At 33.1% G+C, this 61,731-nt stretch overlaps 3 protein-coding genes across 3 annotated transcripts; 2 read left to right on the top strand and 1 right to left on the bottom strand.

Moving 5' to 3' along the window:
* Nucleotides 1–32,962: 32,962 nt before the first annotated feature.
* Nucleotides 32,963–39,663, top strand: LOC139501177 (uncharacterized). Its single transcript, XM_071290169.1, has 3 exons — nucleotides 32,963–33,533; nucleotides 35,125–35,340; nucleotides 36,745–39,663. Exons 1-3 carry the CDS (start codon nucleotides 33,086–33,088, stop codon nucleotides 37,428–37,430), a joined length of 1,350 nt encoding a protein of 449 aa, XP_071146270.1. The 5' UTR covers nucleotides 32,963–33,085; the 3' UTR covers nucleotides 37,431–39,663.
* A 920-nt stretch (nucleotides 39,664–40,583) lies between these two features.
* On the top strand, nucleotides 40,584–41,687 carry LOC139500509 (thyrotropin-releasing hormone receptor-like). Its single transcript, XM_071289253.1, has one exon. It carries the CDS (start codon nucleotides 40,584–40,586, stop codon nucleotides 41,685–41,687), a length of 1,104 nt encoding a protein of 367 aa, XP_071145354.1.
* Nucleotides 41,688–56,998: 15,311 nt separating this feature from the next.
* Nucleotides 56,999–60,863, bottom strand: LOC139501175 (uncharacterized). Its single transcript, XM_071290167.1, has 5 exons — nucleotides 60,654–60,863; nucleotides 60,117–60,227; nucleotides 59,235–59,310; nucleotides 58,251–58,519; nucleotides 56,999–57,140 (listed from the first exon to the last, which is right to left on the bottom strand). The coding sequence occupies exons 1-5, from the start codon at nucleotides 60,783–60,785 to the stop codon at nucleotides 57,096–57,098; spliced, it is 633 nt and encodes a 210-aa protein (XP_071146268.1). The 5' UTR covers nucleotides 60,786–60,863; the 3' UTR covers nucleotides 56,999–57,095.
* Nucleotides 60,864–61,731: the final 868 nt, after the last annotated feature.

Raw genomic sequence — 61,731 nt, 5'->3', positions numbered from 1 at the left:
GTTTAGACGAGTTGTATATACATTATGTACACAGCCATGTATCACCATCATTGATGGCGATCCGATGGATACATCTGTTGTAGGGTTGTCACTGACTCAGACATACTTATGAATATAATTATTTTCTGTGACTGTATCTTACATTAATTTGTAGGATCCTTTACTATAGATAATTTAGCTGATCTGTAACAATAACATCTTCATGCCTTATATATCATGTACTGCAGTACGCCGCTAGATTAAAACTGACGTGGAAAGGTAACACATGCCCACCGAAAGCTCTTTTTTGAGAGCCCAGGTGGTCGTGTGGTCTAGCGGGACGGCTGCAGTGCAGGCGATTTGGTGTCACGATATCACAGTAGCATGGGTTCGAATCCCGGCGAGGGAAGAACCAAAAATTTGCGAAAGCAAATTTACAGATCTAACATTGTTGGGTTGATGTTTAGACGAGTTGTATATACATTATGTACACAGCCATGTATCACCATCATTGATGGCGATCCGATGGATACATATGTTGTAGGGTTGTCACTGACTCAGACGTACTTATGAATATAATTATTTTCTGTGACTGTATCTTACAATAATTTGTAGGATCCTTTACTATAGATAATTTAGCTGATCTGTAACAATAACATCTTCATGCCTTATATATCATGTACTGCAGTACGCCGCTAGATTAAAACTGACGTGGAAAGGTAACACATGCCCACCGAAAGCTCTTTTTTGAGAGCCCAGGTGGTCGTGTGGTCTATCTAGCGGGACGGCTGCAGTGCAGGCGATTTGGTGTCACGATATCACAGTAGCATGGGTTCGAATCCCGGCGAGGGAAGAACCAAAAATTTGCGAAAGCAAATTTACAGATCTAACATTGTTGGGTTGATGTTTAGACGAGTTGTATATACATTATGTACACAGCCATGTATCACCATCATTGATGGCGATCCGATGGATACATCTGTTGTAGGGTTGTCACTGACTCAGACGTACTTATATATATATATATATATATATATATATATATATAAGTGTGAAAATTACACCAAATACATGTATAAATCATGAGATGTATGATAATTTTCAGTCATGTTTATCTTATATTGTCATTATCGTATACTTATTAACTGGGTATGAGTGGAATAGTAAGTTTATTGTCCCAACTAGCAACTATTGTCCTGAGGCGTATTCCACGAATATCCAGTCAGTAAGTTTTTTATTATATCGAACAAGCCATCATACAATAAATGGCGGTATCGTAATATTAATAAGAAGAAACCAAACCATACCGTTTACTGACTTCATAGTAGATATGTTTAAATGATAAGGCTGCGTCTTGCACTGATGTCAACCCTATACTAGATACAATCGGTAAAACACGATGTCGTTACTCCCGCGTTATTTTCAAAATCTTCCAATCGCGTAGCTGCATTTAAAATTCCGCCAAATATAATGACGCTTGCGTTCAAATAGTTTCACCCAGGTCCATTAGTTGGAAACTTTTGACCGGTTCAATAGTTCAAAGCTTGTAATATGCAAAATAGTGAAAATATTGTGTACTTATTTTATATAGAAAATGATAACTGAGGTATAATAAATCAGACTATTTTTCATTCAATATTGATCTATATTCTCACTTTTTTTAATTTTTATAAAAAAAAAAATCATCAACGAGAACTTGCTTGATGTGAACACTATTCATGCTATTGAAGATGTACTAGAAAAATATCATATTTATATAAAACATGTTGCAATTCGCTATACATGTATGCAGATGATACTGTGCTAATGGCGGGAATGCTAAATAAATTCTACTTTTATGGTAAACTTGGACGATATCCCATAGATTTAGATATTACAGTCCCTATGATTATTATTGTAGGTGAAATTAGTATGTGGTTAACCGACTTAATAAGCAGCTACCATTTGAAGAATAAGTTTACAAATAAAAATGATTTAAATTTTAGTTGGTTAAATCATGTGAAATGTTAGGTTTTTTTATGAATTTCAAACGGGATTGTTTTTGGGGCGGTTATCTCAAACATTTATTTGTTACATTTTGGTTAAAAAAAATACAATGATTTAATCACTTCAAGATTAGTTTCAACAAACATTGTTTTAAAACTTGTATGCATGTTCAAAGACATTAAATTATAACTATTTTGATATGCAATTGTAAATAGTGGACATATTTTTATCTGTGTATCTATGTCTGTATGGGTTCATGTCATGTAGTATCGGTATACCATTGCAATTGCAAAAGTTTGACAGAATGAAGATATAAATAAATATATTGATAATTTTACTTTAACTATTAATGAGGTATTTAATGAGATATTTGATTAATATGATATTAATCCATTGCAGCGATAGTCGTTAGTAGCTATTGGAAATCGTCTTAATTATTAGAAGTGTGTGTAGGACAACCAGGTGTTTCTAATGATCTTAAACTACGTTTTCATGTGGAGTGACTAATCATTCATGCATTGCTTGTTAATGTAAGTATAAAGTTAGGTTTTGAATGCGTTTTAATCTTATAATAAAATTATAAAAAACAAATGAAGTTTTAAACAGATAATAATAAAATGGTTGGTCCGGTAATCAAATGATTACTCAGGAGGCTCACTCATCTGAATAAAATATGAAGCAATGAGGCTCATTTAAGGTAATACGATACCGAATGGCATATCTCCCGATTTCTAAACGTTTTGACAGACGTGTTCGTTTTCTTCATATCATGATTTGTTGATAAAATGAAGAGTTGGCTTGTAGTTTTTGACCACTGTATAATATTGAGTTATTTATTAAATTATTTCAAAACTCAACTAAAATTTAAATATTTTTCTTTTGATTTTATTTTTCATCCGGTAACAAAGAATACGATCGACCCAAACAGACACACTTGAGAATGTCATCTAACGGAAATTATGATTCCTATGACAATGGAAGTTATGAAGATGAAGACACATGTGAACAATATATATAGAATATAGAAGAATATATATTCCAGCAACATGGGTCACCGTCACCTTGATGTATTTGGCTGCAGAAACTGTTGCAGTCAATCTAGTTGTGATAATTGTATTTAATCGTCCCAAAAACCGGACACCATCAACTGTTTTACTTTCATTTTTAGCTGCATCAGACAGCATAGCAGCGATCCTAGCGTCAATACCAAAACTTGCTGGGTTTGTGTTTTACACTGATGATCTCGAAGAAAGTAGTGAATATTTTGGCGGATGGATTTGGTTTGAACATTTTCCAGATTGTAACGCTTGGATGTATGTGATAAATATTTCATCTGCATTTCACTGCATAACTATAAGTATAACGGTTATATTGTGCATTCAAAAGGTAATTGCTTTACGATTTCCGATATGGAGCTTGCAGCGGAAACAAAACAAGTCAAATATGTTTTTGATGTGTCTAATTTCCATCCTTTTTGCTGGCGTGTTCTCATGGAAAATAGTTATAGATAATAAAATGTTCTATAATGGAAGAAATAATGTTTGCTGCTTCAATGAAATATATGAAGCAGATGATATCGATCTATTCAATACTGGATTGAATATTTTCCTGCTAGCTTCCGTGATCGTCATAGTATTATGCACTGTTTATTTGAGTTTTAAACTTCTTAAAAATACCAAATATAGTCACAGAATTAGAAATACAACTGCTAACGCGAGAGCCCAAATATCCGCTATGCTAATCCTACTAATATCAATTGTATTCGTACTCTCGGAGATATTGAATATTTTAACAACTATTAATTCCTAAAGACTGCTTCCAACCTATAATGAACTATTAGAGGGGGCCTGTGACTCGTATTGTTTATTAAGTAGACAAGTTGGGTTTTCGTTAAACTTTATAGTGTACCTGAATATGAGTGAAAATTAAAGGAACACAATTAAAACAACTTTTGCAGGGTCTTTGTGTGTCAACGACGGTAGAAAAGTAAAGAATTGGCGCCAACTATAAATTCGATTTCCAATGGCACTATGTCAACTCATATGTGAAGGTTATTCCTCTTTCACCTGTAATATAATTCCGAATTACATTTTCCATAAAATTTAATGGAATGTATATTAACAGTTGTTAGCCATTCGTTTGATGTGTTTGAGCTTTTGATTTTGCCTCGAAGTTCAATATTTTTGTAATTTTACTAAAAAAAAAAATTTTGCAAAAATTGCAATTAAGGATAAGACTGCTGTTAACAAGATAAGGTGATTAGTAATACGCATACAGTTGTACGATCGTATGACTTCGATAATTGTAAACAAGATAAGGTGTTTAGTATCACGAATACCGTTGTACGATCGTATGACTTCAATAAGTAAACAAGATAAGGTATTTAGTATCACATATACAGTTGTACGATCGTATGATTTCGATAATTGTAATCAAGATAAGGTGTTTAGTATCACGTATACCGTTGTACGATCGTATGACTTCGATAATTGTGAACAAGATAAGGTGTTTAGCATCACGTAACATTTGTACTATCGTATGACTTCGATTATTGTAAACAAGATAGGATAATTTGTATCACGTATACAGTTGTACGATTGTATGACTTCGATAACTGTAAGCAAGAGAAGGTGATTAGTGTCACGTATACAGTTATACGAGCGTATGACTTCGATAATTGTAAACAATAGAAGTTGTTAGGTGTCATGCACACAGTTATACGAGCGTATGACTTCGATAATTATTAACAAGAGAAGGTGATTAGTATCACGTATACAGTTGTACAATCGTATGACTTCGATAACTGTAAACAAGAGAAGGTGATTGGTGTCACGTATACAGTTACAGTTATACGAGCGTATGACTTCGATAATTGTAAACAATAGAAGTTGTTAAAAGTCACGTATACAGATACAAGAGTGTATGATTTCGATAATTGTAAACGTATACAGTTGTACGATCGTTAGAATTCGATACCTGTAAACAAGAGAAGGTGATAAGTGTCATGTATACATTGATACGAGCGTATGACTTCGATAATTGTAAATAATAGCAGTTGTTAAGTGTTACGTATACAGATAGACGATCGTATGACTTCGATAATTGTTAACAAGAGAAGGTGATTAGTATCACGTATACAGTTGTACGATCGTATGACTTCGATAACTGTAAACAAGAGAAGGTATTTAGTATCACGTATACAGTTGTATGAACGTATGACTTCGATAATTGGAAACAAGAGAACGTGATTAGTGTCACGTATACAGTGGTACGAGCATATGACTTCGATTATTGTAAACAACAGAAGATGATTAGTGTCACGTATACAGTTATACGAACGTACGACTTCGATTATTGTAAACAAGAAAATGTGTTTAAGTATGACGTATACATTGGTACGAGCGTAAGACTTCGATAATTGTAAACAAGAGAAGGTGATTAGTGTCACGTATACAGTTGTTCGAGTGTATGACTTCGATAATTGTAAACAAGAGAAGGTGATTAGTATCACGTATACAGTGGTAAATGCGTATGACTTCAATAATTGTACAACTAAAGCTTGTTGACAAGATCAGGTGTTTAGTATCACGTATATAGTTGTACGATCGTATAACTTCGATAACTGTAAACAAGAGAAGATGTTAACTGTCACGTACACAGTTATAAGAGCGTATGACTTCAATAATCGTAAATAATAGAAGGTGTTTATTGTCACGTATACAGTTGTACGGGTGTATGACTTTGATAATCGTTAACAAAAGAAGGTGTTTAGTGTCACATAAACAGTTGTACGGGCGTATGACGTCGATAATTGTAAATAAGAGAAGGTGGTTATTATCACGTTTACAATTGCACGAGCGTATGACTTCGATAACTGTAAACAATAGAAGGTTTTGAGTGTCACGTATACAGTTGTACGAGCGTATGACTTTGATTACTGTAAAGTAAGAGATGTTGATTATTGTCACGTTTACAAACTGTAAACTAAAAAAGGTGATCAGTGTCACGTCTACAGTTGCAAGAGCGTATGACTTCGATAACTGTAAACTAAGAGAAGGTGATTAATGTCACGTAGTCAGTTGTACGAGCGTATTACTTCGATTATTGTAAACAAGATAAGGTGTTTAGTATCATCTACAATTCATATACAAAAACTTAAGGGTAGCTGAATCTTTATGAATTATGAGTGATGATGTATATTTAGTCCTTATATAAGCATGGGTCATGTTTTAAATATTGTATATAAGTATAGGTCATTCTTTCTTAAATATTTATATAACTATAGGTACTGAATTTCAGTGAATGTTACTTTAGAATGGTACGTTGTTTAGGCAAAAATGGCATACCCCTACCAAAATTATATCAAAGTTACCGCCTCCACCCAGCCCCCGCCGTGGTGTTGCCTGGGTAATCATCTCCTGGCATGCATACATCATTAATCATACAACTCCTGAATTCAGTTCTAATGTTCTATCCTAAAGTTATGTCAAATTGGTTATAATGTAATATTGACAAAAATGGTTAAGTGGGATACATATGTGAAAGTTTGTGAAGGTGACGGGGAATAACTGTCAATGGTCATTTCAGTAGTTCTTTCTAGTAATCTTAGTTGAGTAATTTAGAAGTTGTTCATTCTCATGATGCCTTTTAGTTTCTCACATTTTTCCAGGTTACAAATCAAAATTGTGCTTATTTTTTGACAAATATAAATTATCATTTTGCATATGACAATATTAGAAGAACTATTAATAATCGATATTTCCGTTTTCCTGCCACTTATTTTGATTTTATACTACGTTCATATGATTTTAAAGTCTTTCTTTTTTAAATAAATACTGCCCCGTATTCTTCCTCCAAATCTAAATATCGATTTAACAGAAAACGAATTATTATGAAGATAGATAGAAACAAGAATGTGCCCCACTCACACTATCATTTTTTATGTTCAGTGTACCGACCGTCAAATTGAGGTCGAAACTCTAATTTGGCATTAGAAAGAACATATTATGGGGAACTTGTGTACTAAGTTGCAAGTTGATTGGACTTCATAAAAACTACCTTGACCAAAAACTTTAACTTGCAGCGGGATAGACGAACGAATGGACACACAGACTAGAAAACATAATTCCTCTCTACTATCGTAGGTGGGGCATAGAAAACATATTGTTATTGGGATAACTTGTCACTGACATGGATGAATGCATTTTAAAAGATTACTGTTATATATGGCCAGTGCCTAATAAAGCATGTCATTATAATCTAAACACAACAGTTACAAAATTGTCCTTTTCGTCCCTTTTAGCTTTTTTTTTTTATTTCTGGTAAAATCGCCTTTGTATACGTTTTTGTTACGCACGTTTTATGTACATATGTTCCATAAACATTTGTTTTCACGCGCATGTTTACTCCAGAACATATGTTGCGCAACCTGTTTTTATAACGTTAACTCGCGTCTGGCGTATATATACATATATTTATTAAAGGTATTAAGTCACATGACGTTGTAACAGTCAAGTGATTGTTTACTATAAACACGTGTGTGTGTTTATATCAAGCACATGGTGTGTGTTTACGTTCAATTTGATTGGATGGCATATACCCGTATTGCCGGTTTTACGGGTATATGCCCTCATGATTTTCGTGAAAAGCATGATTGAGTATTACTTAAGGGGTCAGTTTAAGAAAATTAAGTTATTCGAAGTTTGCCTATAGTTCAACGTAGCAGCATTCGTTATTATGGTATGTCTGACTCCGAGAAACTTCATTCATCGCCTGATGGTAGTTCTGCACATCTTACTGGTAATAAAGACCTGGTGGATACTTTCTCGCTGTTTAAAACCTATTTTGACGGGAAGTTCGATACCCGTTATAAAGACTTGGCCGTTGGCAATGAGAACTTTAAACTTGCAACCAAACTCAAGCCGGAAGTTTCAGTTAAGCGCATTCGTTCTGCAGAATGTCGTGCCATTATGAGTATCAAGGAAAAGAAAAGACCTCATCCTTATAGAACCGCTGCAGCTACTGTTTCTGCTCCTTCTGTTTCAATGCCAAATCAACATAATGTTCGACAAAACAACAGCCGCCCTTTCGGACCAGCAGACGGAGGGAACCCTCATCTCATGACATCTGTTTCATCTGCAACCAGCTTGGTCACTGGCGAACTCAGTGTCCCCTTTTCAGTTCAAAATCAGGTGTCCCAGGGACAACAAGGCAACAGAATTAATGATAAGTATTGTTATACTACTTTTTTAGATGAAAGTAATCTTTACGGACAGTTTGAACTGTTTATGTCACATGCAAAATATTTTGATAATATTGATATTTCATCTGTTGCAAAAGGGGTGAAATATAGTTTACGCAAGCATATACAATTTTGGAAACATATAGGTGCTAATGAATTTGTTATAAATACGATCAAAAATGGGTACGTTATTCCTTTTTTGCAGACTCCTACATCTATGTCATTTAAGAATAACAAATCGGCTAATGTCCATTCTAAATTTGTGAATGAAGCAATTTCAGAATTATTTAATATCGGATGTGTTATTGAAACTCCATTTCAACCATTTGTTGTAAATCCACTTAGTGTTGCAGTTCAAAGTTCGGGCAAAAAACGTCTGATTTAGGATTTAAGTGAACTGAATGTTTTTATTAAAAAAGAAAGAATAAAATTTGAAGACTGGAAAGTGGCTTTAAACTATTTCACAAAAGATTGCTATCAATTTAAGTTTGATCTTAAGTCTGGTTATTTTCATTATGACGTATGTACTAAACAACAAACATATTTAGGATTTTGCTGGAACAATAATTTTTACTGTTTTACAGTGTTAGCCTTTGGTCTTTCATCTGCTCCATATCTATTCACTAAATGTTTACGTCCAATCGTAAAATACTGGCGAGAAAATGGCGTAGATATTGTACTTTACTTAGATGATGGACTTGGAATGGGTAAAAATAAACAAGAAGCTTCCGAATGTTCATCTTTTGTGAAAACGTCTTTGTTAGAAGCAGGGTTTCTTATTAACATGGACAAATCTATTTTTGAACCAGTCCAATGTTTAGAGTGGTTAGGTTTAGTTTGGAATTCGTCCGATTTTTCAATTAGTATATCAGATAGACGGATTGAAAATACCCTAACATCATTGGTTGATGTTTTGAATAACTTTCCTAATTTCACAGCACGTAAATTGGCTCAGGTAACCGGAAAGGTAATTTCTATGTGTCCAGTCATGGGTAACATAACTAGTTTAATGACCCGTTATTTACACTGGGCTATTGAAAACAGAGTAAAGTGGGATTTAAAGTTAATATTGGAATGTCCCGATTGTGTATTCAATGAGCTCTCATTTTGGCTGAATAACATTCTAAGATTGAACAGAAAACATTTAGCAGGTTATTCTTTCCCCCACGTGGTTGTATATTCTGATGCTAGTAATGTAGCTGCTGGTACTTACTCGATAGGTATTGACTCTGATATTTTTCATCAGATGTGGACTTTACAAGAGTCTTTACAGAGTTCTACATGGAGAGAACTTCAAGCCATTTTGTTGGCATTGATGTCGTTTAAGAATCGTTTAAGAAATAAATGTGTTAAATGGCATACAGATAATAATAACTGTGTTTTCATTGTTCAGAGAGGAAGTACAAAAGTACATTTACAAGAGATAGCTATGAATACGTTTACGTTAGATGTTGTTTGGATCCCGAGATCTGAAAATACTAAAGCTGATTATATTTCAAAAATGATTGATATAGAAGACTGGGGAACAAGCATAGAATTTTTTTAATTTATAGATATGATGTGGGGTCCGCATACTGTGGACAGGTTTGCGAGTAATTTGAATAAAAAATTACCCAGGTATAATTCAAAATTCTGGAATCCAGGTGTTGAAGCAGTTGATGCGTTCACGCAAAATTGGAATAATGAAGTTAATTGGATTGTTCCTCCAATTTCTGTTGTCTGTAGAGCAATTAAAAATTTGACTTTATGTAAGGCTAGAGGCACTTTGATAGTTCCAAAGTGGCCTTCCTCGTCATTTTGGACAATGATTTTTAAAAGAGGTGCACATTTGCAACCATATGTAATTGATGTTTTAGAGTTTCAACCAAATCAGAACATTTTTATTCATGGTACGAATAATAAGTCCTTGTTGGGATCTACTGAATTCGTTTCTAGTGTTCTAGCTATAAAATTGAACGCTGAGTTCATGTAAGAATTTACGACAAGGCTGTAAAGCAAGGTCGCATAGTAAAGACAAGGCCAATGTATTGGCAAGGTCGTATGTTGATGACAAGGCCAAATTTTATAGGCAAGGTCTCACTGACATGGCCAGTGTGGAAAAATAAAACTGGCAAGGTCATTTAAATATATTGTAAGCTAGTAGTATAGTAAATTATATTTCTATTTCATATGCATGTTTTTCAGATATTTTTTCATGTGGAATATGGAAATCCTTGCCTAAGCCAGTCGACCAAGATTTGTCATCTTTATCTAATTGCCTACCTGAGTTCTGTCTGCGTTCGAAGGCCGAGAATACCAAAAAGAAAATATTCATATGAATTTAACAATTTCTGTAAGTGGTGTAATAACTATTCTTATGTTAAACCTTAACCAGCTTCAGATTTTTATGTTTCATTGTACTTAATACACCTATCAAAGACATTTAATTCGTATGCTAAGGTTGAAGAAGCATATTATTCCATAAGCTGAGCTCATAAACTAGCTGGCTATCCCAATCCGTGTTATTCACAGTTGTGTATATCGGTTAAAGAAGGAGCTCATAGAAAGATTGGACATGTTATTGTAAATAAAAAAGAACCAATTACACCAGATATTTTAAAGGAAATTGTTATTAAATATGGTAAAAAAAAATGTAACAATCTTATAGAAATTAGAATTTGTTGTATTTGTCTTATTAGCTATGCAGGGTTTTTAAGATTTTCAGAAATGGTAAATTTAAAAAGAAAAAAAAAAAAAAAAAAAAAAAAAAAATCGAAGTCTTATAAACTGAGAGGTCTTAAACCTTTATCATATACTAGAGTAAGAGAAATTATATTATCAGCTCTCGAATTCATCGGTTTAGATAAGTCCAAATTTGGATTACATAGCTTGAGATCAGGTGGAGCTACTGCAGCTGCATCAGATGGCATTCATGATAGAGTATTCAAGAAGCATGGTAGATGGGCTTCAGATAAAGCAAATGAGATGGCTATGTAAGAGATATATAAAAGAAAAACTGACAGTGTCTAAAAGTTTGGGAATATAATTTTCATAAATATACTTTATAATATGTCTCTTTGTTCACATCTACTTGGCTTTCTTTGTCTTTCGAAAGGCTGCTACAGCTGTAGGCACACTTATCCTATTTATGTGTTGTTTTATTTATTAAATAATTTATATTCGTTTGAGTTGGCGAATTAGAATATAAATATATTTATTAAAGGTATTAAGTCACATGACGTTGTAACGGTCAAGTGATTGTTTACTATAAACACGTGTGTGTGTTTATATCAAGCACATGGTGTGTGTTTACGTTCAATTTGATTGGATGGCATATACCCGTATTGCCGGTTTTACGGGTATATGCCCTCATGATTTTCGTGAAAAGCATGATTGAGTATTACTTAAGGGGTCAGTTTAAGAAAATTAAGTTATTCGAAGTTTGCCTATAGTTCAACGTAGCAGCATTCGTTATTATGTTTACCCCCCCCCCCCCCCCACCCCACCCCCATTTTATGAGATGGTTATCGTCAATGGGAGTATATGCATATATTACATTATACTAATATGAATTTTTCCTCTTTTGTAGATAGTTTTTGATTGTGTTACTGTATATTACTGTGCTATTGTATGATTGGATTGGTAGTGTGCCTGAATTTAAAGTGAAGGACTTTAGTTTGAGAATCATATTGAATGTAAAGTTAACATTAAAGGCTGCTACAGCTATAGGCACACTTATCCTATTTATGTGTTGTTTTATTTATTAAATAATTTATATTCGTTTGAGTTGGCGAATTAGAATATAAAAATTTAATCCTGGTATCTATGATGAGTTAATTTATCATAACGTTAATAGAGAATTATCAGACAAAAAACAATACCGTATTTAAAATTGTCTATCTATTATATCTAAAAATGTTTTACAGGCTCTTATTCTTGGCTACAGTCGACGACATTAAACTCATTACCAACAGGATGGTTGCATATTCTAGGTATAAAGTGAAGATTTTTTTAATTTCTTGATAAATTTATCTTTACAATTAGAAAAAAAATCAGATTGTCATCAATACAGCTTCGTCTTTCTATAAGTCTAAATATCCATAGACTTTTGATCTTCTACTTCAATTTTCATTTCCACTTTTTCCGACATGCATTAAAAACTATCTGTAATAATGCGATGCAAATTCTTTGGACTGTAACCTTATAGAACCACTCATTTTGTTATATTCATTTACCTTCTTTAGATAAATAAAGGCGACAGTAGTATACTGCTGTTCAAACTCATAAATCCATGGACAAAACACAAAATCGGGGTAACAAACTAAAACTGAGGGAAACGCATAAATATAAGAGGAGAACAACGACACAACACTACAATGTAACTAACACACACAGAAACGGACCAAGCATCAGACAAAATCCCACGAGAATAACCAATATAACATCAAAACCAAATACATGAATTTGGGATAGACAAGTACCGTGACACGTCTTATCGCAATGTCAATTTACACTCAAAAATAAGAGAAAACAAACGACGCAACGTTAAATTGTAACACACACAGAAACGAACTATAATATAACAATGGCCATATTCCTGACTTGGACAGGACATTATTAAAGGAAAAAATGGTGGGTTGAACCTGGTTTTGTGGCATGCCAAACCTTGCACTTTAATGGCAATGTTAAATATAACATAGAAATGACAACATAATATTACAGGACTACAATACAAATAAATAGGAAAACGTATTAGACAAAGAAACACATGATTAATGAATAACAAAAAGCATCAGGTTTAAAATTTAATACGCCAAAAACGCGCCTTGTCCACACAAGACTCACCAGTGACGCCCAGACATAAAAGATCGAAATCGAAAAAAAGTACAAAAGTACAAAGTTGTACAGCACTGAAGATCAGAAAAGTTGAAAAAGGTTGTATCAAATACGTTTTTTTAAAAGTTTTTATGCTTGGGATAAGAACATCCTTATTATTTAGAACAATTAATGCTATTGCAAACAGTAAATTTTATGAAATGAATATAACAGATATACATAATGAAACTGAAGTATTAACTCATTACATAAAACAAACACGAATACATAATGAATGAACAACACAAAATAGACACACCCGACTCAGTCCAGGCCTCAACGCAGTAAATAAAATTGATGATAACTTATATATTAAATTCAATATTGATATATTAGACAAAAACAAAACTTGATCATTCTATGCAGAGCAATATGATCTGTCACTTAGTAGACCTTATTGTTAAATTTCTAAGGAATCCTAATGACATGCTATTGGCTAACTACCTGCCTTTCACAAGTAAAATTTCATTGATGACTAATTCGATAATAGTAATTTAATGACTAATGAAATGGCGGAAAAGAAACAGAATAATTTTTTAGTCTTTGTTTTAATGTTAATTAAACAAAAGCTATATGCAAACATTTACATTGGTAAATAGGTTTACCACATTCATCAACTTAGAAGTTTCAGGAGTAGCGTACGTTTGTCTGGTGATTCTAAAACTTTACTATAATATAGAATTTACATTGCTCCTCAGAGCACCTCAGCTATTCCCAGCTCAGTTTTTAAGGTTACAGCGCGAGCATGATTCATAACATACCTTTGTTGAATTATCCGTTTATCAATTTATACATTTTTAATAAATTAAGCGTAAACCAGCACATTTTCGAGAGTAGAAAATAACGCGAATATAAATGATTGCGAAATCATGTAATTTGGTTAACCAAAAGTTAATTAGCAAAAATACCGAACTCCAAGGAAAATTCAAAGCGGAAATTCCTTTATCAAATGGAAAAATCAAACGCTCAAACGAATGGAAAACAACTGTCATATTCCTGACTTGGTACAGACATTAAAAATTTCCTTATATAGAAAATGGTGGATTAAACCTGGTTCTATAGCTAGGCAAACCTCTCACTTGTATGACAGAAGCATATAATTACTTTATATTGATAGCAATGTGTGACCAAAATAAATAGACATAATAGGTAAAATTGTCAATAATATATCGTCTTACAGAATCCTGCCTGTTACTAAATGCAAGATTATAGTACTCGTTATGTTGAAAAAAATACACGCAATTGTAGACCCTTATTAATTAATATTATTAAATACTGCACAGAAAACGTTTAACAACATAATGTTATATGAGGCAGGCATAACCTGTGAATGGGGACGAAGTCTGTATGATTTTTTTTATAAATCAAACATGTTAAAAAGAGAAACGGAATTACCGTAACGTTTCCGATTTTGGTTCTGTTGTTAGGAATTTAGTTGTGACGTTATGACGTCATATTCAATGTAAACAAAGAACGTAACGTTTCCGATTTTGGTTCTGTTGTTAGGAATTTTAGTTGTGACGTTATTTAAGTTATGACGTCATATTCAATGTAAACAAAGAAACGCTGTAACGTTTTTTTTTATAACAAACAATTTTTAAAAATGAATTAGTATTGAGTTCCTTTCTTAGACTGATAAATATACATTTTATTCAAAGTCTCATGCAAACAAGACCGGAAACGGAAGTAGATTTCTGCACAGATCGGAAAATTCAAAAATGCGACAAAAAAAATTGAAAGATTTTGAGTTCATTAGTACAATGAAAATATCGGGAAAATTTTCCCGATTTTTTTTTTATTGAATTTTCTACTGTTATTGGGTACTTCGTCCCATATTAAAGGAAATCATTTGTCGGGAAAGGGTAAGCAGTTACAAAAACTTCCAACCAAATTAATATTGCAACTGAAACCTGGAGACTTGTAGCTGGAGTACAACTGAAAATCGAGTTTTTTATTAATAGATGCCTGCGACATATTTGTAAATTTTGTAAATTTTGGTGGCAAAAAACAATAAGTAATAAAAGCTTATTAAGTTTGTGAGTTCATTCCATGACAAAGCCTGCAGTGAAAAGCTTATATAGACCCTCTTAATGCCAAAGCGACACATAAGTCGTTCTAGTGTTGATGCCAAAGCGACATATACGTCGTTTGGGGGTTTGATGCCAAGGCGACATATATGTCGTTTCAACAATAGTATATACTATAAATCAAAATTTTGCAATCTTCACTTCAGTAAATAATTAAACCTTTATAACATTGTTGACCATCGGTCATCTTAGTGTATTTTGAAGCAATGACGTCATATCCATGACGTCATTATGACGTTATAATTATGGCAAAAGTAAATTGAATTTTCTTTGTCAGAAAAAAAACACGTTAACCAGCGGCAAACGGTAACGTTGGTTTTTATATTTGCAGATCTTTGCAAGCACATGACACTGGTGCTGAAATTTAGTGATTGACATAAGAGCTGGAAACACAAGATAATTGAATAAAACCGGGTCATTCTTTTTTTTTTTGCATCGTTACTGTATGTTGAATAATGACTTATAAAGTTTCGCACTTTAGGTATGTAAGAATATAAATGTTTATGTGTTTATCCTCTAAGACAGACCGAAACAGGAAATCGGCCCGTCCACTCATGACAGAATAATGGCACAAGAAAACTCGATTATTAACACTAAAAAGAATGTTAAGATTTGGAGTTATGAAAATTTAGGAAAACACTAATTTTCAGCATGGAACTAAACAAAATTCACCTTAAATGATCGATAAAACACACACTGTCAATGTTCACATTTTCCTATCTAAATTGAGTTCCTTTTATCCAAATGGTGTTTGATTGATAAGCGACAAATAGTTGCAAGTTGACTTTAATTTGATAAACTAAATTTTATATTTATTAGTTTTCGCCCATTGGAATTACTCCTTTTGATGTTTAAAGTGTTCTTTATTATTGCTAGCTTAATTCCTGCTATGAAGGTGGAAAGGGTTTATTCAATTTTTTACAAACATACGCTTCATAAACTTAAGACTTTTATTTGTCTGAATCCCATAGACATAAACATTTATTTTAGGACTGAAATCGTGTCACTATTAAACATTATATATATATGGTGCATTATTGACGGACACTTTCAGTCGGCTTCACATAATTGATAGACCAAATATTTAATTTTAAATTTTAACTAAAGCTATTTTAAAACTGAATTTACGATAAATTAATTGCGTGTCATTTAGTTCAGCGACAAATATTTCATACTTATAATTATAATATAAAAATAAGGGGATTTGGTTTAAGTGCCAATGAGCATGATGAGACAACAATCAAACAACGTTGAAATGAAGTGGATGTTAGCAATTTTGCAGGCAAGCGTACGGCCTTCAACAATGAGAAAAAAACAGTACAACTAATCGCCTACAGAAGGCCCTGAAATGTAAAATGTGAAACAATTTAATCGAGAAAATGAATGGCCTAATTCATGATACTATATTTGGCTTATATTCATACTCGTGTATAACAAATAAGTATTAATCATTTAATTGAGAGGGAAAAAATGAAAATTAACGAATTTTAACCTTTAAATATTTGTAACGGGTTCTGTATTTCTATTTCCAATATGATTTCTATGAGATTGTATTGCTCAGGGATTATTCATCTATATTAGCATCAGCTTAATTGAATTCCATACAGACCCTTTACAGATCCTTATTTAAACATACAGGTTCATGACATTATTTTGGTATTTTTTAGCCATGCATGCATGCATGCACCATCTGTATCTAGCTTGAAATTTTAAAGGCACCAGTCTTTTTTATTTGAAGTCGGACTTTTCCGGATTTAATAGAAGCTAGGGATTTGAATTTCACTAAACGGGAAACCAAAGACCTGGTCATGAAATATTCATAACCAAATTATAGAGAATAAACTGATGGAATAATATGTTCTCCGAGTGTTTGGCATTCATTTTTGTAATTTAACTTAAAAGGATCTTGTCGATAAAATAATTCTCTATTTATCTTTGCGATGATTCACATTAAAAAATCCAAAATGAACACCAATTTTTTTGGCATTCGTTAGAAGACTTAGAAGAGAACACGAAAAGATATATAAGAGGAGACACCCTCTAATGGCACAATTTTGTTACACAAAACCAGCAGCGGTTTTTAGGCCTTTTAAATCTGGACATTTTTTTATCTTTTGATTCGGATAATGATGTAACATATACAATTAAGAAATAATATAAGTTGTTTTGCACGTGAAGAGTACAAGGAGTATGAATACTAAAATTATTTTAGATAATGGTTACGGGCAATACTTCCTTTCATACTGTTTTGTATTTGCTAGGTTTTTGAAATGGATGTGGTTCTTCAGAAATTTACACAAAAGGAATTTCGTGACCTTCATGTTATTTTTTTTTATATAGACCAACATCAAAAGACACAATAAATTAAAACAAACATTCAATACGTAATCACATCTACAAAATGTATAATACTTCATAAAGTAAATAGTCCCGTGTCGAGACGAGGATAAATTCAAGCCAGTCTTCTGAATTTATCCCTTCACATTATATGCAAGAAAAAAATGTGAGATATAAAAAAAAAAAAGGCTTCTGCTCGCATTGTTCATGTATTCAGACAGCACAGGACAATGATACGAGGCTAAAATATCCCGACATTACTCGCCTCCTTTTGTGTCGGTAATTGTATAATTACTTATAGAAAAATAAAAGTTCTTGAACATGGATAAAAAAAAAAACGATTATAACTGACGCTTCATTACCCTTTCAGAAGAAAATATGTACGAACCCCTTTCATACAGTGGCGAGAAGAATATTTTCACAAACAACTTTGGGCTATATATATTGCATTTTTTTTAATAAATTTTATAAAGTTATTTCTTATGGGATGTCAATCAACCAATAGATTTTTTTGTTATCACATATCTATTTGTTTATCAGGTTATATTTATCATTGAACAACTATCTTTTATACTGGAGATATAAACACTAATTTTTCATCCTGAAATTTGCCATATATTTTACCAAAATTGGTTTGAAAAATATTATTATAGATGTCCACATCAGTAGAAAATAAAAACAATCAAAGATAAAATTATGACCATATAAAAAAATGTATTTCCGGCAATTCCATGTCTTTCACCATAAGGTTTGGTAAAAATCCGCCCATATATACCCTAAAATATCTTTTAAAAACTGTTATGATATGAAAATATGTAGCAAAAAATTGTTGGCGGCGCATAATACTTCAAAAAATTCTCTCTCAATTAAAAAAGATCTTTTTTATAATCACGAATTCAACAGCATTTTGAAAAAAAATATCAGTTTACTTTACATTTGTGAATCTCCTTGGTCCATCAAGATGCAAATTTGTATAGAAAGATTTTAATCAGTCAATATAGAATTATCAAAATGTTCTCCTGGTCACCGCCCTTGTGAATGCCGTTCGTGTAGAAAAAACTACTTTATATAAATCAATACGAAAAAAATAACGCTAAAAAGACGACGTCAAAAGAATTCTGCACTGGCGACGTCAAATTGTTATTGCCTTTTGACAACGTCGAAACGTTGATTTTTTTAAATCTGGCATCAAGAGGGTTAACCTTTGAACTTTTTTGGATCTTTGTCAAGGTTTGGTATCAATAAAATCAATTGTGATGATGAAGATCGAAGGTCTTTATGACTTCACTTTTCAAGTTTTGACGTTTTATAGAGTCGGTTCAGATTTCAAGCGTAGTTACTTTTAATACGGATTCGCTGAATTGTTAGAAAAAAAGACAATGAAGAACCTCTACGAGTTATGGAATACTCCCTTCCTTTGGTTATTCCTTTTCATAACCAATTGCCTTTTTTTCTGTATAACCTATCACAACGGTTTCGGTTTTCAGGGAGATAACTTTGTAAATATATTTCGATCTATCATAGTCGATTTTAAATAGCTTATAGCTGCCCAATACTTAAAGCCGGGAAATAATTTCGATATGTCGCTTATATGTTTCCTGTCGAGTTCCTTACAGCGGAGGAAAATAAAAATATATTTGTTTTTACTAAAATAAAAAAAGATTTTTCCGTTGGTAACAACAAAGACCATCAATAGTTGAATGTTAGTCACCAATATATTTTGAAAAACATATGCCCGTCCAGAATATTCGCCATACTTTTTAAAACTGAAACAGTTTACATATTGACAAATTGCTGTAAATTTAAAATTTTAAATGTTACCTTCTAATTTTTGGCACCAAGCAGTTTGCTGATTCTCTAATATTCACTCCTAATCCCGAATATGTGTTGTCCTAAGTCATTTTCAATTTTGAAGATTTTTTTTTCTTTTGTACAACAGATTGACAGAGACAAGAGACAATAAAAAAAAATAGACAATACAAACAAAAAACTGAAGAACAGTCCTCAAAACTCAACCCAGCAAGCTAAAGACCGTATAGCAATAACCGGGAATGAACTCAGGTGCCTTGAAAAAGAATCATTGCTGTCTCAAACTGTGGCGTCTGTTTTGTGGCTTGTATGCTGTTTACTTTTTTTCTGTAGAAGTGGCAAATCATTTACTTTTAAATCAGACATGTATGGAACATACAATGCATAAACATTCTAGTCTCGTTGAAATTATACTTGAGAATCATTGTATAGAAAATACGACAAAGTGGGCTGTACCAGTCGAGATCTTATAAAAATGGGATATCGCATCCTAAATTTATTGTTTATAGGGCTAATAAAGTAAGGTACAATCCATATAAAGTCATTATTCCTTTGAATTGACTAATTATTAAATGTTATCAATTTACCACTAGTGAGATTTGTGCATATTGTAAATTTCGGTGCTTTTGTCATTAATTTGTTTCTTATGTAATTTATTTGTTTCTGGGGTCATTAGTTTGTTTCTTTTATAATAAGTACATCAATATCTTATATCAGGGGTAAGGTCCAGGGCTCAAAAACATGTTTACCCCGCTGCATTCTGTATGCATCTTTCCAAAGCTATGAACTTATAAATCAGTGGTTGTCGTTGCTTGCTGTTTGCCATATTTGTATTTCATTCATTTTTATAGTATATGGCTTTGGTTTCTTCGTTTGAATTGTTTCACATTTTTACAACCTACAATACGGTATACGTTTTGCTGATTGTTGATGTCAATACGGTGACCTGTAATTGATCCCATATTTTTCTTTTGGATATAGATATAAGAAGATGTGGTATGAGTGTCAATGAGACAGCTCTCCATCTAAGACACAATTTGTAAAAGTTATTATAGGTCCAGGTTCGGCCTTCAACACGGAGACTTGGCTCACACGGAACAGCAAGCTAACAAAGGCCCCAAAAAAGACAAGTGTAAAACCATTCAAACAGGAAAATCAACGGTCTAATCTATAAAAAAAAATATGAGAAAACCGAAACACTTATGAACCACATCAACAAACGACAACCACGGAACAACAGGTTCCTGACTTAGGACAGGTGCAAACACATGCAGCGGGTTTAAACGTTTTAATAGGCGCCAACCTTATCTGAAACAATAGTGTAACATCACAACATAGAAAGACACACTATGAAATATCAATTGAAATTGATTAACTGAATCAAAAGACATATTAACAAAAACAAGTAAGCATACACTGAACGAATAAATTTGATCTATGACACAATGTAAATACAAAATAAAAATATTTTTGTAGTCAAAAGTAAAGTGATATGTGTCTCATTGGTACTCATACCCCATCTATTTACTATTATATATCTACATGTAGTATGTAAGAACGTTAGCATCGTATAAACAATGAATCAAATTGCTTTATTGGGTAATACATGTAATAATACGCACTAGATAAATCCTAACTGACATTGCGTGAAGAAGAAAAAACAATTGATATTGGTCAGGAGTAGTCGATTTATGCAATATGAGGTTTAGCTGTTTTTTCCGTTACCAATCTTATTTGTCAACAGAATCGGGGGAATTCTTCACTTTTGTTTTACGAGGAAATACACCATACATGGATCATCTTTATTTCTATGACATTTACCTAGAATTCCGAACTTTTTTTCTTTATAAACAAGTTTCCTACATTTTTTTCTGTGTATTTTTGTGGAGAAAAATTACCACATTTTTAATTGTGTAAATATCTTTACTGAATACAACTGTAATATTCGGACGAAACAATAGTATTTGTTTATATCAGGGTTATAATATTTTTTTAAATTTTAAATGTAGTGTACATTATACTTGCATTTCAGAACTATTTAAATAATATACTTCTGTACATTTTACGCTTTACGAATTTGACTTTTGCCCTAAGCTACTGAAAACATGAATATAATAAGTCTATACGTTTGATTCCACATGAAAGCCTAGAAGCAATTTCGTTCGTCGGATCCGTCAAAGCAATCTTCGAATCCATCACATTTCAATTTCTTATAGATACACTGCCTGTCAGTAGAACATTCAAACTCCCACCAATTTGTGCAAGTGTTCCACGAGGGATCTGAAATATAAAACAAAGATAATTGAAACTCACATATATATTTTTATGCCTAATTTACAGGACACATGGTAACAATGACTATAGTCACAAAACACATCGACCTTCAGTGAGTGTGTAGAAAAAATGAATCTTATTTCAGCAATTTTTAAGTTTGCTCTTTATATCGAGATAATAATAAACCAAAGGGCACTGACAAAAACAAAATAGCGTACTGGGTGAAAGGGTCACCGAAAGGACAAACTGCAGGCAGAATTTAAGTTCATATTCACTAAATGTTGACATATCTATGATGGGAACCGTTTAAAAGGCTACGAATAGAAACCTGAACACATACAACATTAAACCAACAAAAAATGAGACTAATTGTAGTACCAATGTTTCTCTCATGTGTTTGAGAGAAATGATATATGCTTATTGAAACGCATTGAGGATAGAGTCAGTTATGTTAATCTCAATATACAATCAACATCAAGAAGTGGGTAACAGGCATGATCATATATATATATATATACATAAGAACGTCTGAGTCAGTGACATCTCTACAACAGATGTATCCATCGGATCGCCATCAATGATGGTGATACATGGCTGTGTACATAATGTATATATGTTCCAGACCATATGAGTATTTGGACCGTACGCGTACGGTCCGGACCGTATACGTATACTCGTACGGTCCGACCATACGCGTACGGTCGGACCGTATGAGTATACGCGTACGGTCCAGCTGACCATACCTGTTTTGTGATCATATGGGTTAAATGTTAACAAACATTTATCAAAATCTTTATTTTTAGTTAAACAAATTGTTATTATTACAATTAGATGGATAAAGTGAATAAACGAACAATTAAAATCAAATATTTGTTTAATTTTATATCCGTGAATTCTATTTTGTTACTCTGGCCCAAGATGACACTTGCTTCCACAAGGAACGTCATATATTTTTAACCTTAACATGTTTTGTTAATGCATGTTCCTTTGCCGGCATATATGCATTTTTTGTAAAGTTTCTAAATATTCTAAAACAATTGTCCTCCCACATTATGTTTACTTCGGATAACTTCATTTTCAATGAGCATACCGGGCTGCAATTAATGAATTACTGACATGCTAAGTACAGGAGATTAACAGATTAAATAAGCCTGATTTTTTACAAATAGTTAAAATATTAAGTTTTTATTTCAATAACTATTGAACTTTTTATATTAATTTGAGATATAAGTTATGTTGATCTGTTAAAAGCGAATAAGAAACGAATAAGTAACAGGGTATTATCCGAGCGCTGGAACGGGTACATGCACGCTTATAGAGTCATTTCATCTCCAAGAAGACATTGTTACCACAAGAAACATGGACACAATTGAAAATCCTTTTCTAAAAGGTGCAACGTATATACAACAAACGTATTATAAGTGAATAGGTAACGAATAGGTAACGAATAGGTAACAGGGTATTAACCGAGCGCTGGAACGGGTACATGCGCGCTAATAGGGTCATTTCATCTCTAAGAACACATTATTACCACCAGAGATATGAACACAATTGAAGATCCGTTTCTTAAAGGTGCAACGTACAACAAACGTATTTTAAGCGAATAAGTAACGAATAGGTAACGAATAGGTAACAGGGTATTAACCGAGCGCTGGAACGGGTACATGCATGCTAGTAGGGTCATTTCATCTCTAATTACACATTGTTACCACCAGAGACACGAACACAATCAAAAAACGATTTATTTCAAGGTGCAACGTATACTGCGCATTAAAAGCAAATAAGGAACGAATAAGTAACCGGGTATTATCCGAGCGCTGGAACGGGTACATACGCGCTAATAGGGGTATTTCATCTATAAGAACACATTATTACCACCAGAGATATGAACACAATTGAAGATCCGTTTCTTAAAGGTGCAACGTACAACAAACGTATTTAAAGCGAATAAGTAACGAATAGATAACGAATATGTAACAGGGTATTAACCGAGCGCTAGAACGGGTACATGCATGCTAATAGGGTCATTTCTTCTCTAATTACACATTGTTACCACCAGAGACATGAACACAAGTGAAAATCCTTTTCTAAAAGGTGCAACGTACAACAAACGTATTATACGTGAATAGGTAACGAATAGGTAACAGGGTAGTAACCGAGCGCTGGAACGGGTACATGCACGCTAATAGGGTCATTTCATCTCTAAGAACACATTGTTACCACCAAAGACATGGAAACAATTGAAAATTCTTTTGTAAAAGGTGCAACGTACAACAAACGTATTATAAGTGAATAGGTAACGAATAGGTAACAGGGTATTAACCGAGCGCTGGAACGGGTACATGTACGCTAATAGGGTCATTTCATCTCTAAATACACATTGTTACCACCAGAGACATGGACACAATTGAAAATCCTTTTCTAAAAGGTGCAACGTACAACAAACGTATTAAAAGCGAATAAGTAATGAATATTTAACAGGGTATTATCCGAGCGCTGGAACGGGTACATATGCGCTTATAGAGTTATATCACCTTTAAGAACCCAAATCTACCACCAGAGACAACAAAACAATTGAAAATCATGTTTTAAAAGGTGCAACGTATGATACACGTATTATAAGCGAATTATAAGCGAGTGATGGAACGAATTAAACAAAGTAATAGCATGCTCCGAAACGATGTACACCCTGCTAACATGTTTAACCCAACCACATTATGTTAGTATGTGCCTGTCCCAGACAAGAGCCTGAAATTGAGTAGTTATCGTTTGTTTTTGTGTTACATATGTTGTTTTCCGTTTATTTTTTGTATATGAAATACGGCCGTTAGTTTTGTTGTTTGAATTGTTTGAAATTGTCATGTCTGGGCCTTTTATAGGGGACTACACGGTTTGGGCTATGCTCATTGTTGAAGGCCGTACATTGACCTATATTTGATAGTTTCTGTGTCATTTTGGTCTATTGTGGGGTGTTGTCTCATTGGCAATCATACCACATCTTTTTTTATATGCAAGCGCTAACACGGTGATTTCATCCCTTCGAACCACGATCTATCTTCAAACATACGGACATAAAGCAGGTAAAAGGTAGAACGTATAAAAATCAAGTAAGGAACAAATGAGTATCGAACTTAAAGTAAAAGGAACGGTTGAGCACAAACACATATAAATAGGTCATAAAAAGATAATTTTACCTCAACAAATTTAGAACTATTACCAGATATAAGAGTATAAACAAATAAAAAGGGGGAAGGATATTAAAAATCGAATAAGTAACGAATAAGGAATAGGGAATAAGTAACGAATAGGTAACGATAGGGAATAGGGAATAAGTAACGAATAGGCAACGAATAGGGAATAGGGAATAGGTAACGAATAGGGAATAGGGAATAGGTAACGAATAGGGAATAGGTAATAGGTAACGAATAGGTAACGAATAGGGAATAGGGAATAGGTAACGAATAGGTAACGAATAGGGAATAAGGAATAGGTAACGAATAGGGAATAGGGAATAAGTAACCAACTTGACGTCCATACTTTTATTCGATGGCAACACGACGAGATTACGAGGTCTTCACGAAGTCGTGTTGCCATCGTAAGACCTTCGGGTAGCTTCGTGATTAATTCGTGTAGATATCGTAATGTCAAAACTGCCAGATGGAAACGACGGAAACACGAATGCAATACGATGTTCAAGATGCATTCCCGGTGACATTACGATGGTGAGGATGGTGATACGAACTCAATACGAACCCTCAACATCGGACGCACCTTCGGGGATTTTTTAACATGTTAAAAAATTTAGAACCCTTCCCCAAGTTGTCCCCGAAGGCTAGAAAAAGTTGCCGATGGTTCTACGATGGTAAAAGATGGCACTACGAATAGCCCGATCTGGATACGATCAGTCCCTATTTTGAAAATTTCCATAATCATGTTGCCATCGGCGTAAAAATCGGGACAGTTTGACGCGGACATAAACAAAGGACACAGATAGATTAATGACAAATTTGTGTTTTGGTGATGGTGATGTGTTTGTAGGTCTTACTTTACTGAACATGTTTGCTGTTATAAAGTTCACCTCACTTTATTACCGTATCATCTGTTACAGTAATTATAATTGACAGATCAGCAACTCTCACATGTCTGCACATTCTTAGATAAACATGTAATTAAATAGATCAATTGAAGTTCTTATACACATGTTGTCATTCTGTAGTCTGACCATCAAACGATGTACTTGTTAATAAATTAGTTATAGAAACTGGATTGTATTATTACATAGCAAATATATTACACATTTTGGCGACGAGGAAAAAACTGGATATTAAAATAAATGTGAATTTCTACAAGTGGCAATGCCGACTTACGGGAAATTAGACTCTTTTGATGAATCCGAAGATTGGACACAATATGTAGAACGTATGGAACATTATTTTAATGCTAATGAGATAGACGAAGAAGACCAGAAAAGGGATATTTTCTTAAGTGTATGTGGGAAGAATACCTACAAATTAATAAGGGATTTATTAGCACCAGCCAAACCAGGAACGAAATCATTGGCCGATTTAACAAAACTAGTGAAGGACCACCGAGATCCAGTACCATCAGAAATCATTCAGAGATTTAAATTTAACAGTAGAACAAGACACAGCGATGAGTCAGTGAGGACATTTATTGCAGCACTAAGAAGTCTGACAGAACACTGTAATTATGGTGACACGTTAAACGCGATGTTACGTGACAGGTTAGTCGTCGAGATAAAGAGTGACCGCATACAGAGGAGACTGTTAGCAGAGCCGAATTTAACATTTGAAAAGGCATTGGAAATTGCTACCGCTATGGAGACTGCAGAGAAGAATGCACAGGACATCCAAGCGAGTGGGACAACATTTCAGAAACAAATCAACAAAGTTTCAAAATCATATACAAGAAACAACTCTGGAAATTCGAAACAAGGAGATTGTTACCGGTGTGGAGGAAATCACTTAGCCGCTGAATGCAGGTTCAAGGATGCAAAATGCAACAGTTGTAAAAAGAAAGGACATATCGCAAAGAAATGCCGTAACAAATCTGCCAATGGGAATTTAAGTGAAAATCACAGGGAGTTTAAATCACATTTTAAACCACGTGCTCATTTCATGGAGCAGGATGAAAGTAGTGAAAGTGAAAATGAAGTTTACTCAGTTTTTCATTTTGGAAATAAATCTAATGAGGCATACAAAGTGCAAATCAATGTAAATGAATGTGAAATAGCCATGGAAATAGATACCGGAGCGTCAGTTTCTATCATGAGCGAGGATACTTACAAGGAATACAAGTCGAAATTCAGAATCGAACCGACAAGTGCTAAACTCCGAACATACATGGGAGAGCAGATTCCTGTAATAGGACGTGCAATCGTCAATGTCAATTACAAAAAGGAACGCGCAAAATTACCATTACTAATAGTGAAGCGTAAAGGTCCGAATTTACTTGTCCGAGACTGGTTGAACAAACTCCAACTGGATTGGAAGGATATTTTCTCCGTCGTTGGAAGTGATAATCAATTAAGTGATTTGAATGTGATCTTGGAAGCAAATAAGGAGGTTTTCAAAGATGAACTTGGAACTGTAAAAGGCATGAAAGCCAAGATCTATGTTGATGAGAGTGCCGTACCGAAATATTTCAAGGCTCGCCCTTTACCGTATGCATTGAAGGATAAAGTGGAGATGGAACTTGAACGTCTTGAGAAGGAGGGTCAGATTCAGCAAGTGGAATTTTCCGACTGGGCCGCTCCGATAGTACCTGTAGTTAAGGAGAACGGATCTATTAGAATTTGTGGTGACTACAAGGTAACCGTTAATGCCGTTTCAAAGTTGGATAATTATCCGATTCCTAAAACAGAGGATTTATACGCAACGCTTGGAGGAGGACAAGAATATACAAAATTGGATTTAAATCAAGCATATCAACAAATTGAACTTGATGAGGACAGTAAAAGGTATGTGACTATAAACATGCATAAGGGTTTATTTAGATACAATAGACTTCCTTATGGTGTAGCGTCCAGCCCAGGGATTTTCCAAAGAACACTTGAAAATGTTGTTCAAGGTATAGCCAATGTTTTGGTTCGAGTAGATGATATACTGATAACGGGTAAAACAAGGGAGGAACATCTAAATACTCTTTCTGAGGTATTGTCTAGATTTAAGAGAATCGGAATTCGGTTAAAGAAACAGAAGTGTGTGTTCATGGCCGAAGAAGTTGTTTATTTGGGATTTAAAATAAACAAACACGGAATATATCCAGTGGAAAGTAAAGTTGAGGCGATCGATAAAGCACCAAGTCCGACAAACGTGACAGAACTGAAAGCTTATCTTGGAATGCTGAACTATTACAATAGATTCTTAGCGAATTTGTCTCACTTGTTAAAGCCGTTACATGTACTTCTACAGAAAGACACAAAATGGAGTTGGGAAAAAGAAAAGGAAAAAGCGTTCATAGAGTCAAAACAGCTGTTGAAATCCGCATCAGTACTTGTACATTTCGATCCGAAAAAGAAATTAATATTAGCATGTGATGCATCACCATATGGATTAGGCGCCGTACTTTCGCATAAAATGGACGACGGTAGCGACAAACCAATAGCTTATACATCTCGAACACTTACATCAGCAGAGAAGAATTATTCCGTTCTTGAGAAGGAGAGTCTGGCCATAATATTTGGTATCAAGAAATTTCATCAATATTTGTATGGACACCCCGTTACAATCATAACCGATCACAAGCCGCTCATGGGTTTATTTCGAGAAGATAAACCTATACCTACAATGGCCGCATCTCGAATTCAAAGGTGGACACTGACTTTAGCTGCATATGAGTACACGATTGTATACAAAGAAGAAATGAAGAAAATCAAAGAAGGAACTATCCAGGAAAAGTTGAACCGTTTTCTTTTCAACTACCGTATTACGCCACAAACAACGACAGGACTGGCACCGTCAGAATTGCTAATGAAAAGGAAACTCAAGTCACGTCTAGATTTAGTTTTTCCAAATATCGAGAAGCGAGTTCAGGAGAGACAACAAAAACAGAAACATTATCACGATAAGAAATCTGTGAACAGACAAATTAATGTAGGACAGGGAGTATTTGCCCGAAATTTCGCAATTGGTTCAAAGATTAAATGGATTCCAGGAGAAGTTATAAAACAATCAGGACCGCTTTCATTTCATATTAAATTGCAAGATGGACGTGTCATTCGTAGACATATTGACCACATCAGAGTACGAAACTTCGATTGCACAAACAACGAAAATGAAGAAAAATGTGACAATGACAGTGATTTGTTTGAGCCAGAAATAACTATACCGATAAGTACTCCTGAGTGTTATAAAGTTCACCTCACTTTATTACCGTATCATCTGTTACAGTAATTATAATTGACAGATCAGCAACTCTCACATGTCTGCACATTCTTAGATAAACATGTAATTAAATAGATCAATTGAAGTTCTTATACACATGTTGTCATTCTGTAGTCTGACCATCAAACGATGTACTTGTTATTAAATTAGTTATAGAAACTGGATTGTATTATTACATAGCAAATATATTACAGTAATTATAATTGACAGATCAGCAACTCTCACATGTCTGCACATTCTTAGATAATCATGTAGTTAAATAGATCAATTGAAGTTCTTATAGTCCAGAGGCGGATTTAGGGGGGGCCAGGGGGCCCGGCCCCCCCCCTTTTTGGGGAAAAATTTGGTTGCTTATATAGGGAATCACTGAAGCGTGACTGGAGCGGGCCCCCTCTTAGGTCAGTCAGTGGGCCCCCACTTATGAAAATTTCTGGATCCGCCACATGTTGTCATTCTGTAGTCTGACCATCAAACGATGTACTTGTTAATAAATTAACAAGACCAGTGCGAACATTTTTATTTTTATTTTCATAGTAGGACATTATAGTTTCAGTGCGAACATTTTTTGCTACTTACAATTACCTCTATCTATAATGAACTTGGACCATTATATAGTTACAGTGGAAGATATTTTGTTAAAATTTACAAAAATTTACAAGATTTATGAAAATTATTAAAAATTGACTATAAAGGGCAATCACTCCTTAAGGGGTCAACTGACCATTTTGGTCATGTTGACTTATTTGTAGACATGTTTGCTTGTTACAGTTTATCTCTATCTATAATAATATCTCAAGATAAAAACAAAAAACGGCAAAATTTCCCTAAAATTTACCAAAAAGCAACCCAACAACCGCTTGTCCGATTCGTCTGAAAATTTCAGGGCAGATAGATCTTGACTTGATAAATAATTTAACCCCCATGCCAGATTTGCTCTAAATGATTCGGTTTCAGAGTTATAAGCCAAAATCTACATTTTACCCCATTGTTCTATTTTTAGCCATGGCGGCCATCTTGGTTGGTTGGCCGGGTCACCGGACACATTTTTTAAACTAGATACCCCAATGATGATTGTGGCCTAGTTTGGTTAAATTTTGCCCAGTAGTTTCAGAAGAGAAGATTTTTATAAAAGTTAACGACGACGGACGACGGACGCCAAGTGATGAGAAAAGCTCACTTGGCCCTTTGGCCCATGTGAACTAAAAAGGAGATGTAGTATGATTCCAAATGCGACAATCAAATACCCATCACAGTTCAAATGAAGTAGATGTAAGTAAGTGTAGGTGACTGTACGTACAGCCTGTAACAAAGTTCTGAGAAATTTAAAGCCCATATCGAATAGTTCGCTATAAAAGGCCCCGACTTGAAAAGTGTGAATCAATTCAAACATGAAAACAAACAGCTCTATTCTTAATTAATAGCAAAATAATGTACGAACAACAAATATGACAGAAATGAAAAGTAAAAGAGAGACAAAATATACCGAAGTGACATTCAAACTTGTGAGTCGAGAATAAATTGACAACGCTATGCATAAAAAAAGAAAATGACAAAAAAACAAACAATAGTACAACATACAAAATACACATTTATACATACATACTTATTCCTCGGACTTCTTTTGAATTGAGTTTTACGTATTGCGGTGAACGTTATTGTTTATTCAACATAAGCAGGGTTGAGATCTCTCAAAGCATGTCTAACCCCGCCCGAGGCCGTCTTGAGCCTCTCGCCTTTGTTATTCTTGTTGTGTTTTTTTTTAAATTCCAATTCATTTAGGCAGCAACCATTTGATTTTCGGGGGTGGGGTGGGGGCTATGGATTTTTCTGAAAAAAAAGTTTGTTTCCAGTATATGGAGAAAAAAAAAAGAAAAATTGTTTACGACTTGTCGCTAAAAGAATAGATTGGGTTTTTTTTTGCCGAATCTGGATGATTTTTTTTTAGGTTAGGTCAAACAGCGAGCCAACCCCCACCCCCTTTCATTTCAAAGCTTTAAATAAACTTATGATATGTAATGTAAACAAGCCAATGGTCATTGATATTAATTTTGACGCCATGATTGTTATGAAGTTTTATGTAACGTTATACCTTACCAGAGACATAATTGAATTATATATCTCTGACCGCGGCTTAGTATCCAGATCATTAATTCAGATTCAGCTGATGGTAAATGTCATTTTGTATAATTGGGTTGGTCTGATACTATTATACTAACGATAGTATAATAGTCCCAGGGTTGGTCAATCAATACAGGGACTTTCTATACTATATTGTTGTTATTACGTGTAATTGTCATGCCTTTAGCCCTCTTGTGGGTGTAATTTGTGCTTTAATAAAGAACTATATTAGCTATACACCTTATCGCTATGTGTCCGCCATTAGGAAGCAACCATTTGATTTTCGGGGGGGGGGGGGCTATGGATTTTTTTCCGGACAAACTTTTTTTTCTTTCAATTATAGCATAACATCAGTATAGTGGCAGCTGAGGGTGAAGCAAACAGTTTTTTTTTCTTAGGGTCAAAAACAAACTATTTTTTTCTCCAAAAACTGGAAACAAACTTTTTTCCCAAAAAAATCCCCCCCCCCCCTTTCCCCCAGAAAATCAAATGGTTGCTGCCTTACTTACTGAAAATCACACAGGTTCCCGTAAAATTTTGACGTCATAAAACAAATTTTAACCAAATATCTGACGCCACAAATGAAAAGTGATAGTTGTATGCGTCAAAAGTTCAAGCGGCCGGGTCAGCCGGGATTAGCGATAAGGCACTGGTGTATTAGTATAGAAAGTCCATGGTCAATATTATCGTTATCAGTTAAATAAGTAAATATTCTGCCTTTGACTTATCAATTTCATCAATTGTTCTTGGCAATATTATAAACTTAGTTACAAATTATTTTTTTTTTATATTAGCATATTATTTATATTATCTTTATTTGCAAAACATACATAAACCAATTTTGGTTGTGGCAAATACATTGACAAACAAACATAATGAAACATAATGAAAACTCGACAATATTATAAGAAATATGATAAAAACAGTTACTGTTCTCCTTTCCTCAGTTCTAATGACTCTTTAATAAAAGAAACAACTGCTTTTACATCATTTGGTGTTGATGGATTAAGTATTATCACGAGTTTATCAGTAAAATTAAGTGTATTAAAATTTACATATTTTTGTATATAATATTTTAGAAAGATTTCTCTTATATTTTTTTTTATTTTACAGTTGAAGAAAAAATGAAATTCATCGTCTAAGATATTACATATTTTACATTTTCTTTCATTTCGTGGTATTTTGGTATATCGTCCAGTTTCTATGAAGAGACAATGATCGCTTATTCTAAATTTGGTTAACATTTTTCTTGTCTTTTTACTTGGATGTGATAGGTAGTATTGCATTTGGTTATTTATATTAGATTTAAGAAATTTATATAGATATATTTTATTATTTTCATTTAAGTTATTTATTTTATCATCAATAAGAGTTTGATAAAAGTTGATATAACTTTTTTTTAATTGGGGTTTTAACATTTTAGTCTGTTTTAAAGTTTTAGTTTCCTCAATAAGTTTAATGTCAATATTTATATCTTGTGACACATTTTTTGCAAAAGTATACCAAGAGTATGTTCCCTTGGTATCTAAACTTTTAGTTAATTTAAAGGCTTCATTAAGAAGTGGGTTTAGATTTTCATTATTTAATCTAGATAGGTACATCATAGTTTGGGTTTTTATGAAAGTTTCTAATGGCAAAAGTCCTAGTTCATTTCTAACAGCTAGATTTGTTGAGCTTCTTTTTGTCCCCAGTACTTGTTTCATAAAATGTAGCTGGGTTTTTTCTAAAACAGTTTTGTCAATAAAATGAATAGCATCTGGTGTTGAGCTATTTTTGTTAGCTCGGAGTTTAGCTCTAGCAGTTCAGTATTAGCAATAGGAAATCATCCGGAAATCTGCGTGTCCTTGTCCGTGTCCGGGTCAAGTTTTAAATAAATGGATTATCCCCCCTTTGTTGTCACTTTTTGTGTTTTATTATTATGACAAAATGATCCCAAACCATGCTAAAGTAATACGGCATATTGCATAGTCTACACAATAATTGTGGTTGTTAGAATGTTCTCTTTTTCACGGGTTGCCAGGTCTAAATCATTCCCTATCACTGAACGCAAGTTTTATTCATCCGATGTAAGACGTTACTTAGCAGATGCACTCACTGGTTATGAAGAAACTGTGTTCATGCCGTTATGTTGTAGGAATTGGCATTTAGGTGATCACTTTTCGAAAGCACGCATCACTACAGTCCAGTATTTAAAAGACGAATTTGGAAGGAGACGAGAGCCATCGTCTGTTAATAAAAACGATATAAAAAGAGGAAAAGTGAAAACCCATTTAATACCATTTAGTTCTATGTTTCGCAATGGGTTTTATGCACTTGAATGTTTCAATAACAGAACCTCAATTACATTTGAAGACAACATACAAGTTGAGAAAGCTCATAAGAACAGATATTTACTTCAGTATGCCTTAGATGCTTTTGTGACAGGGTTTCTTTGTGAGAAAGGTACATGTATACATGTATATAAAATAATAAATTGCTTCATTGTACATGCACACTAAAATACATTAAATTTTCGCGACATTAAAAGGTACACAATCAGGGAAACAAGATGGTTTGTTCATGGAGCCAGTTCGGCCTTAAGCTTGGTCCATACCTGCCAGGCTTTCAAAATGCCTATCGCTTTTTATATTGCAAGATGGGTCTTATAGTCCTAAAAAAAAACTTCAAGGGGGCCTTCAAATGCATCTTAATTTTGTTTTTTGGCTTCTCCATACCTTTCAAAGCCTATAGCCATATTGTCAAATTAACTGTTTTGTTTAACATCTTTAAAATTGTGGACCAAATTGCTCTTTCAAAATTTCCATTTGGGAGATTTCATGGGGGAAATCCCCCGCAAAAAGTGACAGTTGGTAGGTATGTTAGTCAAACATACCTACCATGTAGTACAGTGGTTTTCCTGCCTTTCTTGGGGTCCTTATATAGGCTCTATTCTGAATTAGAAAAACCCAATTTTTTCCCCAAATGAACACTGAAAATTCCCAATTTAATCAAGTTTGATCAATTGTATGAAAAACCTGATGATATATATTTAAATGCACCAAGAAAAAATAATGATTTGTTAAGATTTGGTCATACATGTAATAGAAAATTGGAATTTGAATAAAAACATGTTACCTCATTAAACTATGATGAAAACAACGAAGAATTTTTTTCCAAATTCACACGTTATACATGTTATATATATGACACATTTTCCCAATTGCCTAGATCCCAGGCCTCTTTTGGAAAAAGGTAGGAAAATCACTGTAATAAAAGCAGTTTCAGTCATACTTATATTTTATATCAAACATATTGTGTTATCATGGTTATATAAATGTGTATATACTTTTTTTATTTACCTTTTAAAATTAAAAAATTATAATATTACACTTTTAAGTCATGATGTTTTATTATATATGTATATACATATATAGATATACAACAAACAATAGTGACAATAATTATTTATTTAACTTTGAAAAAGCATTTGGTAGCAAAAATATGATTGTCAATTATACAACTCCCCACAACATGCACAAGAGACCAAATGACACAATAGTTAACATCTATAGATAACTGTAGTGTACTGCCATCAACAATGAGCAAAATTCCATAGTCTGATGTAAAAAATGCCCCAAAATGTAGATTGTTTTTCGGTACCCAGTCTCTACACAATGCTACATGAATTAGGGTTCTCACATAGCAATGCTTAAGCAAGTCCGTGAGTCCTGGACTAATGAAAATCTGTCTGGACTCACAAAGATACATCAAGATTGAAATACATTTGTAAACTGAACACGCATATCATCATTTTATACAAAAGCAAAAGTTTAAAAGTTATCAGAAATTTAATCTCATTTCAATGCTCTAGTATTAGGTCATAGAGACTGAAATAATAAATCATATTGGAACAAAATACCTTCTTCTTACTGTTGGACTCGCCATGGCCAAAAATGTCAAATCCCTAGACTCGCCTTCAAAAATCACTAGTGAGAATCCTCATTCCTGCACACTTCAAATATTAAGAAATTGACAATTAAGTTTCTTTTTTCAGACCATCATGAGGAGTGCTTAAAGAAGATCCTCACCATTGATGACGAGACAGAAATAAGTGTTATCATGGCCAATCATCTCTTCTCTAGACTTACAGCTCCTAGGGTAGGGACAACATACTACGTAACCAATGATACAAAGGGAGGACCTGTACATGTATACTGTAACTGCTCCAAGAAGTGTGGAGAGGAGATTTTGTACGGCAATACTGGATTTGGTAAGATATTGTACAGTATTTAAACATTAACTATCCTTGTGATTATTAGCTCTCCCTATCCCTGAAACCAAACCAGCTCAGTTGTCTCTTTGTGCTACTCCCTAGTCCGAGATGATGTTGAAGGAAAAATTGGACACCAATAAATCGCCATCCTGGGTGAATATAAGTCACTAAAAAGCACAAAGACTTTAGGTGTGGTATTAATAATGGGCCATTTTCTAGAGTAAATGAGTCACCAATTATAATACTTTATTATGAATCTGCAAATATACAAATTGTAAACCAAGTTTACAATGTGTTCCAATAAATATGAACAATATTTATAACTGAAGTATTCTCATGCAACAGAGCTTTATTCTTAAATTTACTTATATATCAAAATGTGGTCTTCAATTCAAATTGAATTATATATTTGAAATGCTAAAATAACTTTACTTTAATTGAAACATTTTAACATGGCTAAAAAAAAATAATTACAAGTACCATCAGCGGTAACTCTAAGTCTCATCTACCGCCCTTCCTGGATGTTATATTGACCAGTGATTAACTCCAAAAGTGCTTTTATTAGTATATATACATGGTTAGTATTGCTATGCTTTGAGTTCATGCATAACTTATGCCATTGGGGATTGGGGAGGGGGGGGGGAGGAAACAAGTGTTACAATGACTTGATGGAACACTCAACACTGAAATACAAAAATACATTTATTTATGGTCAGTTAAAAATATTAGTGCTAGAAACAGGCTTTCACTTATCTGGTTCTTTATGCTATTTTAGGAGAGTATAACCTATTGCAATACAAATGCAATACAGTTTTCTTCAATTAAAGTAATTAATATTTTCACCAATTTATAAAATCTGAAAGCACCTGGGCATATTGGGACCAAACTTACACAGTCATCCTTTAGAGGTTAGTTAAAAAGTTTGCCAAAATAATTTTGATTTAAAAAAATCTGTACATCCTCATTGTGTCGAAATCGGAAAACTGTATAAATGAGTTAATTGACATTTTTATAGTACAACATCTAAAATTGAGGGCAGGGTTGATATAAAACTGAATTTTTACCCTCTTTATTAAAATCTTTACAGTAAAAAGGTCCCTATCAACTTTGAATTTAATTGAAACATTCCTTTGCAGGAGTGTTTTCTAAAGAAAGAAAAAAACAGGTATAAAAATTGTGAAGAGCAGAAGGTGGTAGTTAAATACATGTAGTGGCAGATGCAATAAAATAATCTATTATTGACGGATTCAATATATATTTTTTGCTTATGGTCAATTCCAATTTATACATAACTTACCTTTGTCTTAAAATGTGAAGACTATATGATTTATAGAAAACAAAGAGTTTTGATGTTCCTATAACAACTGTTTGAAATAATGAATAGTAACTTTTGATTTACAGGTAGTGAGTTGCTATGGTATGGCAAACCTGACATTATGGTGTTCCCAATAGGAGGAGTACACTGTAGCATTGTAATACCACCAAAACCAGAGGATGAGTCAGCAGATTATGCATATCCAAATGGGCCAAATATTTTGCACGATAAACATAGCTTTGATTTTAATCCTGATGATTTAACTTTAAGGGAAAAGTATAACAAATCTCAAATCATTGCCACTGCTATTACTTCTTCTATGCATCAGAAGAAAAGTAGACAAGAAAAGGGGGATTTGTTTACAAATGTGTCATTATTACCACTGATTGCAGCCAATGGAACATCATTTGATATATATCTTTATGATTCTGAAAGAGATATTCTTTTAAGGAACAGTGGCCTACCAATACCTTTGTGGGATGGACCTTTTAATAATCCACCATTGTATAGACTAAATACCTCATCTGTTCTCAAACTTTGGATGATAATAAATCATGCATCAATTCAGCCTTCATTATCATTGGAAGATAACCAGTTGTTATCAGGAACATGTGACTTTAAAGGGAGACTACCGAAAGATGTTTTAAAAAATATAGAGTGTACTTTAGAAATGAAGGATAAGTTCCAGCCAATGGAAGATCAGGAATTCGACTTTGACTTCATGAATTTAAATGTAAGCCCACCTCAAAAGTCTTTGCCAGTTGAGTACTAATGAATGTATCAAAATGTTATACAAAAAGTAACTTTCGCTTGAACAAAGGAGTAGGTCCATTAAGGGCAGATTTTGGCCTTAAATTTCAAGTCCATCAGACGAAAGATTTTGGACACTTTCTAAACACTGAAGTGTCTATTTCAGTTGATTCAATTTGTTAAGTTTAAGATTTAAACTGATTTAGTCATCAAAAATGCTCTGATTCAAGCTTAAATATGGAAAATCTATCAAATATGCCAAAAACGTCACTTTTCAGATGTATTTGTCAAAAATGAAAGAGACCGATCCGTTGTTCATCCTCAACCTTTTTATATGTTATGTATTATCATCAAATACAACTTACATATCAATATCAAGAATGAACACAAATGGGACCACTTTCATTTAAGGCGGAAGCTGCCTAAAATTTAACTAAAATGCTAAAATTGGGAAGATTTCAGTAATTTGGAACGACTTAATGAATTCTAGTACCCAATATATGTGCATTGTATTGTCAAAAACAGCCAATATTTATGTAGCAGAAGCATTTTACTGTCCAATAGACATGATAGATATCTAAAAGTTTATATTTTAACAATTTTGTAAAACTGCTATATTTTGGGGCCAAAAAGGGGTTTTACTGGACCTACTCCTTTTGTTTGCCTAAATGAAAGTTTGGACAATTCAAGACAGCCACCAACATAGTGCTAAGTCAGAGTAATGAAGATTACTTGGTGCTTGTATACAAAAAAAATCTTATTACATTAAAAAAAGAGAAATGATATTTTAATTCGATATTTTTTGCACTCTTGAGATTTTTATTTATACCCTGATCACACCAAAGCAATTAGTATCAATTTGTATAAAAATTATCTATATGTAAAATTATTGCAATTTGAATGTTCCTCAGTTTGATCAATAGTTATAAGCTTTCCATTATTGTCCATTAAGATAAAGATTTGATGATAAATAAAATTAAGAAATTTTCATATTTATCTGAAACATACTTTTTGAATTTACATTATACAATCTGGTTTTTTTAATGTTTGAAGGGTATATTATGTATATTGGAATGATTTTCGTCAAGACTTATTACCAAACTTGAAAAAACTTTATGAACAAAGTAATACTAAGATTAAATAGTTAGCTTTTATTTGCCTTTAATCATGCTTAAATATTAACAAAAGGATAAACATCATATGAATTCATTCAATAATAATATACTGGAGTTTTTATTTCATTTCTTTAAGATTTCTTTTCTTTAAAATATTTCAGAGATAATGTCATGAATATTAACAATTAAATAGTCTTTATTAATAAGGATTCCAAATTCATGTCAAGACAGGTAAAGGATACTGGAGAGATCCGTTTGCGCCAAAAAATGCGTCCTTTTGTGCCACAACTTTTATTCTCCAATGCTATGTTCATGGTGGAATATCTCTGAACATATACTTTTTTAAACCAAAAATAAGAATAGATATATAGTAATTATTGATATTTATATGATAAATATGTGTACATTTGTGGTAAATTGGCGCACATGAGTTCTGAATATTGCCGCAATTGATACATTTGGAAAACAAAATTTGGCAATAAATTATACCCCTGAAAAACAGTATTTGGCGCAAAAGGACTGCTGCCAAGGATACATCATCTTACATTTGTTTATATAATTAGAAGTTCATTTATGGTATCATTGCACATGTTGGTCTTTATTTTATTTTTATTCAACAACATATTCAGTACAAATCATAATTATCCAATTTTTATGTTCAATGACTATAGTAAACACCTTTAAGATATAAATATTGTCCTCATCAATAATTTATTAAACTTTCACTTTCATCAATGATTGACGTCAAGATCAGGTATCACATTAAAACAATTTGTTATTAAAATTTTCAATTTGGTATAATTATAATTGCTGACATAAAATTAGATATCTGATTCTTATGGGATGAATTATTTTTAACTGCAAGCATTCCCAGCTCTGATTGATTTGTTGTTTCTGTCATATTGTCAATAACATCCATGAGACAGGAGCATTTATTCATTTATTCTTAGTGCTTGTAAGTATAAAGTAAGAAATTTAATTATTTCTTTTTCTTTTGACTAAAATGTTTGATAAAGATGCAAGCAAGACTTATGTATTGTTTTATATTTATGTGATAGTCGGTTTATACAAGTTTTCTTAAGCTTATATTTATTGTTAATTGTATGTATGTGCCGACTCTAAATAAATGTACCTACTTTACTTACTTTACTACCTACTTTTATACACGTTTTGCATATCACATTGAATTTTAATATGCAATTTTAGATCTGAATATTACAGTAAAAATCAAAACAATACTGTCACTGTGTCAATAATTAAGGATGTGGTATGATTGCCAATGAAACAATATTGTCACTGTGTCAATAATTAAGGATGTGGTATGATTGCCAATGAAACAATACTGTCACTGTGTCAATAATTAAAGATGTGGTATGATTGCCAATGAAACAATACTGTCACTGTGTCAATAATTAAGGATGTGGTATGATTGCCAATGAAACAATACTGTCACTGTGTCAATAATTAAGGATGTGGTATGATTGCCAATTAAACTAAAGGTAGTTTTTAATGTAATTGAAGTCCAATCAACTTGAAACTTAGTACACATGCTCTTTATGATATGATCCTTCAAATATTAATGCCAAATTAGAGTAGTAGGTCATAATAGTAGCTATATAAAATATTTGTATACAATTTCATTTTTCAAATATAGAAAGGAACACTAGGAAACATTTGGCAAATATACAAAAAAACTTATTGATGTCAATACTATGGACTTTTTAAAAAAAAGTAAAATCACTAAAATGCTGAACTCTGAGGAAAATGTCCCATCGGAAAGTCCCTAATCAAATGTCAAAATCAAATGATAAAACACATCAATCGAATATAGACAACCGACTGTCATACAAGTGAGAGGTTAAGCTGGCTATAAAACAAGGTTTAATCCACCATTTTTCTACACAAGAAAATGTATGTTTTATGTCAGGAGTATGACAGTTATTATCTATTCGTTTGATGACAGTGTTTAAGCTTTTGATTTTGCCGACTGATTTTCGTTTTAGATTTTCCTTGGATTGTTGGTCTTTTATTTTTTTCTTATTTAGATTAATATGAACACCATGACATCGAACAGACCCAACGTTAATTATGGAAATGAAAGCATGTTCAAACAGGAGCATACATGTAATCAAAGTGAAATATATATTCCAGCTGCATGGATACATTTAACCTATGTATGTTTAGCTATAGAGACTTCAGTGGTTAATATATTTGTGATGGTTGTTTTTACTCGTCCTAGGAACAGGACACCGTCAACCGTCTTGTTGTCATTGTTAGCTGCTTCAGATAGCGTTACATCCATCCTATCAGCTTTACCCACATTTGTTGGCTTTGTGTTTTACTCCAAAGATCTGGAAAGTACAGGAGATCTGTTTGATGGATCGGCATGGTTAGAACATTACCCGGGCTGTATAGTTTGGATGTGTGTAACAAATATTTCCTTAGCATTTCACCTAATATCTGTTACTATAACGGTTGTGTTAAGCATTCAAAAAGTTATTGCTTTACGACATCCTCTATGGAGTTTGCAGAGATTACAGAAAAAGAAGTCTAATGTTTTAATCATATGTTTATTTTCGTTTCTTCTAATAAGTGTTTTCGTCTGGATATCCTTTATTGACACCAAGTCGTTCTATAACGGAGAAAATGATGTTTGCTGTTACGATGATTATTTGGATGCAGATGATATTGATGTGTTAAATACAGGGATGAATATTTTCCTGCTTAGTGCAGTATTCATTATTATGTTTTCTACAGTGTATCTCTGTTGTAAACTTTGGAAAAGTACAACGAACGTTCAAAGAACTAGAAACATAGCTGCCATTGAAAAGGCTCATAGATCGGCACGCATAGTTGTTATGATCTCAATTGTGTTCATACTCTCAGAGCTGTTGAATATCTTAATAACGATTAACGACTCCAGATTGTTTCCATACGTTAAGTTTATAGAGATGCTATGTGACTCGTATTGTTTATTAAGTAGACAGATAGGATTCTCGTTGAACTTTTTGGTGTATTTAATTATGAGTGAAAATTTAAGAAATACACTTCTAGCAGCTCTTACAGGAGCTTGTAAATTCCAACGAAGGAAAAAGAGTAAATCAACTGTGCGAACTGTATATACTATCTCAAATGGCTGTTACACGATGTCCACTCGCATGTAACATTCTGTTTTGTTTGTCATTGTATTACCCTTTAGGTGCCTCTTTCATAAACGTAACTAGAATGTTGAAGGGATTTGCTATTTTATGACTTGTGGAAGAACTTTTGCCAGTTCGGATGCTTTAGATAAAACACCATGTATATTTTAGAATTGAATCAAAATTAACTCGATTCTGGCGTCAAACATTTGTCTGCGATCAGTTATAACGTTTAAAAGAAGGACAAATGATACCGTGGAGGGACATTCAAACTCACAGATTGAAATGTACGATGATCTGTGAATCTGTCTAAAAAAATTAAACCACACAACAGTTTGTTTCGGAAAAGCTTCATTGCGTTTGTTCATATTCACTTGGCACAGCGAATGTATGAAATATTAATATTTTGAGGATTGGATCTGGTGTGATAACCTCTGTATTAACATGTCTTTCTTGGTGTGTTGTCTTCAAAGGATGCATAAAATGGTTATTAATAGTAACCAGGTGTATAATTTGTTAAGCAAGACGAGCGATTTGTCTACATAAGACTCATCAGTGACGACTGAGATAAAAAAAAAATACGGCTAAGGTAATCTAGGCCTGGGATAAAAAAAAATCCTTAGTATTTCGAATAATTTACACCATAAACTCATAAATCGAAAATAAACTGACAACGCCATGTCTAAAAATTAAAAAGACAAACAGACAAACAATAGTACACATGATCAACATAGATTAAATTAGACTACCCCTGTTCTTGGATGCATTGCGTTTTGTTCAGCCTTTAGTTCTCTGCATAGTATTTTTTATACTCTTATTGCCTGTCATTCTTTTTGGTTTCTTTTCGACTTATGAATTTTGACTGTCCATTTGGTATCCTCCGAGTCTATTATTCATGATAAGTGCATCTCCGTGGTTAGCTTTATAAAATACCATAAAAAATTAACAAAATTTGAAATAGATCTTTGTGGAAAAGATAAATAAACGTTTCGAAGACTGGAAGTGTAAATCCCAAAAGCAGTGGAATAAAGTAATAATGTAAAAGTCTTGAAGAACTGAAAAAAGAGGCACCAAAATTACACTATTATCTATTTTGAAAGTTAAAACCGGAAGAAATATTTCTGATAGATGATCTTTACAAATAAAACAGACTGTTAACATCAGACATCACCACAATGTTTATAATCGTTTATCATATGTTTAGTAGTAAATACAGTAGTTTTGCATATGTGATAAATAGCCTGCTGTTTAATCCATATCGCGCAACTTTGATGCGCACCCTTTATCGCATACCCTTTATCACACCCCTACCCTTTATCGCATACCCTTTATCACACCCCTACTTTTTTTTTTTTTTTTTTTACATAGTCAGTTTTAAATTTTTTTTTGTTCAAGAAAAATTTTCCTCAAAATAGGTAAATTTTTTGAATGACGTCATTGTTTGGTATGTGACGTCACGAACGTCGAGTTTTCATATTGTGTGTGACGTCACGAACGTCAAGTTTTCATATTTGTTGGCACACTAAATGCAACTATGAAAAATACAAAACACACAAATTAATACAATAATAAACAAAATATTTTTAAAACAACAGCACGCAAATTGTAAGGTAACCGAGGTGCTTCGGATAAGTAATTGAGGCCTTTGAAACGAGACAAAAGTAGAACTGAAGGTAACCCAGTGCTATGGATCAGAAAACAGTTCATATAATATAATACTCTTCTGTTGAAATATATGATAAAGTGTATAATACATGGCAAAATCCGTATCACATGCCGTATCACCCTCGACCAATATCATCCCTCGGGCCTAAAGGCCCTTGGGCTGATATTGATGTCTCGGGATGATACGACATATGATACGGATTTTGCCATGTATTATTCTCTATATATGACTGAAGAGCATCGGATGAAACGTTAAACCAATCAAGTTACAGCTTCACTGGATGTGGTTTGAGTCTCAGGGGATCATTTTCCTATTAGAAAACGAATAAACGTTAAAGTAAATAGATATTTGAACAAATTTAAATTCGAATTATTTAATTGTTTGTATTCCCTGTTATATATATTATCAGTATGTATAAAATAGTATTTGAACATCACAATATATCTATCACACATTGAATGAATTATGAGAATTGAAGGACGAAAGACAGATCCTTCATCGTGAGATGTTATCTTTTTATATATACATATATTCCAGAGAATGCAATATTTTTTTATACATTTATATATTTGACACGTGATATGTAATAATGAATATATTGTCAAGATTGATTTTTTTTATCAATTTAATCTAAAACAAAATTGCGTTTCTACGTTAATGTGACATTGAACAATATACATCGGTTACCAGTAAAGAAAACAAAAGTTACGTTTTTGAAAATCTCTGTGGAAACAATACATCGGAATTCTTTCACGGTCATTGCGATGTTAACATTTCCTAAGTTAATATTTATTTGTATTGAAATGTTTTTCTATATTTGAAACTAACCTTTGCTTTGGTCGTGTTTTGCAGACAAGCAGCCGGAATGTCAAATACGGTGGAATTCCTGACGTCATGTGTTAAGCCAAAGAAATGGCTAGATTGTACTTCGTCAGTTGAATAGTCAATCTCTGAGAGGTCCGCACAGCTTGCGTTTTCCGCTGTTAATGTTAAAGTATATGTCGATGTTCACGGTGTCATTCCAAGACTAGTTCAGCTTCTTCTGAATCGACAATTTTAGACGAATTAGTTATCGATATTAAGCACTGTGTTGACTATTTCAAATAACATTCAATTAAAATAAAAATGCAATATTCGATATACACGATGGCTTATATCCAATTAGAAAGTACATGGATCACGCATGAAAACTTGTTCAGTTACATTTGAAATTAAAGACGTACTGGAACACATGTTACAAGCAGTTTATATAATTTTATAAGAAAGTAAATGCTTACCTAGAATACATTTTACAAGCGGTTAAGATAAATTAGAAAGTAATTCCTTACCTAATTTGACAAGCGGTTTAGACAAATTTGAAAGTAAAGACTTACTTGGAACACATTTGACAAGCGGTTTTGATAAATTTGAAACAATGTATAGGCCATCTGTAAGGTTGTATAACTTATCCTGGAATCAAAGAATAGGAAATCAGAAACAATTTTATTCGTAAATTCATTAATATCTCTGATCATGGTATTTTGAAATACAGAGTCTATCACATTTAATTCGACAAACTAGTTCCAAATTTGATTGACGCTTATTTTTACTTAATTTGTAATGTAAGTTAAGGTTCATCAGAACAAACGGAAAAATATGACTGTATTTAAAGGCCAAAAACTACTCTGAGTACAGACTTACCTGTCTAGTTGGAAAAGTTTTAATGCATGGCATCCACTAGATATATAAAAGTAAAATGCATTTTATGTTTCAGAAAAATAAAATCTCTTTCGGATTTTGCTGGGCATTTTTTTTTTCCTTCATGCATAAGGTGTGAAAATTAACTAAGTTGTGGAACAACTTTGAGATGCTCCCTCAGGTAAAAAGCTGGTTTGTATATTGTTTTGATTGTCCTTAATTGACATGGACAGTAGGTATCTTTACTACTATAGGTGAGTTAAAGAGTTTGTCTGAGCATTCTGAGTGGAAAATATCAAAGTAATTCAGGAGTTTGTTTATTTTTACACCTTCCGCAGAAAGGAAAAAAAGCCCATCAAAAACAGGAAAAGATTTTATCTTTCTTAAACACAAAATGCATTTAACTTTGATATATCTAGTGGATGCTAGGCCTTAAAACTTTTCAAACAGCACAGGTAAGTCTGTACATAGAGTAAATTTTGAGGTGAAAATACATTTGTTTTGATGAACCTTAACTTGACTGCAAGTGTGATCCTACTTGCTCTTTTTTACGAAATATATATCATTTTAGCATGTACACCTTAGAACTAAGAACATCCTAATATAAATCTTTTTTTTTTATATTTTGACTTATAACATTAATGTGTAAATTTAAAAAAGAAACGTTAGAAAGAAAGAAGCATTCAAATCACATAAATCCAGGAAAACTGATAAAGAACTTAAAAACGACGAAAAGATAGACAATTTCACATTAAACAAAATTCTTAGAATATACAAATCAAAGATGAAATATTTTAAAGGTATTCAATATTATATCTTATATTTCTATAATCAAATAAAATATGAACATCATGAACTTCTCCATCGTACTTTTTTCCGTTATAGTAAGCCTTCTCTATAGTAGTATCCGAACAAAATTTATATTAGCACTAAAATTAGAATCCTAGAAAATACAATTTTACCCTTTTGTTTATATGTATTATTTTCAATAAACTCTTCGATGTTTGTGTGTTGCGCCTTCGCATTATCTACCTTTAACGAAACTATCCGACTTATCGAACATAATTATGCTTAGTGCATTTCTCTTGAACGATGGAAAAAACGTTTAAATCTAAAACAAATCTCCCATTTTACCAGAAACTATCTACAACAAAACACGAATGAGCCTGTAAATCCGAGGTTTCGGTTTGGTTTCTGGCATTGTCGTTTTTCTTTTATGGTGTTATCCTTAATAGCTGATTATTTAGGATGGATTTTTCTCATTGTTGAAGGTCTTACACTGATTAAAAAAATACTTACAAACACGGTATCTAGTGTAAAGTTGTCTCATTTGCAGACTCCTTAGTTACGCATATGTTCCATTTCGATGTTCCGAAACACAACTATTCTATAATTTGTTTCTGATATCTAATTCATTGTCTGCATTAAGCATATTAGTTTGTTATACAAGAACACATGTGGAGCAGGATCTGCTTACCCTCCCGGTGCACCTGAGATCACCCCCCAGTTTTTGGTGGGATTCATGTTGATAAGTCTTTAGTTTCTGTGTAGTGTATTGTGTACTATAATTTGTCTGTTCACTTTTAGCCATGGCGTTTTCAGTTTATTTTCGATTTATGAGTTTGACTGTACCTCTGGTATCTTTCATCCCTCTTTGATATACACACTCACATTTAGGATTCAGAAACAAGCAACACATTTTTATGTTAATCTGTATCCTTAAGCCATTTTTTGTTTACTATCTCAAAAGAAATAAATGAATTGACACTTAATGATCATGGTGATCTAACTTGGCTTAACATAAAAAAAAATGTTTGAAAAATTGAACCTGTAATAAATAAGTGTTATTGCATAAGTAACCTATCATTGAGATTGTAAAAATGTGTACCTTCAATCACTTAAACAATGTCCAATATAGTATCGAATAATAAGAGTCTTACCGACGATGCTGGACCAGTTCCTTTTTTGCTGGTGTATCTGAAGTAACCTTCTCCCTTCTCTGGAAAACAACAGACACTTCCTTCATTTATCAGTATTGCAAATACTAAGAAACTATACCTATAGGTTGCCATAATTATTAATTTTACTACTATATTATTAATAGCTTGTTCCCATATTTATCGGAGTTTGTAAAAAAATCTTACACAGACAGGAAGGTACAAGGAAATTTCGAAGTGTAAGTTTTTACACAGTGGTCTTGTTTAAGAATAAGAGGGGGAAATATGAGAATCACACGATGTACTGAGAAAAAAAACGATACAAATTGTGTAGTTTATGATTCAGTGGGTCTAGTGAATCGAGACATTTTCATCTGATTGGTATATAGATATAAGAAGATTTGGTATGAAAGCCAATGAGACAACTCTGCATTCAAGTCACGCACCCATATAGCTCAAAATACGATTTTCAACACGAATCCTTGGTTCACACTGAATAGAAAGCTATCAAGGGCCCTGAAAGTACTAGTGTCAAATCATTCAAACGGGAAAACCAACGCTCTAATCTATATGAAAAACGAGAAACGAGAAGTATTTATGGACCACACCAACAAAAGACAACCACTGACCCCAGGTACCTGACTTAGCACAGATGCAAACAAATGCATCGGGTTCCAACAAACAAATATTAGTACACATGACACAACATGGAAAACTAAATATTAAGCAACACAAACCCCACCAAAAACTGGGGTGATCTCAGGTGCTCCGGAAGGGTAGAAGATCCTGCTTTATATGTGGCACTCGTCGTGTTGCTCATGTTATTGCAAATCAGGTAAATAGTCTAATTCGGTAGGTCATAGTCATGAAAAGGTAAGGGAATTGTAGTTACAACGTTAGGAAGAGGGCCGAAAGATACCAGAGGGACAGTCAAACTCATAACATATCCGATATCACAAGGAACATATCCGATATCATCTGTGAACCGGTTATTCCATAACAGTCAACCAACTCGCGATGGCGCCAATAAAATTTACGAAGGGATGATTTCAACTTCACCATTTGGAACTCTTAGTTTAATAGATTCCTTGTGAGCAGCAACTCTCTATCAAGGAAAGCGTGATAGGAAATATAAGCACGGGAATATCGTATCAATTGGGAGATATATACTCCGTATGCAGGCGCTGCTGGAATGTTGCTACTTAGAAATGGAAAGTTCACAATTGGGAAGCTGAAATCATCTCTTTTGTTGTTTGTTTTCAACCGACCCTCAAAAGATACTTACATTCACCCTTCCCTGAAACAATAGTGTAACAACATAGAAAGACACACTTTAAAATATCAATTGAAATGCCTTAACTAAATCAAAAGACATACTAACACAACCAAGTGAATACACACTTAAATAAATTTGATCTATGACACAATGTAAAAACAAAATCAATCATATCAGGAGTGAGGTGTTAAACAGTTTCAGAAAGACAACCTATAACCTTGAACAAAATTCCGTCAAATGGAATAATGTACACAGGTAGATGAAAACAATTTTGTTGCAAGGTATACAGTAATAGAGAACGGAAATATTTTAAATAAGTTTGTTCACTATTGTACAACTATGGCAGACATACTTGTAGAGGTTAACAGCTTTAGATCATTATACACCTTCTACAATGAGTCAAACCTATACCACACTGGAACCTATAAAGTGCACCGAAATGGCAATTTTTAAATGATTCTAACAAAAAAACTTACGGTCTGACTATGTTGAAAATAACAACAAAAAACAAGAATGAGATACATGAACATTTGATAACCACTGGATCATATGATTCTAAGACAAGCCAAACTCTCACCATAACATAAGATAGTGATGTAACAATACATTATAAAACAAACTACGAGTATCAGTTGAAAAGCCTATTTGTCGCTAAACTAATACACACCAAGTGATCAATTGAAATCATTCCTGTGCTAATTTTTACGACGCACTAAAGATTTGGTTAGCCGTTATTGAATATCTGTTTTACAGATGACGATAAACATTTATTTCCCGTGCCTGAAGGAGATATGAAGATTTGTTCACCCAAGATTATTCAAATTTTACGAGGGCTATGCCCGCGGGAAATATGATTTTTCGAGGGTGGGAACATCTTCATATCTCCCGAAGCCAAGGGAAATGAAAGTTTTATTCCAGTGCCTATACTTTTTTTTACTTCTGAACATAAGATAAATTGTTTTCTTATCACTTTGTTTTTTATAACTAAACACAACAAACACTATGATAATAAGAACCGATTAAAAGTTTAATTATTCATTTATTTCTGTTTTTAGATCTGAAAAAAGTTTTTAAAAACGAAATTACTTTACTATCTTTTATTAAAAAAAAAGTGATCAAAAAGTTTTAAAATATAATCATTAACTGTGGGTAACGTCGCGCAAGGCAATCCCGACGTTCAGAGGGAAATATGATATTCAGAAGGGAACATGAAGTTTTGTTCGACGTCACGTGGAATAGTTTCAACCAATCAAATGTTGATTTCGTTATCAAAATCAGCATGCAGTGGAATTATATGTTATATCTAGCAATCTACCGAATTAAAACTATCGCATGGTAACATAATTGAAGTAGAGATATCAAAAAGTATAATCACAAAAATACCGAACCCAGAGGAAAATCCAATCGGAAAGTCCATAATCGCATGGCAAAATTAAATGACAAAACACATCAAAAACGAATGGACAAGAACTGTCATATTCCTGACTTGGTACAGACATTATCAAATGTGGAAAATGGTGGATTAAACCTGGTTTTATAGCGATAAACCTCTCACTCATCAAATTCCGTTATATTTACAGTGAACTAAACAGGCATAATAAATAAAATAGTCAAAATATTGGTACAGCAGTCCTCATCGTGCAACAATTTTAAAAGGGACAATTTAACAGAACACATAAACATCTATCTGCAAACACATTCATTGATTCGCGCGTCTGACGTCAGAAAATTGTATACGTCACATATTTTTGTCGTTCAATGTTTTAAATACAAACAATTTTTAAAATTTTACATGGGTAACCCATTTATAAGATTATAACTTATAAATTTTAATATTTTTACAAGTGTAGATTGTTTTTTGCTTGATTTGTATGTTTAAGATTGTCATTTTAAGGGGTTGTAACTCTTAAATAGTGCATTTTTTAAGGAACCTACATGAAATTTAGCTATTTTGTATTTTAGCCGGAAAAAAACGCACGCTGGCCCTATATCTTTTCATTTGATATTCTCAAGCATTTTCTAAGAGCTATCTTCTCGTATTTTTTTTTTACAATTCAGTCATTCAGTTTAGCTTCAAATCATATAATGATGTTATTTCCTGTATAATCTATACACAATGTGTCATTTTGTCACAACTTGTAGCTTGAGAAAATGCGCGTTGATCTATTATTTTCTTCATTTTCTTTTAAAGTATATCACTATATACTGACAAAGTATGAACAAATTCTATCAATTTTAATTTAGACTCCCAAACCACTTTAAATGAAAAAAATTTACCGAAGATCGTTTCTTTTTTCTACGATGCAAATAGATTTCTTCTCTTTTAGTATCTAGTTTCCCAATGTCATTTTTCTTTGTAATGCCGCAATATATTCCTATCACTTTTACGGGTTCACCCGTTAATTTTATTTCGTCTATCTGTTTTATTTTTATCTAATTGTAGTACGGAAAAAGTACCAAAATCTCGATTATATTTAATACTTAATTTCGGATTTCTTTTTTTGATTTTAGAATTAGAGTTGTATCATCTGCCACTTTTTTCAAGCTATGTATTTTACTATCAAACTTAAATCAATGTCGCTTATATTTTTGCATTGTCTTAGTTGGTTATTCATTATATACTTACAATGTTCCGAAAAGCAGTGAGAAGCACGGTGATCCCTTTCTGATAACCATGAGGGGTCCAAAATGGACAGATACCCAACTGTTATTATATATAAATCAGATTAAAACCAAAATATTCTAAAGTATGGTACATACAATTCCATAGTTGAAAGCTTTTGAAAAATCTACAAATAAAAAAGTACTTTATATATAAACTTATCGGAGTAATATAGTTCATCGTTTTTTTGCCGTAAATTAAATTCTCTGTGTTTGATGTATCCTGTTTGATCAGCATTCGTTTTTAATAATAAAGGCAACAGTAGTATACCGCTGTTCAAAAGTCATAAATCAGTTGTAAGAGAATAAATCCGGGTTAGAAACTAAAACCGAGACACATCAAATATCATTCGGCAATCATCGGTGAGGGTACGGAATCGGCCGAGTTGAGACGAATGATCAAATATAAGAGGGATACAACAGAACAACTGAAACACTGAACTGTATACAAAAACAAAATGCCTACACACATAGAAGATTGGAACCCGTTTTGTTGCTGATGTTAGTACAAATCCGTTAACATGTCTAATTCGGTTGGTCTCATTCGTGAAAAGGGGACGGAATTGTTATAAGAACATTAGAATCATATCCGCTATCACCTGTGATCGGATGTTCCATAACGGTCCATCAACTTGTGATGGCGTCCGTAAATGACTGATACCAGTTAATTGAACGGGTAAGTGTCTCATGTTATGCGTGCATCATCCGCCATGCAAAGCTACATCTAGTCAGAATGTGAATAGTTATCATAGGTACAAGGATTATAATTTAATACGCAAGACGCGGGTTTCGTCTACATAAGACTCATCAGTGACGCTCATATCAAAATAGTTATAAAGCCAAACAAGTACAAAGTACAAAGTTGAAGAGCATGGATGACCCATAATTTCAAAAAGTTGTGCCAAATACGTCTAAGGTAATCTTTTCCTGGGATCATAAATCGAGAACAATACACAGCATCGGTAAGTTTACATTATGGTAATTTTTACTCCAAACTATGTTTGAAAATTTTTATTGTTAGGCATGTTAGGAGGACACTCCTATTAATGAATATTGATGTAAACTAATGTTGAATATATGCGAGGATACATATTCAGTGAGATGTGTAATTGCAAAGCGTTATGACAAGGGTGCTACGTTTGAGAATTTGGAAGATATACAGAAATCATTTTAATCTTTTGTTCTTCAAAGGAAGCCTATGGATAATTATTTCTATGGAAATAACGTAATAGTTATTATGTGTATATTATTTCGGTAACATTATCAATATTTATGACTTTTAATCAGTTAATAATTGTACTATATATTTGCAAACTTCGACGTTATTTGGTCTAGAATTGAAAGTTATTTCAAGGGCAATAATAATACACTTCTTTTAAAGTCTATATAAGAACTACAGTTAGTTATATACTTTAGATTTACATGTATATCAAGGTTAAAATTATTTGTTTACCTACACGGAGAAAATTTCAATTCCTGATACATATATATTTTTTTCCATCTTTATGTGAAGCACAACATTGAGATTAATTGGTTTTGCACCAGTAAGATTCATACTCAAAGATCACCATATTATTTAATTTATAGGCATTGTTATTAAGATCTCCTTCTAAAATGATTTGATGTCGTTTACAATGATGGTTACAATAGTTCACTGATATTTAATCCTCATTATTCAATTAAGAACAAACACAAATATTTGTTTGATTTTATTGTGATTAAGATACTTGTTGACCTTGTACATCCTGTCATTATGTTATCGTTTATTATATTCACGTATTCTTGTTTTTCATTCTTCCTAATGTGCTATGTGTATATATATCTTTATTATATTCACGTATTCTTGTTTTTCATTCTTCCTAATGTGCTATGTGTATATATATCTTTCAGACTCATATATATATATATATATACAACTCGTCTAAACATCAACCCAACAATGTTAGATCTGTAAATTTGCTTTCGCAAATTTTTGGTTCTTCCCTCGCCGGGATTCGAACCCATGCTACTGTGATATCGTGACACCAAATCGCCTGCACTGCAGCCGTCCCGCTAGACCACACGACCACCTGGGCTCTTAAAATAAAGAGCTTTCGCTGGCCGTGTGTTACCTTTCCACGTCAGTTTTAATCTAGCGGCGTACTGCAGTACATGATATATAAGGCATGAAGATGTTATTGTTACAGATCAGCTAAATTATCTATAGTAAAGGATCCTACAAATTAATGTGAGATACAGTCACAGAAAATAATTATATTTATAAGTACGTCTGAGTCAGTGACAACCCTACAACAGATGTATCCATCGGATCGCCATCAATGATGATGATACATGGCTGTGTACATAATGTATATACAACTCGTCTAAACATCAACCCAACAATGTTAGATCTGTAAATTTGCTTTCGCAAATTTTTGGTTCTTCCCTCGCCGGGATTCGAACCCATGCTACTGTGATATCGTGACACCAAATCGCCTGCACTGCAGCCGTCCCGCTAGACCACACGACCACCTGGGCTCTTAAAATAAAGAGCTTTCGCTGGCCGTGTGTTACCTTTCCACGTCAGTTTTAATCTAGCGGCGTACTGCAGTACATGATATATAAGATATATATATACACTTTTTGGTGTTATTTTGATACATACAGGGTGGCTCCGTGCTTATACATCCCGCTATTGTGTTATTGTAAAACATGTTTGTATGCTTGTTTTTTTTTTTGCATTTTTGCCATGTGCTTTTTCCAATTGACTTTTTAGGTTTCTTTGATACATATATGATGTGGCTCTGTACTTTTGTTATTGCACTATAGTTAGTTTGTGTATGCTTGTCTGTCTTTGATTTTAACTAATATGCTTTGTCTATATGCCATTTTGTGCTTCTTTGTTACATATTTGTTTGTTGTTTAGTGATTAAGATTAAAACACAATGTTGACTGCTGCACCCTTATTTGTGGCATGTTTACCCAATATGTCTGTTTGTTTTGTTCACGCATCGTTGTCCATATTATGGAATTTGATGCGACTGTCATACAAGTGAGAGGTTTAGCTAGCTATAAAACCAGGTTCATTTTATTTCGGAGACATTTTTCTATAATTGTTTTTGTTATTTCAGTTGTGATTTTTCAATGGTATCAGAATTTCTTATTGAATCACAATTTTTTTCTCCTGAAATAGAACGATACCTATCGTTTTCTCCGCAGTCGTGAACCAAATTTTACGCTTTTAAATAACGTCTTGTCCCAATCGATTTCCCACATACTTATTGGAAGGTTTGTCACTATTTTGAGTACAAATTTGTTTATTGAATATTGAGGAATTCACATTTTTTAGCGTTTAAATTTAGTTTTTCCCATAACTTGGTTGTCGCTTGGAACAAATACTCTCAGTATAAACGGGTCCGTGTGTTTTATTGAATAACATTATTATGTTGTTTTGTATAATGGTCATGTCTACTTCCCACTGAATCGGACATAACGTCTCTATAATAACCTGGTGTTTGCATTTATTTGGGGAGCGTATTTATCATAACTGTTAATTTTGTAACGTAGCATAGATCCTGGTGGTTATTTTTGGTACCAGTTGTGTTGCTCCTTGCCTCACAATCAAAACAATGAAGGCGAAGAAGCAGTTGGCACCAAAAAAAGACAACAGTAGTATACCGCTGTTCAAAAGTCATATAATCGATTGAGAGAAAACAAATCCGGGTAACAAACTAAAACCGAAGGAAACACATCAACTATCAGAGGAAAACAACAAAACAACAGAAACACTAAAGTGCAACCAAAAAAAACAAACGACAATGCAACACACACAGAAACGAACTATAAGATAACAACTGTCATTTTCCTGTCCTAACTACAAAATGGTGGATTGAACCTGGTTTTGTGGCGAGACAAACCTCGCGCTTTTTTGTTAAATATACCACTAAAAAACAACATGACATGACAAAAATACAATACAAAGAATGCAAGAACATTCAGGACAGAGAAAGTTATTTTGAAATATTTATATTTCTCTAAGCGGTGTTGAGTGACAAAAAATCAAATTATGTGTACGTTGTTGCCAATATGGTGATTCTTCGGAACATTTGATGTTGAAACAAAAAGCCAAGTAAAAACGTATATTTCGCGTTGTACAATCTGTCAGAGAAAACATTATTATACCAATGTTTAGGCTGTTGATTTTCTATTTGGTCGGTTCTTATTTTTTGCCATGACCTTCGGAGTTTGAATATTCCTCTAGTATCATACGGCTCTCGTTCAAAAAAGGAAGGAACATTATAGATATGTTTATGTATATATATCGTTCATTTTCAGATGACTTTGTGATATTTTCCCCTATCAGATGTTGAACAAATGGCATAAATTAGGGAAGTTTCACAAACCTGAGAGTAACGTCAACATTTCTATTTCATATCTCTTTTCTGAGTGGATAACATAACTTGCACGTTGATACAATAGAGGGGCGAAAGATACCAGAGGGACAGTCTAATTCATAGATCGAAAATACTTTGACAACCCCATGGCTAAATATTAAAAAGACAAACAGACAAGTTATAGAACACAACATCCTGCTCCACATGTGGCACCCGTCGTGATGATCATGTTATTACGAACCCGGTAAGTAGTCTAGTTCGGTAGGTCACATTCGTGGTGAAAAGGAAAGTGGATTGTAGTTACGACATAAGGAATATATCATATATCATCTGTGAAACGATCATTGATTCAAACGCACTAAGGTACACAATTCAAACTGGGTTTTGACTGAAAAGTGTGGCGAATATAAAGATAATATTTGTTTAAAAAAAATGCTAAAAATGTCCGCAAATGTATTTTTTATTTTTAAATTTGAATAGGTTAATTGTTTAGCGTCCAGTTGCAAACATTTCAAGTTTATGTAGGGATATACAAAATTTGACTATTTCAATTAAAAAAGTATAATAAATATACTGAACTCCAATGTATATTCAAACATGGCGAACTCCATAAAAACTTACAAAGTCAAACGTAAGACTTTATCAATCAACGGAAATAATGTATTCAATGAAGTGTTTAATTTTGCAGTTGTGCAATTCATTCTGTTAGGGGGTCTTCAGAATTGAGAATTGAGAAGCTAGAACGGGAATTGTCAGGAAAACTTAAAGTACAATTATTATATTTAAAGATATTAAAAAAAGATTGTTTTTTTCAATAAAGGAATTCACCTTTCCTTGAAAAAGATAACGCCATAGTATGCAAGTTGAGCAGACCATAAGAGAGATCGAACGCGTTTTGGATGGGGTTCCCGTTGCTAAGTCTTGAGCTTTCTAAATTGTGTTTCATGTAGTTTTGTTGATCATTTTGGTCTTTTTATGCATTTCGTTTTAAATCTATTTTAGGCATTTGATTTTGCATTATCCTATGGTATCTTCACCTCTTTTTAATTCCAATTGCTTCCCGCTGTGTCGTTACATTTAAACTGGTAAAATCACATGATACATGCAGTATCCATTATCTAATTCAATAAACATGAGTATTGTTTCTTTCCCATTGCATTATAAATTGGTAATTTCATTCGGATGCAACTGAAAATCGATTTATCTTTTGTATGAATGAGGCATAGGTCAAAAGGAGAGTAACCGCACAACACAGAATACAAAGATATAAAAATGCAAAATTTGTTGTTTGACAAACAGTTTGAATATGTCCAAAGGTTTAAATAAACTCATCATAGATACTAGGATTAAAATTTTATATTTACGCCAGACGCGCGTTTCGTCTTACAAAAGACGCATCAGTGACGCTCGAATCAAAAAATGTTAAAAAGGACAAATAAAGTACGAAGTAGTTGAAGAGCATTGAGGACCAAAAAATCCTAAAAATTTTGCCAAATACAGCTAAGGTAATATATTCCTGAGGTAGAAAAGCCTTAGTATTTAAAAAATTGAAAATTTTGTTAACAGCTAATTTATAATTATGAACATATCAATGATAAATCAAGTCAACACAGAAGTGCTAACTACTGGACTGGTGATACCCTCGGGGAATTAACACTCCACCAGCAGTGGCATCGACCCAGTGGTTGTAAATAAACTCATCATAGATACCAGGATTAAAATTTAAAATACTGGTAAAAAATAAATGTGTTTTACATATACTTTATTTAAATCCAAATCTTTTCAGATTAAGATTGTCAACTACGTGAACACTGTATTTCTTTGTAAAGTTAATCCTCATTATTATAACCAATCGTGATGTGGAACAAACTTCAGATGGTCTGGTTCCTAAAAATAGAAAACATATGTATAAGGTACGAATAGATAATAAACAATAACAATCAAAACCAAGGAGTAAACAAAGACTCACAAAACCAAAGGACATTTACATCAACAGTTATAAATAATAATTAAGAAACAACACGAACTTCACTAAAAACCGGGAGTGATCAAAGGTACCAGGATTATAATTTAGTACGCCAGACGCGATTTTCATCTACATAAGACTCATCAGTGATGCTCGTATTTAAATATTTATAAAGCCAAACAAGTTCAAAGTTGAAGAGCACTGAGGGTCCAAAATTTCCAAAAACTTGTGCCAAATACGGCTAAGGTAATCTGTGCCTGGGATAAGAAAATCCATACTTTTTCGAAAAATTCAAAGTTTTGTAAACAGGAAATTTGTAAAAATGACCACATTATTGATATTCATGTCAACACCGAAATGTTGACTACTAGGCTGGTGATACCCTCGGGGACGAAATGTCGACCAGCAGTGGCGTCGACCCAATGGTGTAAATAGTTCAAATGTACCAGGATTATAATTTAGTACACCAGACGCGCGTTTCGTCTACATAAGACTCATCAGTGACGCTCGTATCAAAATATTTATAAAGCCAAACAAGTTCAAAATTGAAGAGCATTGAGGGTCCAAAATTTCAAAAACAGTTGTGCCAAATACGTTATTAGGTACGAATAGATAACATAGGTATTAGGTACGAATAGATGACATATGTATTAGGTGCGAATAGAAAACATATGTATAAGGTACGAATTCAAAACATATGTATTAGGTGCGAATAGAAAACATATGTATAAGGTACGAATTCAAAACATATGTATAAGTACGTATAGAAAACATATGTTTGTGTAAGTCTCGTGTTTTGTAAACTGTTGGGTTTTTTTTCTATTCATTGCATTGTCAGTTTGTTTTCGACTTGTGAGTTTTATTGTCCCGTTTAATATTTTCTCTCTTTCATTCAAAATAATGTCACAATTTATTGCTTGTTATTATTTGAAATTAATTCTGTACTTATTATTTTGTTTTTTTCTGGTTACCATAAAAAGCTGTCAAGATGCTACTCAAAACTTTGCACATACATGTATTGCATAGCTTACCTCATTTATATGGGTTTCATTGCTAGGACAAGGAGAAGGAATATTGAAGACTGTAGAGTTGGTGACTCCTTTTTTAAGTCCCAAATAGCCAGTATTACTGACTGCACTGGATGAAAACCCGGATATCGCTTGAAGAACACACTGTCCAGCACCAACATTTACGACAATTGCAGTTTTGTAGTCCAAAGGATCAGACCAGGAATACAACTTGACTGGAAGTTTGTTGGGGGTAGCTCCATAGTGGGATGATGCTGTGAACCTTGCCTTAGCTATAAAAAAAAACCACACATGTGATAAAATGTTATATATTATGTATTACATATTTTGAAAACTTTTCTTGAAATTGTAGTTATTAACACAGATTGTATAGTGCACAGGTAAATAAAAGAAAAACTTGATAGAAATCGTACTTTCGAGATCCGAGCAAAAACATATACTAAGTATATGCTTCTTTTAATAATTATGTAGGGTTGTAAAAGCGTTGACTGTGCGCAAATTTTTAGAATGAATTTTCTTCTATTGTGTATAGTACTTATATCAACTAAATTTCAAACGGTTAGAGTCTACAGTTTCCGATCGTGTACAATTATTATAACTATTACGAAAATGTAAAATAACAAAAACACCGAATGCCGAGGAAAATTCTAAACGGAAAATCCCTAAATAAATCGTGTACAACTATAATAATTATTACTAAAAAGTAAAATAACAAAAACACCGAACTCTGAGGAAAATTCTAAACGGAAAATCCCTAAATAAATGGAAACATCAAACGCTCAAACAAATCATATCCCTGTCTTGGAACAGGGATTTTTTATGTGAAAAATTGTGAGGTCAACCTTGTTTTCTAGCTTGCTAAACCTCTCACTGGTATGACAGTCGCATTAAGATCCATTATATTGGTAACGATATGTGAACAAAGAAAACAGACGTAATAGTTGAAAATGTCGAATAATTTTAATTCTAATTGGCAAATGTACTTACGAGTCAAACATCCTGTCATACTACCAGTAACAGCTGATGTGTAGCATCGATTATTTATCACTAAGTACTTTTTGCCCTTTCAAAATATAAAATGGAATATTTGTTGTTTGTTGATGTTGCTCATAAGAGTTTTTTTCATTTCTTGTTTTCTATAGATTAGACCATTGGTTTCCGGTTCGAATGGTTTTACACTTGTCATTTTTGGTGCTCTGTATAGCTTGCTGTTCGGTGTGAGTAGAGGCTTCCTATTGAAGGCCGTACCTTGACTCAAAATGGTTTCCTTTTTACAATTTGTGACTTGGATAGAGGGTTGTCTCATTGTTCATTCCAGTACCCAATACTTGATGAGGTTATTTGTTGAAACTCTAATTAATGTTTGCTCCTTGAAGCATAAGCAACCGACCGGATAGGATGAAATATAATGCCTTTAAAACAAGCTTATTTACAATAGTGTCCGTATGATCTTTTTTTATTAAAATAACATAAATAAATTATCATTCAGTTTTTAGCTTTATGGCAAAATAAAAGTATCTATAAAATCCATAAAAAGCTATAAAAAAAATCGCATTAAAGCAATCTATATACTGTGGATTCATTTATTTTCGTTGGTACTAATTTTTCTGGATTAAGGAAAACTTAACTGTTCGTGGATATTTGATTTCGTGGTTTTGCCGAAGTCTGCATACACGTCTTTTGAAAATTTGTAATTCGTTGAACATTTAATTTCGTGGATTATATGTACCCACGCAAGCCACGAAAAGTGGTATCCAACGATTAAAATGAATCCACAGTAGTAAAATATAAAATCTGAATCTGACTTTGACCTGAGTTTACTTATTAGGTGTATGTTTTATTAGTTTATTGCTTTGCTGTTTTACTTACCTTAGTATAATCAAACAATGTTGTAACTACATACTGTCTTCCATTAGCGAACACTCTTCCGGAGGAATAAATTTTCTGCTTAGTTTTGCTGACTGCAATAGCATAGAAACCCTATCAAAAATACAGAAAATTGCTAAATTAATACTAGTATTGTATTATCTTTTAACTGGTCAAAAGGGTACTGTTAAAATGTGTGGGTTATATTGTTCCTTTTGTAAAACGTTCATTTGATACATTTTGAATATTTAACTAATCACTCAAAGCTGACCTTGGCGAATTTCAACTGTTTTTATTTTTTATTTAGTATAACTATAAGGATTCCCGATTTTTTTAATTTGCGGCCTGGTTTTTTTTTATGTTTTTTTTTTGCTCGGTGCATCACTGGTGAAAAGAAAGGTTCGGAAAAAACCTTATAGGTATTTTAAAGTACAGAACAGGATTGATGCAATTTTTATTTTTTGTTTTAAATTTAAAAATGCAAACTCTCAAACATTTTACAGAACAGTCTTATACTTAAATAAATGGTAAAATACATACCGATACAGCCGGAGAGTTGTCAGCTTTATAACTGGCCCCACTAAATCCCTCAAATTCTGACGGCCAACAGCAGCCAAAAACGGATACTATCAAAGCAGCGAAGGATAGAAGGACGACAAGATACTTCTCCATGGTAAACGTTATACTACGAAATAATTAACATCACATCTTATAGTGTCAAGTCCGGAAAGTGTTATACAAATAACGGAAAAGTTGGCAAAACCCAAACAAAGTAATTTGTCTACTCGGAAATGTAACATTTGTTTACATGTATGAAGGTTTTTGACAAGGTCGATATAAAAAAAATATACATAATCGGCAATATTTAAGTACATATTTTGAAACTCATCCCTTAAATCATATATTTATAGATTATCGTTGATCATCTCAACGAGATTGATTCTCTCACTTGAGTCGGTACGGCGAAAGCGAGAAAGGCAATCGAGTTGAGATGATCAATGATAATCTGTTTATCACTATTTTACCTATGACGACGTTGTCAATGTCATGTCAATTTCATTAGCAACGCCACGTGCCTCCTAAGTTTCTAGCGATAATTTTCCATCTCAAGCGACAGTAGCATGAAATAAAATGTTATCCAAAAAAATATCAAAGAAAAAATGCACACAATAGTGAAAAATTAATTTACAACAGTTCATTCATTTGATGTGTTTAAGCTTTTGAATTTTCCTCGGAGTTCATTACTTTTGAGATTTTACTTTTAACATAGCTATGATTTTTTTTTCTTCGGAGAAATGAGTTAATAGAGATCGAGTTTCATAATTCTTGTATTGAAGTGATTATGTTTTCTCTCCACATGTCAAATGCAAACACATAACTACCAAAACTGTAAAATTTGGGATTACAGATGGGTTCATACATTAGAGTGTTAATTTCATACTTGCGGTGAAAACTATTATAGATACATGAAAAGAATGGAATTCACATGTAAATGATTTCGTAACATAACATGATAAATGAAGGTCATATAATTTAAGAATTGAATGCTATTTTTTGTAAATTTATTGGGGTGTAAAAGCGTTGACCGAAGTACATTTTGTCTTAAAATGTGCGCACG

This window comes from Mytilus edulis, chromosome 13 (genome assembly GCF_963676685.1).
Source record: "Mytilus edulis chromosome 13, xbMytEdul2.2, whole genome shotgun sequence".
Classification (NCBI taxonomy): Eukaryota; Metazoa; Mollusca; class Bivalvia; order Mytilida; family Mytilidae; genus Mytilus; species Mytilus edulis.
The sequence above is the reverse complement of the archived record's forward strand: the minus strand, read 5'-3'. Positions and strand labels throughout refer to the sequence as shown.

Coding starts and splice junctions, on each gene's coding strand:
- LOC139501175 (XM_071290167.1), bottom strand. CDS start 60,785: ATGGAGAAGTATCTTGTCGTCCTTCTATCCTTCGCTGCTTTGATAGTA. Junction 59,311..60,116: donor CATTGTTTGATTATACTAAG/GTAAGTAAAACA, acceptor ATATTTTGAAAG/GGCAAAAAGTACTTAGTGAT. Junction 58,520..59,234: donor TATGACAGGATGTTTGACTC/GTAAGTACATTT, acceptor TTTTTTTTATAG/CTAAGGCAAGGTTCACAGCA.
- LOC139501177 (XM_071290169.1), top strand. CDS start 33,086: ATGTTCTCTTTTTCACGGGTTGCCAGGTCTAAATCATTCCCTATCACT. Junction 33,534..35,124: donor AGGGTTTCTTTGTGAGAAAG/GTACATGTATAC, acceptor TTCTTTTTTCAG/ACCATCATGAGGAGTGCTTA. Junction 35,341..36,744: donor GTACGGCAATACTGGATTTG/GTAAGATATTGT, acceptor TTTGATTTACAG/GTAGTGAGTTGCTATGGTAT.
- LOC139500509 (XM_071289253.1), top strand. CDS start 40,584: ATGACATCGAACAGACCCAACGTTAATTATGGAAATGAAAGCATGTTC.